This window comes from Giraffa tippelskirchi, chromosome 3, assembly GCF_054371585.1.
Source record: "Giraffa tippelskirchi isolate mGirTip1 chromosome 3, T2T-mGirTip1v1.2.pri, whole genome shotgun sequence".
In the NCBI taxonomy this organism is placed as follows: Eukaryota; Metazoa; Chordata; class Mammalia; order Artiodactyla; family Giraffidae; genus Giraffa; species Giraffa tippelskirchi.
The window spans coordinates 21283363-21355451 of record NC_137277.1 but is presented as its reverse complement, the minus strand read 5'-3'; the positions used below and the strand labels follow the sequence as shown (position 1 = coordinate 21355451).

The following is a 72089-nucleotide window of genomic DNA, read 5'->3' as shown; positions in this document are numbered from 1 at the left end:
GCCTTTTATATATCCTGTAGAGCCATGTTATTTCCCTAGTATTTAGCACTTTTCCTGGATACCATTGCAGAGTCAGTCTCTGATTGGCTAATATTTGAGTTGTTAAGAAGGTTATAAATAGCATTTTGAATAGTATGCTTTTGTCATTGTTCAATTAAATCTCATTATGTTTCTTATTTGCCCTTTGGGTCAAGCCAGGGCTCATTATGGAAGTTGTGTGATAGATTAGACTCTGGCTAACCGTTGCCCTGGCATGCTTTGTCATACATGTCCTTTGATAACCTTTAGGCAGAGTTTGTCTAAACTAAACATTCTCTTCCTAAGTGGTCATTCAATTAAGGATCATGATTTTGTAAACAATTTGTCTAGACTTGGAATGGCTACCATTAGTGTCATCAAAACATGAACTATCACCTGAGTCATCAACATCAAAAGCATGGCTTTCTATGCCCCATTTGTGTAAGCTACAGGATCCTCAGCACTCTAACTAGTATTTTTGTTATTAATGTACATATTCTCAACTGAAACCCTTGGTGACTTTTCCTGTAGATTGTTTTCTGACTCCACTAATTTAAAAATAATAAGATAGTAATGAATACACATTTTAATAAGTCAAACAGTATGCAGACATATAAAGAAAAGTTAATGTGATTCTCCCTTTTCCCAAAACATACGCATCCCTCCCAAAACTAGTACTTCAGAGATAATCAATATTAACAGTTTTGGGGCATGTTCTGTCACATTTCTCCCTGCTTCTGCAAACATAAACCAGAGTATGCACATATATATCATTTAGCTTAGTAGAGTTGGAATCTCCTATACCTATTTATGCAATGAAAAAGACCTGGTTTTGATCCCTGGGCTGGGAAGATACCCACTCCAGTAATCTTGCCTGGAGAACTCCATGGACAGAGGAGCCTGGCAAGCTACAGTCCATGGGGTTGCAAAGAGTTGACATGACTGAGTGACTAACACACTATACCTATTTATTATTAAAAAATTTTTAATAAAATACACATAATGTAAAATTTACCATCTTAACAATTTTTAAGAGTTCACTCTACTAGTGTTAAGCATGTTCACATTGTTGTGCGATCTGTCTCCAGAACTCTTTTTGTCTTACAAAACTGAAACTCTGTATCCATTAAATACCACTTCTCCATTCTCCCCTCCCCAAACTCTTGGCAATCATTATCCTACTCTGTGTCTTGATGAGTCTTAACCACTCTTTGTACCTCATTTACATTGAATCATACAGTATTTGTCCTTTTGTGGCTGGCTTATTTCACTAAGCATAATGTCCTCAAGATTTATCCACCTTGAAGAGTATGACAGAATTTCCTTCTTTTTAAAGGCTGAATAAGATTCCATTATATGCATATTCCACAATTTGTTTATCCATTCATCCATCAATGACATTTGGGCTGCTTCCCTCTTTTAATTATTATAATTAATCATGCAGGAACATGCGTGTACAAATAATCTCTTCAAGACCATGCTCTCAATTTTTTTGGGTGTATGTATACTTAGGAGTACAGTTGCTAGATCATATGGTAATTCTATTTTTTATTTTTTGAGTAACTGCCATATTGCTTCCCATAGTAGGTATATCATTTACATTCCCACCAGCAGTGCACAAGGGTTCCGATTTTTCTGTGTCCTTGCCAACACTTTTTGAGTGTTTTGAGAACAGCTGTTTAAATGGATGTGAGGTAGTATGTCATTGTGGTTTTGGTTTGCATTTTGCTGATTATCAGTGATACTGAGCATCTTTTCATGTGTTTTTTTTTTGCCATTTGTATATCTTCTTTGGAGGTACGTGGATTCATGTCCTTTGCCCAAATTTTGTTGTTGTTGTTTTAGAGTTCGTGTTCCTTTTGTTGAGTTGTAGGGATTCTTTCTATATTCTGGAATCTATGATTTGCAAATATCTTCTCCCATTCTGTAGATTGCCCTTTCATTTTGTTAATTGCTATTGTTGTTCAGTCATTTAAGTTGTGTCTAATTCTTTGCGTGTCCTTTGATGCAGAGAAGTTTTTAATTTTGATGTAGTTCAGTTTATTTTTAACTTTTATTGCCTATTCTTTTGGTGTCATGTGCAAGAAATCATCAAATCCAGTATCATGAAGCTTTTCCTCTATGTTTTCTTTAGATAATTTTATAGTTTTAACTCTATTTAAGTCTTTGATCCATTTTGAGTTAATTTTTGTAGAAGTTTTAAGATAAGGGTCCAACATCATTCTTTTGCATGTTGACATCCAGTTTTCCCAACAACATTTGTGGAAAAGATTGTCCTTTCCTACTGAATGGTCTTGGCACCTCTCTTGCAATATGGACAGTTCTGTTTCATGTTTGTCTCTATGTCTGCTTTTGTGTCAGTGCCATGCTGTTTTGACTACTCTAGCTTTGTACTGTAGTTTGAAATCAGGGAGTAAGATGCCTCCAGCTTTGTTCGAAATCAGGGAGTAAGATGCCTCCAGCTTTGTTCTTCTTTCTCAAGATTGCTTTGGATATTCAGGGCCTTTGGTGGTTCCACACAAATTTTAGGATAGTTTGTTCTATCTCTGAGGAAAATGCCATTGACGTTCTAATAAGGATTGCATTGATCTGTAGATTGCTTTGGGTAGTATGGACATTTAAGCAATATTAATTCTTCCAGCCATGAGCATGGACTACCTTTAATTAATGTGTGTCCTCTTTAGTTCCTTTCATTCACGTCTTACACTTTTCAGTGTACAGACCTTTCATCTCCTTGGATAACTTTATTCATAAGTATTTTATTCTTTTTGATGCTATTGTAAATGGGATTGTTTCTTGAATTTTTCTTTCTAACAGAACGTTGTTAGTGTATAGAAGTGCAAGAAACTTTATGTATTGATTTCATATCCAAAAACTTAACTAAATTTGTAACAGATTTTATTTTTTTGATAGAATCTAAGATTTTCTGTTTATAATATCATATCATTTACAAATAGAGACAGTTGTAAATCTTATGACTTTTATTTCTTTTTCTTGCCTAATTGCTCTGGCTATGCCTTCTTGTACCATGATTAAATAGAATAGGTGAAAGTGGACTTCCTTCTCTTGTTCCTGACCTAGAAGAAAGGTTTCAGTTTTTCACTGTTGAGTACTATATTTGTGTGGGATTCTCATGTATGGCTTTTGTTAGGCTGAGGCAGTTTCCTTCTAGTTCTAGTTTGTTGAGTGTTTTTTTTTTTATTAATTTTTTTTAAAAAAAGGATATTGCTGCCGCCGCCGCTGCTGCTAAGTTGCTTCAGTCATGTCCGACTCTTAGCGACCTCCTGGAGTGCAGCCCACCAGACTCCTCCATCCATGGGATTGAATTACCTCAAATACTTTTTTTGCATCTATTGAGATAACCAAACATTCCCTCACTTAATTCTGTTATGTGGTGTATTACATTGATTGATTTTCGTATATTAAACCATATTTGTATCCTAGGACAAAAATCTCATTTGGTCATGGTGTATCATCTTTTTAAATGTGCTGTTGAATCCTGTTTGATAGTATTTCATTGAGATTTTTTGTGTCAGTATTCACCAGGGATATTGGTCTGTAATTTTCCTTTCTTGTATTTTCTTTGTCTGGCTTTGGTATTAGAGTAATGCTAGCCTTGTAGAATGAATTTAGAAGAGTTCCTTTATCTTCAATTTTTTGGAAGAATCTGAGGAGGACTGGTGCTTAATTTTTCCTTAAATGTTTTATAGAACTCACCAGTGAAGACTTCTGGTACCAGAATTTTCTTTGTTGAGAGGTTTTATTATTGATTCCATCACCTTGTTAATTATACATCTGTTCAGATTTTCTATTTATTCGTGATTCAGTTTCAGGGGTTGTGTGTTTCTAGAAATTTATCCATTTCATCTTGATTGTGCATATTATTCATTTAAGTAGCTATGTAATATTCCAGAGTATGATCATACAACACTTTATTCAATCATCCCCCTATTGATAAACACTCAATTTTTTTTTTTTTAGTTTGTGCTTTTTATGGTAATTAACCTCTCCTAGATTTGATCATATTTCCTAACATGGTATAAGAAGAATAGCATGGAATATCACAGTCAGATTAGAATCTTTTGTGCAACACTCAAGGAAGAAATGGAGAAGGAAATGGCAACCCACTCCAGTATTCTTGCCTGGAGAATCTTGTGGACAGAGGAGCCTGTTGGGCTGCTGTCCATGCGATCACACAGAGTCAGACACGACTGAAGCGACTTAGCATGTATGCATGCATTGGAGAAGGAAATGGCAACCCACTCTAGTATTCTTGCCTGGAGAATCCCAGGGATGGAGGAGCCTGGTGGGCTGCCATTTATGGGGTCACACAGAGTTGGACACGACTGAAGCGACTTAGCAGCAAGGAAGAAAAACAGATATGTTTGCTATATCAAATGTATATATTTTATTTGATCTTGGTATATTATTCCCTTTTCATAAGAAGTGCAATTTGTAAAATGGTGGAGTTTTGGAGGTAAATGTGTCTGAGGAGAGATGGTTCTTCCTCAGCCTTGGCAGCAATGAGCTGTGAAGAGGAGGCTTACTGAAGGTCAATCCCAACTCAAATTGGTTTTCCCATTTATTGGGTCATATTTGTATTTTGGTCAACTTAGTGGAGAAATCAACATCTTTCTAATATTGAATGGAATCAGATAAGTCTATGAAGTTCAAATATTTGGTAACCCCTCATAAAATTTTAATTCAAGTTCAAGAACTTGTTAATGGTCCAAGGATGGTGGAATAGATAATTACTTCATGGACTGAGTTGGAAGTTAAACTTTCAAATTGAAAATCAGCAACATGGCTTTTAGCAGGTGGGCTCACAGCAGGTGGGCTCACAGATGGGCTCAATGCAGATGGGCTGGCAGCAGCAGGCTGGGCGACAGCAGGACTGTCCACAGTAGGATGGGCGGCAGCAGGAGGCCTGGGCATAGTACTGCTGGCAGCAGGATGGGGGTGTACAGCTCACCACACAGCAGGGAGGCAGGCTGGTGCCCTCCACACGGCAGTCAGGACGGCACCACCTGGTGCGGCTGCTCACAGCTCCACCGCTGCCCACCTGGCCATAGCCAATGCTGCCACCAAGGCCACAGCTGTCCTCACAGCCACTGGTCTGGAGGCAGGTTGGCTGGCAGCAGCTGGTCTGGATGGAGATTGGCTGGCAGCAGCTGGTCTGGCAGCAGGTTGGCTGGCAGCAGCTGGAGCCACAGGTCCCAGCAGTGGAACAGATGGGAAATCCACAGAAACTGGTGGAACAGCAGGCCATGGTGTCAGGGGTTAGGTTGAGAGGAGGGTTGTTAATAGAACTTTTTGAGTTTTGATGGACACTTCCACAGTGGGCCTTTTATAAGCCTTGACCAGCTGCTATTTGCATAATTCTTAATGTCCCTTCCTTGTTTGTTTTAAAACAGCTTGTCTCTGAATGGTAATTGGCCTGTTCCTGAGTTATCTGTTCTTCTCTGAAAGCTTTGAAAGTTAATTTGATTTGGTCTTCAATTAGAATTTTTCACCATGGTCAAGTAGTCATTAGCATTCACTGCGTACATAACCCCTAATTCCACATATTTGTTAAAATATGCTCATTGCCCAAAGAATAATTGAGTGGTGCTTCACCTTTAAAGGGACTGTCAGTATTACTCAGTGTTAATCCTTATAATTGAGCTCTTGGGTCTCATATGATAGTTTAATTCCCAGCCAAGTGGCCTCCAATGTCGACTGCTGCCCATTCTCTGCTCTTCTCATCTTCACCTTGACAGTCAAGCTGGTCAGAAAGAAAAAGATTCTTTTTTTAAGGCTAGGAAATGTGGATGATTTACCACTGATAATATTTTGGAGCACTTATTACATGCCCGAGTTGTTCTGAAACTGTGCATGTATCAGTTCATTTATTCTTCACAGAAATTCTATAGGGGAGGTACCGTTGCTATTCCCATCATCCATGTGATAAAGCCAAGTCACAGATTAAGTAATTTGTCCAAGTTCACACTAACAAGTGCTTAATCTGAAATTTGAATCCACACCATGGGCTTCCAGATTAAACTAATTTTTAAAAATATTTTGGCCATACCATGCAGCAAGTGAGATCTTAGTTCCCCAACCAGGGATCAAACCCGTTCTCCCTGTAATGGAAGCACAGTCTTAACCAGTGGACTGCCAGGGAAGTCCCCACACTAAACTCTTTTTACCATTATAGTCAATTTGTTCTTTCCTAGGTAAGCTATTGTTCTAGGGAAAATCGAAGAGTGAGTGATAAGATGTGACAATTTGACCACTTTCTTAGGCATTTTTTAGGGTGAAGGGAAGAAAGGTAAACCTGAGGGTAAGTAGTAATGCTCTTCAGTAGAGGCTTTTCTGGAGATTTGTTTTTAACTATACTAAAGTGCAAGTGTTAAAAAGTTAACTTACTTGATTTGTGACTCTAATCTTTGATCTTAGGATTTTCTATAGATTTCAATGTTCTTAACTGCATAAAATCACACTCTGTAACATTTTTTAAAAAAATTTAAATTTTGTATCAGAGTATAGTTGACTTACAATGTTGTATTGGTTTCAGGTGCACAGCAAAGTGATTCAACATATATATATATATATATACATATAAAGATTCTTTTCCCATTTAGGTTATTATTGAGTATTGGGCAGAGTTCCCTGTGCTATACAGTAGGTCCTTGGTTTTTTTTAAATAAACTTTTTATTTTGTATTGAAATATAGCCATTTAACAATGTTGTGATAGTTTCAGATGGACAGCAAAGGGACTCAACCATACATACACATGTATCCATTCTCCCACAAACTCCCTCCCATCCAGGCTTCTACAAAACATTGAGCAGTTCTCTGTGCTGTACAGCAGGTCCTTGTTGATTGTTTTGTAGTGTGTATATATGTTAATCTCAAACTCCTAATTTATACATCTCCCCCACCTTTCCCCTTCGGTAACCATAAGAAAAACCACATTCAATATATTAATCCTGGAGTATGTAGCATACTATAATGCATTAGAGCTTCAGTGTGTAGTTTACTTCAGATGTTACAGAGTAATCCAGTTAGCTATAAAGTTTGTATAACTGTATAATTTGAATGAGGCAACTGATAAGGTGAAGATAAAGGTTTTATTTAGGGACAGTGAAAGGTAATCTGGACTTATGAGGCTTAAACCAGAACAATAAATGTTTGTTGTGCCTCTCCAGGAATGACAGCTTTGAGTTTATGCCATAACTCGTCCTTAGTCTGAATTAAGCATTTTCAAATCCCATATTGAATTTGGTATGTTTCTTTGTGACTATTATGCTTTTTCTCCTTAAGCAAATCTACATAACATAGAGTCTTTGATTAGCTATTTTTTTCACCTTGGATGTTTGTAATATGCTAATTGTAATAACTGTCATTATTATGATCTCACCAGCTATTTGACTCATAGTGAAACTCAGCAGAATCTTTGATACTAAAAGTGTTTTTCTCCCCTTGCAAAAAGTTTAGATGTTTGAAGAGCTGACATGCAGGGCACTGGAGACAGTAGCACTGCATATCAGCCTTCCATTTCTGTACTTTTCTACTGTGGCACTATTTGCAACATCTCTCTCAGTACAAAATTTAGCTCAATTTTCATGTTTCTGTCTTTAGTTACCGTTATAGAATTAACAGTAAGATATATTAGTCAGTGTTTTCTAGAGAAATAGAAGTGGTAAGATAGATATATTCTTTTTAATGGCTGAGTAATATTCCATTGTGTATATGTACCACAGCTTCCTTATCCATTCGTCTGCTGATGGGCATCTAGGCTGCTTCCGTGTCCTGGCTATTATAAACAGTGCTGCAATGAACATTGGGGTACACGAGTCTCTTTCAAGTCTGGTTTCCTCAGTGTGTATGACTCAGCCATTAAAAAGAATACATTCGAATCAGTTCTAATGAGGTGAACGAAACTGGAGCCTATTATACAGAGTGAAGTAAGACAGAAAGAAAAACACCAATACAGTATACTGACACATATATATGGTATTTAGTCAATCAATAAAGATAACCCTGTATGCGAGACATCAAAAGAGACACAGATAAATAGAACAGTATTATGGACTCTACGGGAGAGGGCGAGGGCAGGATGATATGGGAGAATGGCATGGAAGCATGTAAATTATCATATGTGAAACGAATCGCCAGTCCAGGTTCAATGCATGATGCAGGGTGCTCGGGGCTGGTGCACTGGGATGATCAGGAGGGATGGGATGGGGAGGGAGGTGGAAGGGGGATTCTGGAATGGGAAAATGTGTACACTCATGGTGCATTCATCTCAATGTATGGCAAAACAAATACAATATTGTAAAATTAAAAAATAGAAAATAAACTAATTTAATTAAAAAAGATAGATATAAATGTGTAGAAAGGGATTTCTTAGGCAATTTTGGAAGCTTAGAAGTCTTCTGATCTGCTGTCTACAAGCTGAAGACCCAGGAAAGTCAGTATTATAATTTCAGTTCAAACTTGAAGTCCTGAGAACCAGGGGAGCCAATGGTATAAGTTCCAGTTCAAGTCCAAAGGCCGCAGAGCCAGGGCACCATGTCTGAGGGCTGGAGAAGATGGATGTGTGCAAGCAAGAGAGAACTCCCTTCTTGTTCTATTCAGGACCTCAATGGACGGGACAGTGCCTACTGACATTGGTGACAGGCAATCTTCTTTACTCAATCCATCAATTCAAATGCCAATTTCTTCAGAAATACCCCCACAGACATACCCAGAAATGTTTTAACAGCTATTTAGGGATTCCTTAGCTGTCAAAGTTGCTACATAAGATTAACCATTGCAAGATATGACACTTAAATTTGAGAATTCTACTGTTCTGCTACAGAATGAAAACTAATCTGAACATTTCTTCACCCCCTCTAAATAAATCAAGAAAATAAAGTTTAATCAGAATCTTTCTTCCTACCACTTAAACCCATTTCTTCCTGAATAGTTTCCATAGAAATAGAGTAAGAAGTTGTAATCATTTGTGATGTTCCCTGTGTAAATTTTCTATCCTGGGTACCCCTATCTGTAGGCTTCTTTGGGGAAAAAAATGCCAGGTCCTTTATCATTAACACTTTTTTATTGCTGTGCTTATTCTCTTTGGTTCTAATTACTTCACTGAAGCTATGGGGCCCAGACAATACCAGAATCATAAATGTGTGTTTGTCTGTTATGCATAAAATGTGTTTGTCTGTTACGCTTCAATGTTTGCCTTTGTTCACAGATATTAAAGTTTTGAGTTATTATTTTTTAAGATGTAAGGGTTCCAGTTTCCTAGTTAAAGTTTATGGGGTTCTTTCCAATTTCTTAAACTCTATTTTACCATTTTTTAAATTCAGTTGCATCTACCTTTCTTAGATTCCTCAGACATAAGACATGGTTGAAGTACCAACCAAATGAACAATCAATCCTGCCTGGCATTCTGTGTTTCTGGGCTCCCATTCCAGTGACCAAGACTAGATGACACATAAACTTCAAGGACCTCATCTCATCCCCAACTTGTGGCTCAGACAGTAAAGAATCTGCCTGCAATGTGGTAGACATGGGTTAGACCCCTGCATTGGAAAGATCCCCTGGAGAAGGGAATGACTACCCAAGCCAGTATTCTTCCCTAGAGAATTCCATGGACAGAGGAGCGTGATGGGCTACAGTCCATGAAGTCACAAAGAGTAGGACAAGACTGAGTGACTAACATACAAACAAGATCCTTCTCTTATCTCTTCAGTGCCAATCAGCTCTTTTTTGTGCTTTGAAGCTGAAGTCCTTCTAAACAAAAGGTGCATCCAACCTAAATCTTACCAACCTGATGGGAGACAAGAGAGTGGTATTTTGGAGCCACTGTGTTTGAGTGTTTAGGTTGTGTCCCAATGAGGGTCTTTGCCTACTGAGAGGAAGTAGATTCTTTCTTTACACAAAGAGCTATGTCTCAATAAGACGTGTATTCCTTATTGTGTCTACCTCAAGGTGGTGCCTTTTTCTAATTCTTGAAATTTGCACTACTGGAGACCCCATCCCTTTGATTAATTGAGGTGAAATTCACACAATATACAATGAACTGTTTTAAGGTGTACAATTGAATGGTATTTAGTGCATTCGTAATGTTGGGTGCACCACACCTCTCTCCAGTTTCAAAACTTCTTCATCCCCCAGAAGAACATCTGATAACCCTTAGGTAAACATTCCTAAAATTTGATGCTGGGGAAGACTCTTGAGAGTCCCTTGGACTACAAGGATATCAAACCAGTCAATCCTAAAGGAAATCAACCCTGAATATTCATTGGAAGGACAGATGCTGAAGCTGAAGCTCCAATACTTTGGCCACCTGATGCAAAGAACTGACTCTTTAGAAAAGAACCTGATACTGAGAAAGATTGAGGGCAAGAGGAGAAGGGGGCAACAGAGGATGAGATGTTGGACGGCATCACTGACTCAATGGACATGAGTTTGAACAAACTCAGGAAGATAGTGAAGGGCAGAGAAGCCTGGCCTGCTTCGGTTTATGGGTCATAAAGAGTTAGAGATGACTTAGTGACTGAACAACAACAACAAAAAGTCATTCCCATTCTCCTCTACCTCCAGCGATTGACTCACCACTTTGATTTTATGACCAACGATTTCATCCTTTAGCACAGAAGTTCCATTAAGTGTCTTTTATTTCATCTTTGCTTCATTCTGGAACACTCCTTGGAGGTTAGAATGAGGATGGTGGATACCAACTTTGTGTTCATATAAACCCAGCCCTGCAATGGACATTTATTTTCTGCTTCACAATACAGGAGGGAATTGTGTGTGTCCTCGCTCAGTCGTGTCCGACTCTTTGTGACCCCATGGACTGTAGCCTGCGAGGCTCCTCCGTCCATGGGATTTTCCAGGCAAGAGTACTGGAGTGGGTTGCCGTTTCCTTCTCCAGACGATCTTTCCAACCCAGGGATCGAACCCGGGTCTCATGCATTGCAGGACCCTCTAAGCCACCAGGGAAACCCCACTATAAAATACATCAGTTGTAATTCCCTTTCCTCACTTTTCAATGGAGAAGGCAATGGCACCCCACTCCAGTACTCTTGCTTTTCCAAGACTCTTGCTTTTCCCATGGACAGAGGAGCCTGGTAGGCTGCAGTCCCAGGGGTCACTGAGAGTCGGACGTGACTGAACGACTTCCCTTTTACTTTTCTCTTTCATGCATCAGAGAAGGAAACAGCAACTCACTCCATTGTTCTTGCCTGGAGAATCCCAGGGATGGGGGAGCCTGGTGGGCTTCTGTCTATTGGGTCGCACAGAGTCGGCCACGACTGAAGCGACTTAGCAGCAGCAGCAGCACTTTCCAAAGAATATTTTGAGGAGTACTAGAATTAATTGCTAACAGGATGTTCAGAGTCAGTCAGTTCAGTCGCTCAGTTGTGTCCGACTCTTTTCAACCCCATGGACGGCAGCACACCAGGCTTTCCTGTCCATCATCAACTCCTGGAGCTTGCCTAAACTCATGTCCATCAAGCCTGTAATTCCATCCAACCATCTCATCCTCTGTTATCCCTTCTTCTCCTGCCTTCAATCTTTCCCAGCATCAGGGTCTTTTTCAGTGAGTCAGTTCTTCGCATCAGGTGGCCAAAGTATTGGAGCTTCAGCTTCAATAATTGGTAATAAATGACTCAAGGATTCTCTGGGAACCACTGAGTGATGGTTATAGAGATTCCTTTATTATAGGATATCTCAGTCCTTTTAATTTTCTAAGGTGCTGTATATACCTTCCATATGTTGATAACACATGCAACACTATTTGACCATTGAATATTTTTTCCCCTTTGGGCCATCTGAAGGGACTAATTATCAATGTGTCACCTATTTAGGAAATGATCTAATATCCTATGCCTGTAAGGGACATGGAAAGAAATAAAATTCAATTATATCATTCTCCAGGTTAGAAACAGGGTCCCAGGCAAGCAAAGGGACTGTTCAAGAGCTCATGGATTGTGGGTTACAAAGTAGAGACTAGAGGTCAGGATGCCTTACACCTTATGATGTGCTGTGCTGGGCTGTGTTTAGTTGCTCCATCATGTCCAACTCTTTGCAACCCCATGCACTGTAGCCTGCCAGGCTCCTCTGTCCATGGGGATTCTCCAGGCAAGAATACTGGAGTGGTTGCCATGTCCTCCTCCAGGGGATCTTCCCAACCTAGGGATTGAAACAAGGTCTTCCCCAATGCAGGCAGATATCATCTGAGCCACCAGGGACATTTAATAATACTGGAGTGGATAACCTGTCCCTTCTCCAGGGTATCTTCCTGACTCAGGAATCAGACCCAGGGGTCTTCTGCATTGCAAACAGATTCTTTACCAGCTGAGCTACCAGGGAAGCCCACACCTTATGCTAATAACTGTCTTTCCAATTATGTATTACTTTTGTATCCTTGATGATTTAAAGAATTGTCCACAGAATCATATATGAATGAACTAAATATATTTGGTGACATCTCAAGAAGCCAGAGGACATAAAATTGGTATTCTGGTACACCTAACCCATTAATTTGCATACTTGAGGACTTCAGGGAATAGTGTCTAAATACTGATGTATTCTTTTAATCACATATTTTGACTGCAGATAGACAAGGAAAACCACCTTTAAAAGCCACTGCTAAAAGCAGAATAATAAAGAAAAACCACAGTGCTACACTACATTTATTGACATTTTGAAAAATCCCAGTAACCCAATATCAATAACAGATACCAAAGAAAAGAAAGCTCCAACAATGACTTAATCACTGAAGAATGAAAAATTTTATTAAATTCAAAAGCTGATGAGTTGCTGAAACATTTCAGAAGGTATTTGTAGCAAAGTATTACACATTTCTTTTCACACTGTAGGACTTCTGTTGATATCCAGATCTATGAAATATTTTTGGCTTTTTATTATAAATCAATTTCCATGTTAGGGAAATTATGTAGCCTTGTGACATGAGGTGGTAGGCTGGGTTATGGGTACTAGTGCTTAGAAGTTTGTTGGGACTCTACATTGGCTAATTTTGAAGTGCCATTGTCTTAGGATTTCCATCAGAAGGTTTTTAACAGATGGGCTGGCAGCAGGTGGGCTCACAGATGGGCTCAATGCAGGTGGGCTGGCAGCAGCAGGCTGGGCGGCAGCAGGACTGTCCACAGTAGGATGGGCGGCAGCAGGAGGCCTGGGCATAGTACTGCTGGCAGCAGGATGGGGGTGTACAGCTCACCACACAGCAGGGAGGCAGGCTGGTGCCCTCCACACGGCAGTCAGGACGGCACCACCTGGTGCGGCTGCTCACAGCTCCACCGCTGCCCACCTGGCCGTAGCCAATGCTGCCGCCAAGGCCACAGCTGTCCTCACAGCCGCTGGTCTGGAGGCAGGTTGGCTGGCAGCAGCTGGTCTGGATGGAGATTGGCTGGCAGCAGCTGGTCTGGATGGAGGTTGGCTGGCAGCAGCTGGTCTGACTGCAGGTTGATTGGCAGCAGCTGGAGCCACAGGTCCCAGCAGTGGAACAGTTGGGAAATCCACAGAAGCTGGTAGAACAGCAGGCCATGGTGTCAGGGGTTAGGCTGAGAGCTGGGATGCTTGGAGAAGTTTCTGAGTTAGGTCTGCTTGTTCCACTCAGGCCTTTTATAGACTTTGGCCACTTCCTGTTTTTGTGATGGACAGCATTTTTATCTTATTACTCTTTTAAACAATCTTTTCCAGGGCCCTCTGATTTGTTGAAATAATGAGTTATTTTAAATATATCTCCAAATTGGATTTTCCTTATTGCTCAGCTAATACTCACCAAATGTGTTTGTGTTTGGTAGAAGTACTGATGTTTTGTTTTCAAATAATGCTGTAATTTCTCTTCAAGTCTCAGCCTTTGTTTTGCACTTATGATCACATCACTGTCACTCATAAGACAATGTGACTATGGGATCATATTCCCCAAACCTTCAGCCTCCAGAATAAAATTATTAACCATTGATTGTCCTTCATATAAGCCTATTTTTTTAGGTAATTGAAATTATAGTTTCTACAAGCAGCCAGATAGAAACTGATAAACTCCACATTCATAGGAATTCATAGATCTTTCCAGAAATTGGATCTCTCCAATTTCTATGATCTGTCTTGAACTTCACACATTCAGACTTGATGAAACACTTATCACTGAGGAGAGTATGAAATCTCCATCCCAATTTACTGTATTTTGTTATTAATATTAATAAATTTAAAAATAAATTTAATAATTAAAAATTTTTAATAAATTTAAAATATTAACAAATTTAAAAGAAGGACTAAAATTCATACCCAGTAATCAGGAAAAAAAGTCACAAAAATTTTATGTGTAACTGACATTTCTCTCTGAAGGATAAGAATCACTTCTCTATGGGTTATCTGAACAGTATTTATTTCTCAAAGGTGGGATTCATTTTCAATTTATATCATTTTTTATGTAACTACAACTTGTTTCCTATGAAAGGATGATATTAGACCAAAGAGCATGACAATTGGATTTATGAAAGAGAACCAATAAAAGAAGAAGCAGAAGCTAGGAGATACTTTTTTGGATCACAGTCTTATAAGGCAGATTAGAGTCGGACACTACTTACTGACTAAACAACAACAACAAAGGGAATGGATGATCAAGTATCATTCAGTAGATACAAGTGCAAAGAGATTAAGATAAATTTCAGCAAAACAAGGTCAAAACAATTCTTGGTTTCCAAAAAAATGCGATTTTCCATTAGAAGTTTGGAGTTATACAGGAGGAAATGAAAAAAGTGGTGGCCAAAAGCATACATTATTGCTACTTGTGATAGGTTTATCTTGCCTTCCAACCCTGGGTAGAAGCACATAGTTAGCTTTTATGAGGTGGAGGTTTGGTTTGTACAGCAACAGAATTACAGTAAAGACTGATTCATGGCAGTGTCAATAAAGATGTCCATGTCATGGTAACCATGACTGCAGGTATGAAGTTAAAGGACGGTTAGGGGAATCACTGAATGTTAGAGATCAAAAACTTAATATATCATTTTGTCCAACCATTTAATTTTATAGGTTTGGAAACTGACATCATTCTTTTTATAAATAGCACATGTTTATTGAACGGGGCATTATGCCTGGGGCACTGAAGGAGTATGTAGAAGGGAAGACCCAATCTGTTGCCTCATATCTTACTCTAGTGCACAAATCAGCATAGTACCAATAAGCTAGAGTTGAACATAGGAACAGGATGTTCCTATGGAGATGCAGACCAGAGAACAGACTTGTGGATCCAGTGGGCAAAGGAGAGGTTTGGACAAATAGAGAAAGTAGCATTGAAACATATATATCACCATATGTAAAATAGATAGCCACTGGGAATATGCTGTATGTCACAGGGAACACAAACTGGGTGCTCTGGGACTGCCTAGAGAGGAGGGATGGGGTGGGAAGTGAGAAGGAGGTTAAAGAGGGAGAGGACATATGTGTGCCTATGGCTGATTCATGTTTATGTATGGCATAAACCAACACAATATTGTAAAGAAGTTATCCTCCAATTAAAAAAAAATAAATTTGAAAAAAGATTGATGTTGTGAAACAGAAATAAAGAAGGAAATATTCAGCCTCAAAGTTCTAAATTGGAATATTGACATTGTGGTGTGAACCATTTCTAATTTCCTCTCAGCATCAGTTGATGTTAGAATGCTATTGAGTTTAGGATTGACTGCACTTTGGAGAGGCTGGTAACTTGTTCCATTCACACAGCCAGCACACAGCCAGAAGAGCTGGGTATAAAACTTCTATTCCTAATTCCTAGATCAGTTCATTTTATTTTACACTGTGTTGCTTTCCAGGATCAATTAAGTTAGTAAAACTCACTGTCTTCTCTGTTTTTTTCTAATATTTCTGTGTGTGGTTTTAAATACACAGCAAGTTAAGTGTAAATATTTAAAAATTGTTTTAAATGTCTTCTGACCAGAAGAGTTTCCGATAGATCTTCAATTTCTAATTATTTTATTCCTAGTTGTTTCTTGTTTCCTACATTCAGATTGGTTAATTCTCCACCTGCGTTTCTATGTCTGCCATATTCTCTGTGTCTTTTTTTATTCCATGGTAATATCTCAGTTAACCCATGCTGTGTATCACTTAGACCATGGCAATGGTGCCTTGATTGCTTCTGTATAGTCATTATTATGTCTGGCCTTTGGCCCTTTGTTTTTATAAACAACTACCACAGAAATCATCCTTATACCCAACTCCTGTCATGCCATTCCCCTGCCCTAAGACTTTCAACAGTTTTTTGTGTTTGTTGAATAAATGGCATATTCCTTTGGCTAGTTCTAAAAGATTACCAACTTTCCAAAATGATCTTCACTTATTACTGTACATAGATTCCATTCTAATCATCTCTGAACAACTTCTCTATACCTTTGTCAATACTGTTTCCATTATTGAAAATGCCATCTTCCCCGAGATCTGAACCCCTAAATCTTAACTCACATGAAATGTTAGCTTCTTTTTCAATCTTTATTGTTCTCACCAATTGATAGTAAATTCTCTGTTGATAGTGTGTTGTACATTTTCATATTCTAATTGTTGGTTAATTATTGTGAGTTTGTTTCATCTCCTGGAAATTTCTTGAACAGGGCAGCATTAACCCAATTTGTAATATATACCATACAGTCTGTGGTTTGCAGATGGTAGGCAATCAGTGTATTTTTGTTACGCTTACATTTAATGCAAAAAATAGAATGAATAAGTAAAACCAAAGTTGTGTTTGCTAGGCCAAAAAAGAGAAGTTTATTAGAAAACAAACATGCTGCAAGACTGAAGATCTAAGAAGGGAAGAAGGAAGTTGTTACTATTACTTGAGAAGAGCCCAAGCTTTAATAGATGAGCCTGGATCTCCAGCTCCTAGTTGATTTGAGGTGTTAAGGGCTCAGGGCAGGAGGTTTGTTAGGTAGAGAAATGGGGGTAGAACTTTTTCAGATGGTTGGTTGCTTGCTCTGCACAGGCACTGCACTGCTCAGCAGCAGGGGGAGGACCTGAAGGTGCGGCAGATGGTGCGGCAGGGGGCGGGCCGGCAGCAGGTGGGCCGGCAGCACGGGGACTGCACAGAGACGGGCTGGCAGCATGTGGTGGCCCAGCAGCAGGGGCGGCACACCACGGCCTGGCACGACGTGGGGCAGCAGGTGATGGGGCGGCAGCAGCCCTCCTGCAGGCTGCAGGGGTCGCAGCAGATTGGGCGGCGGCAGGGCTCGCAGATGGGGCGCGTGCAGCGGGGCACGCAGGTCACGGGGCGGCTCACGGTGGTCTGGCAGGACACTGGGCGGCAGCAGCAGGGGTCGCGGTAGCAGCAGGGCTGGAGGCAGCCTCCGCCACAGCTCCGAGAGGAGAAGATGGGGCCGCAGCAGGAGCCGGTCATGGTGATGTGTGGGGCTGAGTGGGGTTGAGGTGGTGAGAGGAGTTGAGTGTTCTCAGTGTGAGTGTCTTTCCCCTGCTCTGGGCCCTTTATATACCCTGGCCAGGAGATGATGATGCCTCTTGTTCATTGTTTCCTCAATTAAACAGAAATTTGTTTTGACTAATGGTTGCATTGTTGGTGACATACTCATAATCTCATTAAAGAACATCTGTTGCCATCTGTTGCATTCCTAAATATGGATGTATTCATGCTGTTCATCATCAAAATCTAAATACTCTGGAACGTTGGAGGTGAAGCAGCTCTTGATGCTTATTTTAAGTAGATGGCATCTGACAAATCCTGGGCAAAATGGTCCCGAAGGGGCTACAATTTTTAAAGACATTAAAGGCATAAGAGTTTCTAGAGCACTGACTAGATCCTACCCTTGACCCCTAAGAGATTCCCTGAAAAGCTTGGACAGGTGTTAGACATAGTCTTCAGTGTGGATTCCTTGGGAAAACACTTGTGTTTCACTTGATATAAAGTTGGACTGCTAAGCAGAGAAGAACTGATGCTTTTGAACAGTGGTGTTGGATGGCATTACCGAGTCAATGGACATGAGTTTGAGCAAGCTCCGGGAGATGGTGAAGGACAGGGAAACCTGGCATGCTGCAGTCCATGGCATCACAAAGAGTAGGACACAACTGAGTGACTGAACAGCATAGTGAAATGAACATGCCTTGAATAATATTGCAGCTCGTATATTTGTACTGAAAAGATGAAAGTTGATTTTCATACACTGAGTATTAGAATAAAATACCCAAGACTGTCATCTATTTTTTTCTTTCTTTTTTCCAGCCCACGTTGTGGCAAGTCTGATTTTTCTGGTTTTTCTTAATGGTGGTTTTCCCTGAGGTATGATATTTTTTATACTTGCCTTTCTTGTGTATGTGATATGGAATTGTGTAGTAAATTTTTTCTTACTATACCTTGACATCGTTGCTACAACTATGAAGTAATAAGACAGAGGTTTTTTCCTACATAATAGATGTAGAAAACAAACTTGTTTGCCAGGGGAAAGTGGAGGAAGAATAAATTAGAAGATTGGGATTGACATAAACACACCACTATATATAAAATAGATATCTAATAAGGACCTACTCTATAGCACAGGGAACTCTTCTCAATACTCTGTAATGACCTATATGAAAAAAGAATCTAAAAAAGAGTGGATAGTGCTTGCTTTGGCAGTACATATTCGAAAGCAAACACTTCACTTTGTCAACCAAGGTCCATATAGTCAAAGCAATGATCTTTCCCGTAGTCATGTACAAATGTGAGAGCTGGACAAAAAAGAAGACAGAGCACCAAAGAATTGATGCTTTCAAACTCTGGTGCTGGAGAAGACTCTTGAGAGTCTGAGAAAGCAAGAAGATCAGGATGGGGAACACATGTAAACCCATGGCTGATTCATGTCAATGTATGGCAAAATCCACTACAATATTGTAAAGTAATTAGCCCCAAACTAAAATAAATAAATTTATTTTAAAAAAATCAATAAAGAAAAAAGAAAAAAAAAGAAAGCAAGAAGATCAAACCAGTCAGTCTTAAAGGATATCAACCCTGAATACTCTTTGGAAGGACTGATGCTGAAGCTGAAGCTTCAATATTTTAGCTTCCTGATGCAAACACCTGACCCATTGGAAAAGACCCTGATGCTGGGAATGACTGAAGGCAGAAGGAGAAGAGGGTGACAGAAGATGAGATGGTTTGATGGCATCACCGATTCTATGGACATGAACCTCGGCAAGCTCTGAGAGATGGTGAGGGACAGGAAAGCATGGCTTGCTAGTCCAGGGGTCACGAAGAGTCAGACATGACTTGGTGACTGAACAACAATATTCCATTGTATATATGTACTACAGTTTCTTTATCCATTCACCTGTCAATGGACATCTAGGTTGCTTCCATGTCCTAGCTATTGTAAATAGTGCCTCAGTGAACACTGGTACATGTGTCTTTTTCAGCTATGGTTTCCTCAGGGTATTTGCCCAGTAGTGAGATTGTTGGGTCATATGGTAGTTTTATTCCTACTTTTTAAAGGAATCTTCATTTGTCTTCCATAGTGGCTGTATCAATTTACATTCCCACCAACGGTGTGAGAGGGTTCCCTTGTCTCCAAACCCTCTTCAGCATCTATGTTTGTAGATTTTTTGATGATGGCCATTATGACCAGTATGCACTCTCACCACTTTTATTCAATATAGTTTTAGAAGTCCTAGCCATGGCAAACAGAGAAGAAAAATAAATAAAAGAAATCCAAACTGGAAAAGAAGTAAAACCAACAAACATTGGTTTGTTGATGACATGACACTATACATAAAAAATCCTAAAGATGCCACCAGAAAACTACTAGAGCTAATCAAGCAGCTTGGTAAAGTTGCAGGATACAAAATTAATACACAGAAGTCTCTTCCATTCCCATACACTAACAATGAAAGATCAAAAGAGAAATTAAGGAAACAATCTCATTTACCATTGCAACTGAAAGAATAAAATCCTAGGAATTAACCTGCCCCAGGAGGCAAAAGACCTGTACTCAGAAAACAATAAGACACTAACGAATGAAAGTAAAGATGACACAAACAGATGGAGAGATACACCATGTTCTTGGCTTGGAAGAAGTCATTGTGAAAATGTACTACCCAAAACAATCTACAAATTCAGTACAATCCCTCTCAAATTACCAAGGGCATTTTTCACAGAATTAGCATACCCGAAATAGGCAAAGCAATCTTGAGAAAGAAAAACGGAGGTGGAAGAACCAAGCTCCCTGACTTCAGACTATACTACAAACCTACAGTCATCATGACAGTATGGCACACTGGCACGAAACCAGAAATATAGATCAGCGAAACCGGATAGAAAGCCCAGAGATAAACCGACACACCTATGGTCACCTAATCTTTGACAAAGGAGGCAAGAATATATAACAGAGAAATGCAGTGTCTTCAATAAGTGGTGGTGGGAAAACTGGACTGCTGCTGGCTACATGTAAAATAATGAAATTAGAACACTCCTTAGGAGAAGGCAATGGCAACCCACTCCAGTACTCTTGCCTGGAAAATCCCATGGATGGAGGAGCCTGGTGGGCTGCAGTCCATGGGGTCGCTATAAGTCGGACATGACTGAGCGACTTCACTTTCACTTTTCACTTTCATGCATTGGAGAAGGAAATGGCAACCCACTCCAGTGTTCTTGCCTGGAGAATCCCAGGGACGGGGGAGCCTGGTGGGCTGCCGTCTATGGGGTCGCACAGAATTGGACACAACTGAAGCGACTTAGCAGCAGCAACACTATATACAAAAATAAACTTAAAATGGATTAAAGACCTAAAGGTAAGGCCAGACCCTATGAAACTCTTAGAGGAAAACGTAGACAGAATACTCTTAGACAGAAATCACAACAAGACCTTTTTTGATTCATTTCCTTGAGTAATGGAAATAAAACCAAAAATAAACAAATGGGACATAGTGAAACTTAAAAGCTTTTGTGCAGTGAAGAAAATCATAAACAAGATGAAAAGACAGCCCTCAGCATGGGAGAAAATATTTGCAATGAAAAAACTGACAATAGATTAATCTCCAAAATACACAAACAATACCAAATCACTTACTATCAAAATCAAATCAGTATCAAAAAACAAACAACCCAATAAAAAAATGGGTGGAAGATCTAAATAGGCATTTACCAGAGAAGACATACAGATGGCCAACAAGCCCATGAAAAGATGCTTACCATCACACATTATTAGAGAAATGCAGATCAAAGCTACTGTGAGGAATCACAGTCAGAGTGGCCATCATCAAAAAGTCTACAAACAATAAATGGCGGAGAGAGTATGGAAAAAAGGGAGTCCTCTTACGCTGTTGGTGGGAATATAAATTGATACAGCCAATATAGAGAACAGTATGAAGGTTCCTTAAAAAACTAAAAATAGAACTACTGTAGGATCCAGCAACCCCACTCCTGAGAGGATACCTGGAGAAAACTATAATTCAAAAAATATATGCATTCCAATGATTATTGCAGCACTATTTACAATAGGCATGGCATTGAGGCAACATGAATAGAAGGATGGATAAAGAAGATATGGTACATATGTACAATGGAATATTACTCAGTCCTAAAAAGGAATGAAATTGTGAAGTTTGCAGAGACATTGGCGACCTAGAGACTGTCATACAGAGTTAAGTAAGTCAGAAAGAGAAAAACAAACATTGTATATTGTTGCTTATATGTGGAATCTAGAAAAATGATACAGGTGAGCTTATTTGCAAAGCAGAAATAGAGACACATGTAGATAGTGGACTTATGGATACAAGGGTGGGAAGTGGGTAGTGGGATGAATTGGGAGATTGGGATTGACATATATGCACTACTATGTGTAAAATAGATAACTAATAAAAACCTCCTGTATAGCACAGGGAACTCTACTTAATGCTCTGAGATAACATATGGGAAGAAAATCCAATAAAGGGGATATATGTATACATATGGTTGATTCGCTTTGCTGTACAACAGAAACTAACACAACATTGTAAAGCAGCTATACTCCAATGAAAATTAATTTAAAAGAAGAGTGTTTTTCAATAAACATTGTATGCACATTGATGCACTGTTCAGAGGTGGAGGGTTGGGAGACTATGCAGTGGTTCTGTGATGGCAGAGTCTGAAATGTGATTAATGGGCATCCTTCTGCAGGAATCATTGCCATAGGCAGTTGAGGAATTGCATGGGGGATACATTCTCATTATTTTTCAGCTTTACTCCTCCTATGATTCACCAGACAGGGTATTGGATCACTTTAGTATCATTTCCATCATTCAAAAGAAAGTGACTCAGGCCTCAAGAGCTAAGGCTCCCAAAATGGAATTTCAAACATAATTTCAAAACTTTAAAAGCAATGAAAATTGACTGAACATACAGTCACAATTGGGAGAAAATCAAGCACAGTCTCATCGAAGTAGGTCCTCAACTCTCTTGCTTACATTTGGTTGTCCATGTACACTCAGGATTTCTTCAAAGCCATAACCAGAGCCTAGAAAGAAACTTGTTATTCTGCTCTTTTTTCCCTTCTCCCCACTCCAACTTTACTGAGATACCAAAAAAGGATGTCCTTTTCATCATAGGGGACTGGAATGCAAAAGTAGGAGGTCAAGAGATACCTGGAGTAACAGGCAAGTTTGGCCTTGGAGTACAAAATGAAGCAGGGCAAAGCCTAACGGAGTTTTGCCGAGAGAATGCACTGGTCGTAGCAAACACCCTCTTCCAACAACACAAGAGATGACTCTATCCATGGACATCACCAGATGGTCAATACCAAAATCAGATTAATTATATTCTTTGCAGCTGAAGATAGAGAAGCTCTATACAGTCAGCAAAAACAAGACTGGGAGCTGACTGTGGCTCAAATCATTAACTCCTTATTGCAAAATTCAGACTGAAATTGAAGAAAGTAGGGAAAACCACTAGACCACTCAGGTATGAACTAAATCAAATCCCTTACGATTATACAGTGGAGGTGACAAATAGATTCAAGGGATTAGATCTGATAGAGTGCCTGAAGAACTCTGGATGGAGGTTCATAACATTGTACAGGAGGGTGTGATCAAAAGCATCTCCAAGAAAAAGAAATCAGCAATTCAGTTCACTCAGTGATGTCCAATTCTTTGCAACCCCATGGACAGCAGCATACCAGGCCTCCTTGTCCACCACCAACTCCTGGAGTCCACCCAAACCCATGACCATCGAGTCAGTGATACCATCCAACCATCTCATCCTCTGTTGTCCCCTTCTCCTACTGCCCTCAATCCTTCCCAGCATCAAGGTCTTTTCCAATGAGTCAACTCTTCGCATGAGGTGGCCAAGTTATTGGAGTTCCAGCTTCAACATCAGTCCTTCCAATGAACAACCAGGACTGATCTCCTTCAGGATGGACTGCTTGGATCTCCTTATAGTCCAAGGGACTCTCAAGAGTCTTCTCCAACACCTCAGTTCAAAAGCATCAATTCTTCGGCACTCAGCTTTCTTCACAGTACAACTCTCACATCCATACATGACTACTGGAAAAACCATAGCCTTGACTAGATGAATCTTTGTTGGCAAAGTAATGTCTCTGCTTTTTACTATGCTATCTAGGTTGGTCATAACTTTCCTTCCAAGGAGTAAGAGTCTTTTAATTTCATGGCTGCAATCACCATCTGTGGTGATTTTGGAGCCCCCCAAAAATAAAGTCTGCCACTGTTTCCACTGTTTCCCCATCTATTTCCCACGAATGATGAGACCAGATGCCATGATCTTAGTTTTCTGGACGTTGAGCTTTAAGCCAACTTTTTCAGTCTCCTCTTTCACTTTCATCAAGAGGCTTTTTAGTTCCTCTTCACTTTCTGCCTTAAGGATCATGTCATCTGCATATCTGAGGTTATTGATATTTCTCCCGGCAATCTTGATTCCAGGTTGTGCTTCTTCCCATTAGTTCATGGCAAATAGATGGGGAAGCAATGGAATCAGTGAGAAACTTCATTTTCTTGGGCTCCAAAATCACTGCAGATGGTGACTGCAGTCATGAAATTAAAAGACACTTGCTCCTTGGAAGAAAATCTATGATCAACCTAGACAGCAGAGACATTACTTTGCCGATGAAGGTCCATCTAGTCAAAGCCATGGTTTTTCCAGTAGTCATGTATGGATGTGGGAGTTGGACCATAAAGAAAGCTGAGCACCAAAGAATTGATGCTTTTGAACTGAGGTGTTGGAGAAGATTCTTGAGAGTCCCTTAGACTGCTGGGAGATCAAACCACTCAATCCTAAAGGAAATCAGTCCTGAATATTCATTGGAACGACTGTTGCTGAAACTGAAGCTCCAATACTTTGGCTACCTGATGCGAAGAACCAACTCTTTGGAAAAGACCCTGATGCTGGGAAAGATTGAAGGCAGAGGAGATGGGGACGACAGAGGGTGAGATGGTTGGATAGAATCACCAACTTGATGGACATAAGTTTGAGTAAGCTCTGGGAGTTGGTGATGGACAGGGAAGCCTGGTGTGTTGCAGTCCATGGGTTCACAAAGAGTCGGACATGACTGAGCGACAGAACTTAACTGACATACAGCTGTGTAATTTTAAGGTGCGTGTTGTGATGACTTGATATATGTCTATATTGCAAAATGTTTACCACAATAAGGCTAGTTAACCCATTCTTTCCCTTACCTAATTGTCATTTTGTTGTTGTTGTTATGATGAGGATATTAAAGGTCTACTCTCAGAGTACCTTTCAAGTATACAGTATACAGTTGACTCTTGAACAACACAGGTTTGGACTGCATGGGTCTACTTATATGGAAATCTTTTTCAGTCGTAAATGCTACAGTGCCACATGACCTGTGGTTGATTTCATCATGGAAATGGAGGAACTGCAAGTACAGAAGAACCATAGATATGAAATCTCAGATATGGAAGGCAGAATATAAGTTGTACTTGGATTTTGACTGTGCAGAGTGTCAGTGACCCTAACCCCAGGGTAGTTTAAGGGTTAGTCATAGTGTTGCTTGGTAGGATTGGGGGCAGGAGGAGAAGGGGACGACAGAGGATGAGATGGTTGGATGGCCTTACCGACTCGATGGACATGGGTTTGGATAGACTCCGGGAGTTGGTGATGGACAGAGAGGCCTGGCGTGCTGCAATTCATGGGGTCGCAAAGAGTTGGACACGACTGAGTGACTGAACTGAACTGAACATAGTATTGTTGACTATAGTCACCATGCTGTACATTAGATCCTTGGAATTTATTCATCTCATAACTGAAAGTTTGTGCCTTTTGACCCAAACCTCCTCATTTCTCCTACCCCTCAGCCCTTGGTAACTACTTTTCTACTCTATGTTTCTTTGAGTTTGATGGTTTTAATTCCATGTATAAGTGAAATCATTATAATATATGCCTTTCTCATGTCTAACTTATTTCATTCAGCATTATGCCTTCAAGTTTCACCCCTGTTATCACAAAAGGCAGGATTTCCTTCTTTTTGTGGCTATATAATATATATGTATATATGTATAATTTAGCCTAATTCATTACTAATTTTATTTAGTCATTCGTCTGTTGGACATTTAGGTTGTCTCAGTGTCTTAGCTATCGTAAATTACTGTCATGAACATGAGAATGTGGAAATCTCTTTGAGATAGTGATTTCATCTTCTTTGGATGTATACCAAGAAGTGGAATTGCTGGATCATAGAGTAGTTCTATTTTTAGTTTTTTGAAGAACCTCCGTACTGTTTTCCATAGTAGCTGTAGCAATTTATACCACAACGCCCCCCATAACAGTGTACCAAGGTTCCCTTTTCTCCACATCATTACACTGGCATTTGTTATCTCTTGCCTTTTTGATAATATCCATTCTCACAGGTGTGAGGTGATATCACACTGTGGTTTTGATTTGCATTTCCCTGGTGATTAGCAATGTTGAACATCTTTTCAATGCATACTTCTTAACCATCTATATGCCTTCTTTGAAAACATGTTTACAAATCCTCTGCTTATTTTTTAAGTGAATTGGTGTTCTGCTGTCTTTTGTTTTGGTTTGTTGCTATTTAGTTGTAGAAATTCCTTGTGTTTTGTGAATATTAACTGCTTATGAGATACACAGTTTGCAAATAGTTTCTCCCATTTGGTGGGTTGCCTCTTCATTTGTAGATTGTTTCTTTTGCTCCATAGAAGCGTTTTAGTTTGATGTACTCCCATTTGCTAATTTTTGCTTTTATTGCTTGTGCTTTATTCTTCTCAAGGCACATTGTCTAATAATCAGTTTTTCCTGTTTCTGGCGGTGAGGTGTCTTCATAATGATCACATTTTGGGCAAGGAGAACCTCTTCAGAGGACAATCTCAGGTAAGAAGACTTATTTCTCTACTCCAAACACTTCTGATCCAAAACTGTTCTAAGATGATCTTTTTCTTCCTTTTGTAAAGGTATACAAAGAATGAGAGGCCATGAGCCCTCATTCAGTAAGTAATTCCAGTGTTTTCAGTCGAGGATACTCATCCTACCCCACACCCAAGTTCCATTTCCTGGCAGACAAAACACGGGTCATGTGTGAATAATTCACGCCACTGAGCTCTGTGATTTGACACTGGTGGCAAGTCATGCGCTATTTTCTGATGCCACTTATTCTAAAACCAGACAACACTCATTGAAAACTTTGCAACTTACTGACTATGTGTCTTTGGGCCATATGGGATAATAATAGATGTGTAATCAAGGTTGTTGTGAAGGTTAAATGAGCTAATAATTTTGTCAAGCACTAAGAACAGTGCCTGGCACTTAGTGTCTTATATTTGTTGAGTTAATAAATATATTTTAATAGGTATTGTTTCAGTGGTGCTTTATAAGCTCTAAATTTTGAATTTAGAATAAAGATGAATGGTGTTTGATATGGTAAGTAGCCAGTTCTCTGCTCCGTCACCAGAAAATACACATTAAATAAGATTATTCAGTGGGGGATTTCATTAATCATGTAAAATAAAAATATCTTGAAGGAAGATATTAGAATTCCCTCTATTTGAGCACCAATCTCTATAAAGGGGAGTCAGGTTACTGTAGAAATGGCGAGAAGAATATGTGTCAGAATTGTGGATAGTGACACTAACCCTATTGAGAGTCCCACAGCCCATGCAACAGAGGGAGGTCTTAAAAACAACCGTAAAAGAAAAGGCTTAAAATTTATACAGGTTCTTAGTGATGATGGACAACATATTTTGCATAGTGAATGCTAGGGCTTTATTTAACAGTATCATTCAACAACCACATTATGAGTAAATTTTAACATGAAAAATGCTATCTTGTGTTCTCAATTCTCAGTTGCTATACAAAAGGAGAAAAGCAATTGCACATGTAATCGGAAACAACTAGCAGTTTTTAACAATTTTTATTGGTACATATTGAAAGTGCACCTTACTTTATGCCATTGAGATGATCCTAAAAAGTTAAAATATTATTTCAATCTTTAATAACTTGATCACATTTTAAAGACCTCAGAGAAGTCCACTATTTACAACATAATGGCATACTCTTTTATATATAATAAAAGACTTCTTTAGGAGTACAAACAGATGCTCTCTAACTTATCTGCTTTAAATTCATTTAGACTTTGATAAATATGTTTTAAAAAGCATAGCATAATCATAAGAAAGCTTTAAATAATTTCCCCCAGAACAGATATGAGTTTTAATGGTCCATTTCATTAAAAATAAAATGTGTTCATTTTTTTAAATAATTAAGAAACATATAAATAAGAAAATATTATTCCCAGTGACTGTTAGATTTTTGTTTCCTCATGTTCCAGGTATATTTTTAGGTATAAAAAAACACAGACACAGACATACAGAACACACTTTTTCTTCATAAGATAGTTTAATATTTTACAGCTTACTTATTTTTTACTGAAAAGTGACAGGACAAACCCCATACAGGGTTTCCTAATAGGTTTACAGTCTTCAACTATTTCCAACTATTTTTGGTAATGCTGATATTATGTATTATTTGACTTTTTTCTTATTTATATCTCATCTTCCTAAGTAGATAACAACCTCTTTGAAGCAGTAACTCTGTTTTATTCCTTTATCTTCCCTCAGGGCAAGTCAACTCTGTGCCCTATTCATGGTAGATATTCAATAAATACATGTAGATAGGCAGTGATTTATTTGCCTGGGAGATGCCATCAATGGCCAATTCCTGAGCACCAAGATAAGCAGCTCTCAAGAGCCAGTGTGGATTTAATATGTACACTGTTGACATTGTGAATAGCAGTCTAAATAACAATCAGATCTGTAATATATAGAAGGGAGTGTATTACATGAAGAAGCAGTCATACTCGGTCACAAAATACAAACAGTTCCCCTGGGCAGAGGAACGTGTCTCTGATCATACTAAGGTAATATGTTTGGCTTAAAGGCTTAATATCAGGGGCCTTGCATTCTCTTGGGTCTTTTCTGAACATCAGTGGTTATAATTACATTAAGAAACATAGGGAGTTTCCCTGGTGGTCCAGCAGTTAAGAATCTGCCTTGCAATGCAGGGAACATGGGTTCAATCTCTGGGCAGGGAACTAAGATCCACCTACAGCGGAGCATCTGAGCCTGTGTGCCCCAACTGCTGAGCCCACAGGCTACAGCTAGAGAGTCCGTGGGCCACAAACAAAGATCCCGCATGTGGCAACTAAGACCCATGCAGCCAAATAAATAAATAAATATTAAAAAAGAAAGAAACTTATTTGATCTTTCATTACTCGTTGCTCTTTAACTTCGACAATAGACAATTGGCCAGATGCTGCGCAAAGTTTCTTCCGCCTCTTTCTGTGCTGTGCTAACAGGTGTCACTTCCGTGAATGAATACTCAGACTGGGAATGTAAGTGGAAACCCGATGTAGACTCCTTACTGGTCACTGCTGAAGGCCATTTCTCAGGTGTTTGGTACCTGTCTAAACTGTGGGCATTCGTGACTTGGAGACGTAGCTGTTCCTGTCTTCCGTAGTCAGCTACTGTGTCCTATAAATGCCATTTACAACAATAATGAGGAAACTACCCAGATTTTGGTTATTTCAGAGAACAGCTTAAGAGGATTGTTTCCTATCTTGCTTTGGATATCTCTGGAAAATAGAGACAAAATTTAATGAAAGAAAATATCACAGAGACCATGATTTCTATGCCGAAAGTGTTAAGTTTATTAGAAAACTAACAACACAATATAGGAGTGAGCAGGGGTCATGGGAGGACAGGATATTTTTCATCAGTAATGAGTTTGAAAAGGGTGCTGCCTAGTTTGAAGAGAGGAGGAACAGGCTTCTCAAGAAAAGAGGTGGTTCTGCTGTGAAGCTCTGGGACAGCAGGATAGACCCCGCCATCTACTTAGGGATGATGCGCGCCTAGGAAGCACTGCTCAGCAGCAGGGGGAGGACCTGAAGGTGCGGCAGATGGTGCGGCAGGGGGCGGGCCGGCAGCAGGTGGGCCGGCAGCACGGAGACTGCACAGAGACGGGCTGGCAGCACGTGGTGGCCCAGCAGCAGGGGCGGCACACCACGGCCTGGCACGACGTGGGGCAGCAGGTGATGGGGCGGCAGCAGCCCTCCTGCAGGCTGCAGGGGTCGCAGCAGACTGGGCGGCGGCAGGGCTCGCAGATGGGGCGCGTGCAGCGGGGCACGCAGGTCACGGGGCGGCTCACGGTGGTCTGGCAGGACACTGGGCGGCAGCAGCAGGGGTCGCGGTAGCAGCAGGGCTGGAGGCAGCCTCCGCCACAGCTCCGAGAGGAGAAGATGGGGCCGCAGCAGGAGCCGGTCATGGTGGTGTGTGGGGCTGAGTGGGGTTGAGGTGGTGAGAGGAGTTGAGTGTTCTCAGTGTGAGTGTCTTTCCCCTGCTCTGGGCCCTTTATATACCCTGGCCAGGAGATGATGACCCCCATGACACGTAGTCATTTCCTTGTATTTGTTTATTCCTTTTGAAATGCCCCTGGCAAGTTTAGTAAGTTCCCTAGACATTTTTTTCAGATGCTCAAGTACTCATAAAAGACTGTTTTCATTATTTAATGAATACTGATTATATTTTTCTATTTATGGTTCAAATATGAATTTAATGACCCTGACTTCAAAGTGTCCAATTAGCTTCATAAGTCGATGATGCTTTTCCAGTTGATGTTTTGATAAATAAAGACTGGTTGTCATGCTCTTACTAATAGTGGAAGTGAATTCGCCAACTTATGAGTATCCTTGAACACTGTTAAGCTTCCTGGGCAAAGCAAGTTCAGAAAAACACAATAGAGATATTTTATTTGTCAGTAAAAGATGAAATTTTCTGTCTACTTTTTGGGGCTACAGGAATGCATCTTAGTAAAACTCTGTCTCACATGCTAGTAAAGTAATGCTCAAAATTCTCCAAGCCAGGCTTCAGTAATACGTGAACTGTGAACTTCCAGATGTTCAAGCTGGTTTTAGAAAAGGCAGAGGAAACAGAGATCAAATTGCCAATATCGGCTGGATCATCGAAAAAGCAAGAGAGTTCCAGGAAAACATCTATTTCTGCTTTTTTGACTATGCCAAAGCCTTTGACTGTGTGGATCACAATAAATTGTGGAAAATTCTGAAAGAGATGGGAATCCCAGACCATCTGACCTGTCTCTTGAGAAACCTGTATGCAGGTCAGGAAGCAACAGTTAGAACTGGACATGGAACAACAGACTGCTTCCAAATAGGAAAAGGAGTACGTCAAGGCTGTATATTGTCACCCTGCTTATTTAACTTATATGCAGAGTACATCATGAGAAATGCTGGGCTGGAAGAAGCACAAGCTGGAATCAAGATTGCTGGGAGAAATATCAATAACCTCAGATATGCGGATGATACCACCCTTATGGCAGAGCGTGAAGAAGACCTAAAGAGCCTCTTGATGAAAGTGAAAGAGGAGAGTGAAAAAGTTGGCTTAAAGCTCAACATTCAGAAAACTAAGATCATGGCATCTGGTCCCTTCACTTCTTGGGAAATAGATGGGGAAACAGTGGAAACAGTGTCAGACTTTATTTTTTTGGGCTCCAAAATCACTGCTGATAGTGATTGCAGCCATGAAATTAAAAGATGCTTACACCCTGGAAGAAAGGTTATGGCCAACCGAGATAGCATATTTAAAAGCAGAGACATTACTTTGCCAACAAAATCCACCTGGTCAAGGCTATGGTTTTTCCAGTAGTCATGTATGGATGTGAGAGTTGGACGGTGAAGAAAGCTGAGTGCCGCAGAATTGATGCTTTTGAACTGAGGTGTTGGAGAAGACTCTTGAGAGTCCCTTGGACTGCAAGGAGATCCAATCAATCCATCCTAAAGGAGATCAGTCCTAGGTGTTCATTGGAAGGACTGATGTTGAAGCTGAAACTCCAATACTTTGGCCACCTCATGCGAAGCGTTGACTCATTGGAAAAGACCCTAATGCTGTGTAGGATTGGGGGCAGGAGAAGGGAACGACAGAGGATGAGATGGTTGGATGGCATCACTGACTCGATGGACATGGGTTTGGGTAGACTCTGGGAGTTGGTGATGGATAGAGAGGCCTGGCGTGCTGCAATTCATGGGGTCGCAAAGAGTCGGGCACGACTGAGCGACTGAACTGAACTGAAAACTCTATCATCAGTAGTTTTCCCCCCAATTCTTTTAGTGATAAAATACATATAACATAAAATTTACTGTTTTAAACATTGTTTTGTGTGTACAGTTCAGTGGCATTAAGTACACCCACATTGTTGTACCACCATCAGCACTATTCATCACCAGAACTCTTTCATCTTGCAAAACTGAAATCCTGTACCCATTAAACCATGACTCCCCATGACCCTCTCTTCCCAGCCCCTGGAAATCTTCAATGTAACTTTAGAAAAAAATCTCCCCTTTCCCCCCTGACATCCCATAAATATTGTTTCCAACACAAATATTGGTCCTAGCTAAAGGACCTTAGTCAGGTCAATTATCTGGTATCTTATGTGTAAAATGTGGAATATAAACCCAGCTTCTGGAAAGCACCATTCTACTGTTACTCTGTGTTTAGCTTTTTTTGGTCTTAGGTACATGTTTATTCATTTCCATTAGCTGTATCTTTCCAAATCATGGTAAATTTTACGTAATTTTCATGACAGCCAGAATCTTTGAGTTCTAATCACATTCTAAGCATTATGCTAAAAGAAATAAATGGATTAATTTATTCTTTAAAAAATCTTACGATACTAGAGAACACACTTATGGTTACCAAAGGGGATAGCGGGTGCTGTGCTGTACTGTGCTAAGTTGCTTCAGTCATGTCTGACTTTTTGTGACCCTACGGACTGTAGCCCTTCAGGCTCCTCTGTCCATGGGATTTCCCAGGCAAGAATACTGGAATAGGTTACCATGCCCTCCTTGGGGATCTTCCCTGACCCAGGGATTGAACCTGTCTCTTTTATGTCCCCTGCATTGGCAGGCGGGTTCTTTACCACTAGTGCCATCTGGGGAGGCCTGGATAGCAGGCAGAGGAGGACAAATTAGGAGTTTGGGATTGACATATACACAATACTCTATATAAAATAGGTAAACAGCAAGGACCTACTGTATACACAGGGAACTATGCTTAATATCTTGTAACAACTTATAAAGGAAAATAATCTGAAAAAGAATATATATATATAAATGTATAATTGGACCGCTTTGCTGTACACTTGAAAGTGATAGAACATTGTAAATTAACTATACTTTAATAAAAAAGAAATCCTATGAGGTAGTTATTGTTATATATCTTATTTTATGCATAAAGCCAGATAAGTGACTTTCCTAAAGTCATCTGCTAGTGTTGGAGCCAGTAGTTATTCTAATAGTGATTAGTTATTCCAATCTATCGTAACTTTGTAAGCCTAAGGAGTTGAAGAATGAAATTGTGGAAACCTCATTCCCTGTCAATAAGGAATGTCTGCTTTATTTAGAATTTTAACAACAAATTATTTTTAAAATTGTTGTTGTGTGTGAAATGGCTAAGTTTGAGAGTCATGTGGAAGAACTCTACCTCTTAATTAGTATCCTCAGGAATGTGAGGAATTATCTCCTGCAGAGCCGTCTCAGAATTCCAAAACACACTCTAAGGAAAAAGTATTAAAGTTGGACAGAGTTGAGTGGTCCTGAGGCACTACAAACAAAAACCACCATCTAGATGAAGGTGGCAGCCTGCCAGCACGGTGAACCCCCCAGGTATAGGTCCCACAGCCCTAGGTGGTCTCAGCGCCTTGCCTTTACCCCACTGTCTCTTGCTTCAGTGTCCCCCATGTACTAGGCTTCCTTCTGCTTACAGACCCCTTGTGATTTTCAATTATTTCAAATTGTCAGGGTCTGCAGGAAAATCACGTCACTCAGCAGTTTGTTTGTTTTTTTCCTCTGCCTCTGGATTTGCTTGGTTCTGACCTGTGCTTTACAATCAAGTCTGTTCTAGATCTGTGGCTGAAGGCTGCAATTTAAGCCTGCTTTTTAAGTATTCTGCCCACACAATCCCTTTCAGGCTTATCCAGACCTGTACCAGCCACTGTGGCTGACCTGGGTGTGGTGTTACAGTGCAACAAACATGATCCAATAATAATGATGAGCTTGGGATCAAACAGAACATTCTACATCTGAGAAAACACTACAAGATGAGCAAGTCTCTAGAAGGTTAAGGAGGAAAATTCTGAGAAAAGGAAAACAAAGTGTAGAGAGAGAATTAAAGAAAATGATTTTAAAAATTATTAATAAAAAAACAAAGATCAAGAATATATAGATAGAAATTGGACTTTTGAACTGTCAACCAGTAAACTGTCAAATACTTTGGCCACCTGATGCGAACAGCTGACTCATTGGAAAAGACCCTGATGCTAGGGAAAGATAGGAGGCAAAAGGAGAAGAAGGAGAAGAGGGTGGCAGAGGACGAGAGAGTTAAGTAGCATCACCGACTCAATGGACATGAATTTGAGCAAACTCTGGGAGGTAGTGAAGGACAGGGAAGTCTAGTGTGTTGTAGTCCATGGGGTCACAAAGAGTCGGACATACTTAGCGACTGAACAACAACAAAATTGTCAAACTTAATTAAGAGGAAATTCCATTGTACATACCGACAATGTAAAGGTTTTAAAAATAATGAGCTACTTGTTGAGAAAAACTTTGTTCCAAGAAAACTACTTTTCTTCAAGAGGTGGCTTATTGTTTTACTGTAAGAATGCACATGTCCAGCCTGAAAAGAGAACTGGGGTGTAATGAAATCTGTCTGTCTTCCAATCCCTTAGAATTTATTCATTCAATTATGTAGTAAATAATTTCTGATCATATACTATGTGTCAAGTATTGTGCTGGTCAATGGGAATCCAAGCAGTGAACAAAGTCAGGCAAGATCTGAGTCTTCACAAAGATTTCCTTGCCTGACTCCTGTAGCTGGGCAGGAAAACTCCTCAAGATCAGATGTCAGGAAGTCAATACATTATTTCTCAGCATAACAATAGTGGCTAGTTTCCTGACCAGCCTACAAGTGTTTAAAAGCCACAAAAACATATCCAGTGTGGATTAATGTCATTATTTCAAATAAAGTGGCATGGCTTGGACAGTAAAAGTGTTTAGAGTTCTAAATTAGAAATGGTTCTAGCCAAGCTACATTTCTCCTTCCTTGGCTGGAGGGATTCTGGAAAATATGGCCTACTGGTTCTTCTAGGACAAGCATTTCAGTGGTTAGGAATTCCAGGTACCAATTGATATTAATCACTGCACAGTTTTCTAAGTCAGGGAACAAATGGAATTCTGACTTAGGCTGTTGTTGTTGTTCAGTCACCAAGTTGTGTCTGAATCGTTGTGACCCCATGGACTGCAGCACGCCAGGCTACTCTGTCCTTTACTATTTCCCAGAGTTTGTTCAAATTCATGTCCATTGAGTCGGTGATGCTATCTAACTGCTCATCCTCTGCTGCCCTTTTCTCATTTTGCCTTCAGTCTCTCTCAGCATCAGGATCTTTTCCAATGAATCGGCTCTTCGCATCAGGTGGTCAAAACATTGGAGCTCCAGTTTCAGCATCAGTCCTTCCAATGAATATTTAGGACTTAGGCTTCCTCCCCCTTACCACAGATGTGAGAATGATTCATTAGTCAAGTTTGGGATCAGAGAGACTTCCCTATCAACTCTCCACTTCCTCAGCATGAATGAAAACTTTGACTTAAAATATGAAGGTGCTTCATGTAAGAAGTTCTAAGTTATTTGGATTGCTATTAAAATTAGAGACCTTGTGCCTGAATTGTTCCTAAAATTAAAAAATAATGGCCCTTGGAAAATCTTTCTTCACTTGTTTATTCTGACCCCACATGTCATAACACAAGCTAAAAAATGAACTTTTGAAGATTAATAAACAATAAAGAAACACATTTGTTTCTGAGAAATAAAAATTTATTATTTTACCATGCAAAGCCTCAGGATAAATGTAATATTATCCTAGAAAAATATCTCATCTTGAAATTGCAGAGCAGTGAGGATGAGTCAGTGGACTGGGGCTCTATTCAAGAGCAACTTTGATCTTTGTTTATTCACTTTTTTTCAAGCCGATAATTCAAATCCTGAAAGCTGGAATTTTTCTAAAGATGGTCAAAGAAAGCCAGGATTAGCTACATATTTATGTGAGAAAAGGGATAGACAGTTACTGTTCAGTTAGTTGTTGCAGGCAGGTAGGTTTCAAAAGTGGTATCTCTCATCTGATCCATCAGAGGTGGGAAGGGCTGGCACATGTTTCTGAATACTTGGGGAGATTTCCTGCAGGGCTACTCAGCAGCAGGGGGAGGTCCTGAAGGTGCGGCAGATGGTGCGGCAGGGGGCGGGCCGGCAGCAGGTAGGCCGGCAGCACGGGGACTGCACAGAGACGGGCTGGCAGCACGTGGTGGCCCAGCAGCAGGGGCGGCACACCACGGCCTGGCACGACGTGGGGCAGCAGGTGATGGGGCGGCAGCAGCCCTCCTGCAGGCTGCAGGGATCGCAGCAGACTGGGCGGCGGCAGGGCTCGCAGATGGGGCGCGTGCAGCGGGGCACGCAGGTCACGGGGCGGCTCACGGTGGTCTGGCAGGACACTGGGCGGCAGCAGCAGGGGTCGCGGTAGCAGCAGGGCTGAAGGCAGCCTCCGCCACAGCTCCGGGAGGAGAAGATGGGGCCGCAGCAGGAGCCGGTCATGGTGGTGTGTGGGGCTGAGTGGGGTTGAGGTGGTGAGAGGAGTTGAGTGTTCTCAGTGTGAGTGTCTTTCCCCTGCTCTGGGCCCTTTATATACCCTGGCCAGGAGCTGATGACCCCCATGACAAGCTGTTGTTTCCTGGAGTTGTGGTTGCCCATTAAAATGAGAACCCCAAATAGGTGGATTCAACTGCTGAGACAGCAATACCAGCATGGCTGATAGGTGCTTTTCTTTATTCCTGTCTGCTTTTCCCCTTGAAATGAATACTTGATGATTTACATCATCTGAAAAATTACTCATTGAATAGCTAATCCTTCCAGGCCATGTCATGTGACAGACGAGTTGAAAGTTTGAGGAATCCAGTGTTGCCACCATCACACTTTCCTCTGTTCATCACCCATGACTAAGCATGGGACTATAAGGTTCATGAAGTCATAAGCCTGGTTTCTGATTGACACTGAAATGAAGGATGAGTTTCTGGAAAACCAAAATGGCTTGTAAAAGGTGATGTGTACTGCTTCTGCTATGGAACAAATGGCCCAGTGCTTCTGTAAAACAATGTGTTATTTCACCTTGTTTATAAGGAAATAACCACCTAAGTCACTCAAGCAATGCTGTTTAGTGGCCTGAATTGGCCTATCACTTCATAGCACCATATGGGACCCTTACTACGTAAATAGTGCTGTACTGTAGTTTCTTATCACAGAGTAATTGCAAATTTTAGAAAGGCAAGACAAAGGCAGGGAAACCAATTAAAGGAGACAAACTTTCCATGCGACAGTAAGGCCAAACAAAGTAAAGATTTTATTCATATTATGCCTTTCTGAGTATTCCTTCTTGAGTCTTAGAAATAACATCAAAGTTGGAATATTTCTTGCTTCCTAGGTCTGACATAAGCACTTGTACTGAGTTCTTCAACACACATTAAAATATTTATAAAGGGACTAATTATCTTTTTGTTGTAGATGCCTTGGTTTGTTGGCTGAGGATTTTGCTTGCTTATGTATCAAGTGTGAAGGTGGGCTTCTAAGAAAGACAAGGGGAGGGACTTCTCTGGTGGTCCAGTGGTTAAGATTCTGTGCTTCCACTGCAGGGGGCATGGGTTCCATTCCTGGTTGGTGAAAGAAGATCCCAGATGACACATGGTGCAGTCAAAAAGTTAATAAAAATTTTAAAAATGGCAGAGGGAAGTAAGTGAGCTGATGCTTGATAAAATTGTTTTGTCGTTTTCCGCCTCAGCTAAGAAAAATGGGGGTACAGAAAATAAAAGTAAATTGGAAAAAAGGTTAAAAATAACACTGTACTCTTTTCTATTGACACAACATTGTAAACCAACTATACTTCAAAAAATGTGACAATAAATAAATAAATGCTAAAAAAAAAAAGATAACACTGTACAAAGGTTGCTGAGGCAGTCAACACGCTTTGGTCCACCATAATTCTGGTCCTTAAAGGCCTTTGAGTTTCTGACCCATGATAGTCTATCCCAGTTTGTGGAAGGCCAAATTGGTGAAATGATTTCTCCAGAGACGTACAGGTAAAAGAGTGGCAAAGCTTCAGCAATACTGCACACAATCTTTTGAGTACAAACACTGATGCATAACTCCTGGTCTTTTTCCAACTCTGAGTCACTTTAAAAGAGCGAACAGGTAGTAGTAGTAATCAAAAATTCTATCCCATATAGGGAAATAAAATACGAACTCACTTAATTTATGGTTTATTTTTATCATATTGTTATTTGGGTTAGAATATATTGTTGTTTGTTTAGTCACTAAATCGTGTCCAACATTTTTTGTGACGCTATGCACTGTAGCCCAGCAGGCTCTTCTGTCCATGGGATTTCCCAGGGAAGAATAATGGAATGGGTTGCATTTCCTCCTCCAGGGGATCTTCCCCACCCAAGAATCAAACCTGAGTCTCCTGCACCTCCTGCATTGGAAGGCGGATTCTTTATTAAGGGATTCCAGGGAATCCCTTAGAATATATACATAGATTCAAACATTAGGAATAGGAATACGTCTGTAAACTCACCGCTTATTTTAACTAACAAACGAACATCGTCCTAAGAAATCTTGTGTTCTGTAATCACAGACTGTCAGAAACTTTGCTATTTGAAGTAACAATAGTAATAAGGGCTGTGCTATGCTTAGTCGTGTCTGACTCTTTGCAACCCCATGGACTGTAGCCTGTCAGACTCCTCTGTCCATGGAGTTTTACAGGCAAGAATACTGGAGTGGGTTGCCATTCCCTACTCCAGGAGATCTTCCCGACTCGTGGTTGGAACCTGTGTCTCTTGCATCTCCTGCATTGGCAGGTGAATTCTTTACCACTGAGCCACCTGGGAAGTCCAAGTAATAGTACATCCCACTATTGCTTGGACAGGACCTTAATTACCTTAACACAAAAGCAGTCTCAACATCCAACCCAGGGGGCAGAGAGTCAGATACGAGAGTTTCAGACACCACATTCCGCAGTTATCTTAACTATGTGGTTTCCAGAGAACGGAGACATTAAGTCCATTTCACTGCTTAGCGCTGATGTTAGTTCTTTTACACAAAACCCCATTTTGATTTGAACCTACCATTTCATGTAATTTTACCTAAACTCTCCCATTCCTCAAAATCCTATAAAAACCTTTCCCTTCACTTGGTGGATTGTCCTGTGTTCCTAATGCCATGTGATCTCCCTTGCTATAGCACACTAATGGACCTAAGTTTGTTAGACAAGGGATGTGTCCCTGGCCTTTATCTCATGGGCTTTTTTAGTTACATTGTTCAAATTCCAGATGTTATGCAAGAGCATAATCATTAGAGTGGAAGCAAGTAAGCATTATCTAAGGTGGTGATAAATTATGGGATTTTCTTAGTTGGATTGAAAAAGCATGTAATGATGATGACTTTTTCTGATGGTCAGAAAAAGCCATACCCTCATCTCAGTAGTTTCATGAGTTGTCTTTTGTTATAAGTGTCATGAGTTGTGTTTTTTTAGAAACTAGTTTGGGGGCCCTGGATGTTAAGACATTTTTCAAATTCTGAAAATAGAAAATGCGTTCTGTGTTCTCCAAAATGATCTTTAAAATAGCCTCCAATCATAAGTGTCAGAGATGGGAATGGGGAAGATTGAGGGAGAAAGGGCAGGAGGAGGATGGGGAAGACAAATAAGTCAGACAGAGAAAGAGAAATATCAGAACCTAAAAAGAAGTAATACTAGTAAACTTATTTACAAAACTGAAACAGACTCACAGATTTAGAGAATGGAATACTTATGGTTAACCAGGAGGGAAGGATAGCGGGGAGAGATAGGGGTATGGGATCGAAATGTACACACTGCTTTATTTAAAAGGGATAACCAACAAGGACCTACTGTATACCAAAAGGCACTCTGCTCAGTGTTATGTGGCAGTCTGGATGGGAGGGGAGTTTGGGAGAGAAAGGATACATATATGTGTATGGCTGAGTCCTTTTGCCATCCACCTGAAACTATCACATTATTAATCAGCTGTACTCCAATATAAAATGAAAAGTTAAAAAATAAATTCTTCCTCCACCACCTGGCAATTTTGTAATTTAGAGAAAATACTTTAACACTAGCAACACCAGTTTCCTCATCTGTAAAAAGAGTCTCTGCTGTTCTTCATAATCCAAGCTTATCATAAAATCCATAAAAATGTAGAATACAGAAGATATGGGTATTATTAATTGAAAAGAGAAAATATTTTAGTTGGAAAAGACAAAAGGTCTGTGTGATCAGGGAACTAGTGGGATTTATTTCTGGAATTTAAAAAAATATATCTCTTCTAAGTGGTTTAAGTATTTACCTCCTTAAATCTAAGGAAGACTAAACAAGTAATCTTTTGGAGTCTCCTATAGCTTTGTGTGTAATTCCTTTGGGCTAGGGTAAAAGGGAAAGTGTAACTATCAAATGCATATATATCCTCAGTTCTTATTACCCCTGATGATAAACCCCTATTCATATTCATAAATCCTGCCATCAAGGACTCTTTCCGACATACTGTAAATCAGCCTTTAAAGAGCCCTTTCATCCTGAAAGAGCCCTGACCTAATGAAGAACATTTTTGTGCCGTCTTTATTATATTTATTAGGAAATTAGTCTCTGGCAGTGGTTATGGATTATCCTGAAAAAAGTTTTCTCCTGAATGCCTTCCAACTTAAAATAACATGATATGTAATAAGTAGCACATCTTTTGAGCCTGTTTGTTATAGCAATGATCAAATGTTCAACAAATGTGAATGGTATTGAAACAGGCCAGGATGCTGTGGGGCCTTCCCAGGAATAAATTCCCCCATATCCCCTGCCTGCTTTTTGTTTGCAGAAAAGCTTTAGCTTCCTAAGCCTCCCCCAAGTTCCAAAGAGTAAATTTAATCGAAAAATGAGAAAACACAGAAACAAAGGAAGACAGTCAAGCAAGACAAAATCATGATAGTTCAGCCATAAAACAAAATCAAGGACTTTCAGTTCCTTGTCAAGGATACTATTCTGAGCCATACCCTTCAGTTGTTTTGCAGACACTAACCCCTGCATCAAGCGGAAGAAATTAATTGCATGCTGATCACAAGCACAGAGACCCCACACCAATTGGAATCAGAAGGTTGAAGGCAGATTCCTGAAACATCACCTTGTTAACCTCACCATCAACCAATCAGAAAATTGAGTGTGAGCTGATCCTGGACCCCAAAACCCTCCTCCTCACCTTGCCTTTAAAAACACTTCCCTGAGAGCCATTGGGGAGTTCAGGTCTTTTGAGCCCAAGCTGGCCATTCTCCTTGCTTGGTTCCATGTTGATTGCCTTGCAATCAACTCTGTACTTTTCTTCACCACATGCAGTGTCAAAAAATTTGTTTTACTGTGCATGAGCGAGCAGATCCAAATTTGGTTTGGTAACAGTAGGGGTGCTTCCTATGTGCTAGGCACTTTATATATATATTAAGTTGCTTAACTTACCCAGAAATCTACATTGATAAGTGTTAATTTGCTCATTTTGTAGATGGGGAAACCTGGAGGTCAGAAAATTTAAGTTAAACTGATGAATTTTTTGCTTTAAGTAACTATATAGCTTTTAGAATTCTTTTCATAAAGACAATTCCCTTCTAATGTATTTAGATTCAATAAATAGAAATTGACTACCAGCTATATTTTAAACATCGACCTCAGTAATGGGAACCAGGCAAATTGTGGCCCATTCATTGGAGATAGAGAAATAGATAATCTCATTACTATGCCTTGTAAAGAGGGAAGGAAGTATAGGATGTTATTGGCACAACTTAGGGGCACCTAACGTAGCTTGTGGGTATGTGTATGTGTGTTTATGCACGTTATGCATGTGTGTTTGTGTGATGGAGGGCTTAGGACAGAACGATTGGAGAGGACTGAGCTGAATCTTGGAAATGACTCAGAGTTAGGTAGGTGGAGAGGGTGGAGGGAAGGGGTAGATGAAAGGATATTCCAGATTAAATGAAGAACATGACAAAAGCAAAGACATGGAACTTCGTGACTTGTGTCAGTTGCTGTGAGAAGTTCAGAGTTCTTTAAAGTGAAATATAGTTGGGGAGTGTTGAGACATGAACCTGGAGGTGTGGGCAAAGGACAAGCCACGGAGGACCTAGTGTGCTCAGATTTCCTACGCACGTGGGCAGTCTGAGGACTAGCCTCACAGTCCTGTACCACAGGTTAAGACTCATACCTGGATCCTTAGTACCTCTTTTTTCCCTCTCCTGTCTCCTTCATCCTCTCCATTTGTCTTCCTTTTCATTGTTTGCTCATCTGTGTACACTAATAAACATGCACTAATGAATGAATCAGGTAGCGGGGGCAGGGGGGTGGTTATAGGAAAAAATTAGTTTATTGAAACATAAGCAGGCAACACATTACAAAAGATGGAGGGGAGAGTTTGAGCAGCTTCTGAAATTCAGAATGGGTTTGGAACACCCACTCTGGGGACTTTTAAAGATGGATTTAGCATCCATAGTGACTTCTGCTGATGGAGACACCTGCAAATTTGATTGGACATCTGCTTATATATCCAGATGGTAAAATATAAAAATGACTATTGTCACCTTATGAAAAAATGTCTATTTTTTTTTCAACATGATTAAAATGCAGAGTGGATGCTTAGGCTCCAGGATGTTGCTTTATGGGAAAGTGGGGTCTCAGCAGCAGGGGGAGGTCCTGAAGGTGCGGCAGATGGTGCGGCAGGGGGCGGGCCGGCAGCAGGTGGGCCGGCAGCACGGAGACTGCACAGAGACGGGCTGGCAGCACGTGGTGGCCCAGCAGCAGGGGCGGCACACCACGGCCTGGCACGACGTGGGGCAGCAGGTGATGGGGCGGCAGCAGCCCTCCTGCAGGCTGCAGGGGTCGCAGCAGACTGGACGGCGGCAGGGATCGCAGATGGGGCGCGTGCAGCGGGGCACGCAGGTCACGGGGCGGCTCACGGTGGTCTGGCAGGACACTGGGCGGCAGCAGCAGGGGTCGCGGTAGCAGCAGGGCTGAAGGCAGCCTCCGCCACAGCTCCGGGAGGAGAAGATGGGGCCGCAGCAGGAGCCGGTCATGGTGGTGTGTGGGGTTGAGTGGGCTTGAGGTGGTGAGAGGAGTTGAGTGTTCTCAGTGTGAGTGTCTTTCCCCTGCTCTGTGCCTTTTATATACCCTGGCCAGGAGCTGATGATCCCCACAGACTCATGCCATTCCTTGTTAACATTCTGGCCAATTAAGTGAGGATTTAGCATTGACTAATATCAGTTTTGGTAACCCTCTACCCCTACATCCATGCACACACCCCACAGATATTTTCTATTTTCTTGTTCTGTTTATATTCACCAAGTCTAGCCACAAGATTTGAAGCTAGTGAAATTTCCTTTGAAATATTCTAATCCATATAAAAAAAGAATGTGTTTTCCAAATTATACTAGTATCTAATTACTTTACCATTTGGCTCTGTAGTTTGCGTTTTATTTCTGGACTTCAAAGACTCCCATAATTGCCACCCAAACAGTGACCTGGTATTTACAACCATGCACATGGAGGTAACAGGCTCATAGTAGCACTCCAGCGAAGCCCAGTTGTCACCTGTTTCCCAGGTGTCTCCTTCCATGACTCACTGAAAGGCAGGTTTGTGGTTTCCCATATGAGGAGGGATGAGCCATCCAGGATGGCTGCCACATGGTTTAATCACTCTTCTCCAGGAGGCCTGGGTGGTCCTGCCTTTGTTGGTGTCTTCCCATTCACCTCCTCACCTTCCAAACCAAACTCAACCTCTACCTTAATGATAAAACCCTCATCAAGGATCCATTGCAATTTTTATCTGTGTCAATCATTTGGGGTTGTCGTTGCCATGACAATGGGGTTGGGGTGCCATGTGTAGATTCTGTGAAGAGATGGCAGAGAACTTATACACATATCTCCTCATTTTATAAAAAGGGTCATGTGGTTTCACCATGGTCACCTAATGGGGTGACCCATTCTCCCAGTCTCCCCATTCCTCAGTAAACAACTTCTACTGTGACTTTTCTGTTTATCACGCTCTGCAGATGATACAGTTGTCAGACAGGAGCAAGAATATCTTAAGTATTTTTTCCTTCCCCAGTTTTACTGGGATATAATTGACAATCTCAAGTAAGGATCACTTAAAGTGATTGTTGCTGTTGTTTAGTTGCTAAGTTGTGTCCGACTCTTTGTGACCCCATGGACAGGGATCCTCGCCAGGCTCCTCTGTCTATGGGATTCTGGGGTGGATTGCCATTTCCTTCCCCAAGGCATCTTCTTGACCCAGATTTTTTACCCCTGAACCACCAGGGAAGTCCCCAACTAAAAATGAATGAGGAAAAAATTTACCCAATGACAGATAAATCAAAAGGGCCTCAGGGCTTGCCTGCTAGGTCAGATCTGTGCACCAGCACAGAGGATCAATAGAGGCTGACTTATTAGAGCTGGGATGGGGTGGGAGAGACTGCTTTTTCTCAGGTCTTACTTAAAGTATAGTCTGGTTTCCCTTGGTAGCACTTTGTGGCTCTGTGAGATATGTACTAGTCTAAAACCTTTTATTGTTTTTCAATTGTACCTTTACCCTATACTTTACCCTTTATGATGAGTTCTATAAATTTGTATATTACATATGAAGTAAATTTACACTTTTCATTTGAATTTGAAAAAAAAAGAATCCTGTCCTGTCAGCCATGTACTAAATGGAAAAAGAAGGGCCAAGAGCTTGCAAATCACTAATCAAATGCTTTTAAAAGGTCATTTCTCCTAAAATTACCCCTTGAGCTACAAGGAGGAGGATTTTTTTGTTGTCATGAGGGTATTAGTTTCATTTTTGCATCAATGATACCATGAAAGATATCACGAATGTGAATTATATCAAGTTCATTCTCTATATTCCTCATGCCAAGATACTCTCTTGGCTCCTTTTATAATATTAGTTTATTTTTACTGTACAGACTAAATGTTCTCTGACATAATGTGGCTAGAATTACATGAAATATTGTGGGCAAAGTCACATTTCAATTTGATATAAAGGTAATATATTCTGATTCGCTTAAAAATAGCATTTTTATTTATGATTAACATTCTGTGGACATTTTTGACCTCAACAGTTCTTTGAACTAATGTATCACAGTTTTACAAGAAATTTCTTAACTAGGCCCTTACTGGAAGCTTATACCCATTTTCCCCTAAGAACAGCTCATAATAGTTCCCTCTGGATGTATTGTTTTGTTTGCTGATGCTGTCAGTGCTCATTTTTCTTCTCAGTATGTAAGAACTTTAAGTTACTATATATGTCGAGTACTAGGAGACACAGAGAGGCATGTTTGATCCCTGGTTCAGGAAAATCCCCCGGAGTAGGAAATGGCAACCCATTCCAGTATTCTTGCATGGAAAATTCCATGGACAGCAGAGCCTGGTGGACTAAGTCTATGGGTTTTCAAGGAGTCAGACACGACTGAGCATGTGCATGCGCACACACATGCACAAACATGTACATTCCAGGGACTATAATAGGTATCTTTACCTATCTTATTAGTCATCATAGCAATCAAATGAGTTACATGTTATTATCTCTGTAGATAAAGAATTGAACCTCAGCGAGTTTAACTAGTTTGCCCAAGGTTATACAGTTCTTAAATAATTGGAATAACACAGCTCTCAAGAGTCTGGGTTCATCCCAGTATGTCTGACCCTTAAACTTATGTTTTACCAAACATGCTTACAAAATCCAATGAGATTTTTCAATTTAAGTTGAATAAATTCACTTTTTACTATTCTTAAGAGCTTTTAAAAATATTTCCACTTATTTTAAAATAAACGATTGAGATAGCTTGCATGTCCTTCAATTTCAGCCTCATGCACGAAGTGGTCTGTGATGGTCCAGTTCCTGAAAGCACTGTGTCTATCAAGGACTAGTGGGGATTACCATGAACTGGGGAGAAGCGCATCCTAACATTTCAAAATAAAATTAGGAGTAGGGGATTAAGGGGCTTCCCTGGTAGCTCAGGCAGTAAAGAATCTGCCTACAATAAAGGAGACCTAGGTTCGATTCCTGGGTTAGGAAGATCCCCTGGAGAAGGAAATGGCAACCCACTCCCAGTATTCTTGCCTAGGAAATCACATGGATGGAGGAGCCTGGTGGGCTTACAATCCATAGGATCGCAAAAAGTTGGACACAACTGAGCTACTAACACTTTCCCTTTCAGGGGATTAAGAGATACGAACTGTTTTGTATAAAATAGATAAGCAACAAGGATATTTTATACAACACAGAGGACCATAACCACTAGCTTGCAACAACTTGTAATGGAGTATAATCTGTATAAATATTGAATCACCATGCCGATCACCAAAACCAATATAATATTGCAAATCAACTAAACTTCAATACAAAATAAAACAAAATTTCAAAATAGAGACTGCATCTCATATGGCATATCATAAATGTCTTAACGCTTATTTTGCAGGGTTTTTCTTTTGTTTTTTTCAGGCATTAGACACCCAGTCCATTAGATAGTCAAGATCCTCCTCAACTGTGAGGCTTGGTACCTTTCATGTTCTTTAGAAAGAGGGACAGTCCAAACCTGTGCTCCTAAAATTGGCTTGGGGTTGAAGATGCTCTGTGGATTGTGTTTAGACTCTCCACCGCTACAGGAGGAAAACCTGTCCTCACTAGTGCATGCTGAGGGAAATGAATATCTGGCTCTGCTTACACATTAGCATGTGCTTTTCCCACCACACAAACTGCATGTTCTCCATAAAGTAAGACTGGGTCTGTCGTGCCAAAGATGAACCAAAGTTGGGGCCATTCCTCTTTGCTCCATGTGCTGGGGTGATAGTTGGTCTCCAGGGGGCTATCCTGACTCTCCACCTATGTCTGGTCAGCAACCTTTCCTTGCAGTCCATGTTGGGGCTGTTGTGCTGGAGTTTTGTGAGCAGGAACTTTCTCTTGTTGACCGGGTTCCCCAAAGCCTGCTCCCCAGCTCTTCTCTTCTGGGCCATGGAGCAATTGTGTGCAGCACTGCTGGTCTTGGAGTGTCTCCTGGGGAGGCAGGGTGTGGCTGTGGCTCTCCCTGGTTATGGGGACGCCAGTAGTGGAACTCTCAAACAGTGTTCAGCCACACGAACTCTCAAAGAGGCAGACATCCTGCCTGGGCCATCAGCGACAAATCATAAGAACTTAATTTTATCTATAAACCTAGAGATTATTATTAACCTAGTCTTCCAGAAAGTTTGTTGAGATAAAATCAAGTGCAGCAAAACACTTGGTCACTCCCCTATTGTTATTTCATTTATAGAAAAATATCTGGTTAATCTTTTCATACCAATTGATATATTTACTAGTTTCTCATTGCCACCACAGTTGAATTAGTCAACGCTTGCTGCATAACAAATAACCACTAACTCTTATAACATACAATAGCAAGTATTTATTTCTTGGCCACTTGTCTTCAGTTCAGTTGAGTTTGGCTGATTTTTAAGGCTGGTCTTGGCTTCTGGCCGTGGGTTAGTTTTGGACTTCCTTCTGAATTCATGTTTCCAGATTCAGCAAATAAAAATACACATCCCTCAGTTAAATTTGAATTTCAAATAAGCAACAAGTAATATTTTAGTGTAAATATATAATATTTCAGTGTAAGTATGTGTAAGTATGCATAGGGCATCCTTACATAAAAAATTATTTGTTGTTTATCTGAAATTCCAGTTTAATGAGGCATCCTGCGTTTTACCTGGTAACCCTATTTCTGACAGCACAAGGGAGGAATTCCCATCATGCAAACACATTCCAAATCTTAGCTAGGGTTGTGTCTTCTAATACCCCATTGGCCAAAGAAAATCACATGGTGAAGTCCAAATCATGGATGGGAAATGAGGAGAGGACGCTTCTCCCAGAGAGGTAGGGGAGGCAGACAGTAAATATTAGTGAAGAGTGATCTAATTTGCCAGAGTGCAAATTAGGTACTTTACAACCTTTGTTATGAAGCTTGGATAAAGACTTTTAGAAAGTCCAATTGGATTTCATCCCCTGGATCTCCATTCATGTGGGTAATTTTCGTTGTACTTATTCTTTTCTTCCTGATCAACCAAGAAATGTCATTGATTAAACAGGGGCTGCCTGTTTTTTCCATAAGAAATTCATGTTATCTGTCTCCTAATAGTTTGTCTTTGATTAGATGTTCAAGAGGGAAAAGTCTGGGAATGGCACTGATTTTTATGAAAGCAGCTATTGATTTAATCAAATATTTCATTAGAAATCCTATTCCATTGTGTACTCTACCAATTATTTCAATGACTAGCAGACAAAATTTTCTCTTGGGAAAGTTAATTGAAGGACTTCAGCAACACAGATACAAAACTGATATGAAATCTCCCCTCTGACTATATATATGGATTCTGGATATAATTTTTTTGTTTTATTTATTTATTTATTGACCATACTGAGTGGCTTGCAGGATCGAACCTAAGTCCATGGCAGTGAAAGCACTGAGTCCTAATCACTGGACTGCAAAAAATTTCCATTCTCCATGTCACTTTTATTTTTTGGCCGTGCTATGGCATGCAGGATCTTAGTTTTCCAGGCAGGGATTGAACTTATGTCCCCTGCAGTGGAAGTGCAGAGTCTTAAACTGAACCACCAAGAAAGTCCCTGGATATAATTTTTAAAATAATAAACTTCTTGCATTGTTTTGGGAATGTAAATGATACAGCCACTATGGAGAACAGTATGGATATTCCTTAAAAAACTAGGAATAAAACTACCATATGACCCAACACCCCCACCACTAGGCATATACTCTGAGGAAATTATAATTCAAAAACACACACGTACTCCAATGTTCATTGCAGCACTATTTACAAAAGCTAGGACATGGAATCAGCCTAGATACCCATCAACAGAAGAATGGATAAAGAAGTTGTGGTACATATATACAATGGAATATTACTCAACCATAAAAAGAACACATTTGAATCAGGTTTAACGAGGTGGATGAACCTACAGCTTATTACACAGAGTGAAGTGAGTCAAAGAGAAAAACAAATATCATATATTAACACATATATATGGAACCTAGAAAGATGGTACTCATGAACCTATTTGCAGGGAAGCGGTGGAAATGCAGACTTAGATAACAGATTTGTGGACAAAGTGTGGGGAGGAAAGGGTGGGATGAATAGAGAGAATAGCACTGAAACATATACACTGCCATATGTAAAAGAGATAGTTGATGAAAATGTGCTGTATGATGCAGGGAGCTCAAACCCAAACCCAGTGCTCTGTGACTACCTAGAGGGGTGGGATGGGGTGGGAAGTGAGAGGGAGTTTCAGGAGAGAGGGGACATTTTTATGCCTATGGCTGACTTATGCTGATATATGGCAGAAACCAACACAATATTGTAAAGAAATTTTGAAAATGTTAGTTATTCAGTCGTGTCCAACTTTTTGCAGTAAAGAAATAATCCTCCAATTAAAAATATAGAAATTAATAAAAATTTAAAAAAAAGAAAACAAAAATTTCCAGATTCCAGAATGAAGCAGGAACTTAAGACCAAATTTTTCAATCTGTGAACTGATGCTGAAGCTTCTTCTAGATATGAACCAATGACTCTGGGCTAGAGTTTTAACTCCCTTACTGGCCCAAAAGATTACAAAAGAATCTGGAAGAATCTTTTATCTGAGATAGCCAGAACTGGAAATTCTTAGCAAGAGAAGCCCAGTGAATCTTTTTCTTTTGTGAATGTTGATAGAAGAAAAACAAAATCTATATGTAGAACTGCTTGCAATATAAATGAGTTTAAAATCTAATTTTAGTCTTTGCTATGGTGTAGGAATATTAGGCTGAGAAAATCATCTGTCTTGGGCCAGAGAAATCCCTGGGACTCCCAGAAATAGCAAGGTCTAAACCTTTATGAGGGTGAACCAGTGGAAGTCCATTTCCTCTTCTGATGTGTCATTATTTGTCATGAGTTAATGTTCTTTAGGAATTGGTTTGGCCTTAGAACTTTCATGTTCCTTGGGTGTGGAAGCACTCTATGACTTTATTTTTTATTTTCTAACCAACTATTGGTCTTGGTTGCCCCTGAATAGTGGGGGTTCTATTCTTGTTGGTTTGATGTTATGATGACAAATAATACTTTCCTCCACTCCTTCAACCATATGGTTACCTAATGCCAGAAACCACACAGTTCATCTGGATAATGGTGAAAATGGTGGCTCCCAAAGTCTTTCAGGGACTTTCATTCGGTGAAATTGCTTTTTCAGCTGTGGGGAGGGGGTGGAGGGCACTGGAGAGTAAATAGTCCATTAATCCATAGTAAATATTAGCTTTGGCAGGAGATGACTGGAGAAATTGTCCAACTGCCATACCTCCTCCTAAATCAAAGAGATGTTCTGGATTCTCTGTCTTTTGAGATCAAGCCAGCAACACTGAACTCTTTAGCTTCAGAGTCTCTTTCCATGTCTTCTGCAAAGCTTCAATGGTCTTAGTCTCTTGATAAAAGAAGTGAAAGAGATGGCACTCTCTGCCACTTGACATTTATTTTTTGGCTGGTAGTTTGTAGTTTTGTTAGTTATTATTATTTTTATTGGACTATAATTGCTTTACAGTGTTGTGTCAGTTTCTGCTGTACAACAAAGTGAATCAGCTATGTGTACACACATGTCCTCTCCCTTCTGAATCTCCCTCCCACCATCTCAGCCCTCTAGGTCATCACAGAACACTGATCTGAGCTCTCTGAGCTATGCAGCAGCTTCCCACTACCTACCTATTTTACACATGGTAGTGTATATATGTCAATGCTACTGTCTCTTTGCAGGGAAGGAATAGAGATGCAGACAAAATGGACTTGTGGACACAGTGGGGGAAGGAGAATGTGGGACAGATTTAGAGAGTAGCATTGCCTCTTGACATTTTTACTTTTGCTTTTTTAAGTAAAAAAATCTCTTTTGGCTTTTTTCATCATATCAAATCTCAAGTGTGTAAGGGTCCTACAGTCTCTTTTGTTACTAGGAGGTGACAAATTTTCACAACCCGTGAACAACTAATGTCAGGTGCACACATGGGACCATTCTGCAGTCTAGAAGTTCTCATTTTCCTTATTTCTCTTCTCTTAAATATAAAGAGCTGTCATTACATGGAGCCCCACCTCTGCCAATAATTGTAGCCAAAACTTTCTCATTGTAATTCATAGAGGTGGGAATCCATATCACCTGCATGAATCAATGTTTTTACTTTGTATTCAAATAAGTGGAAGACAGGAAGGAAGGGATCCTCAGGACTGACATTGACTTAGCAGAGCTTCTGCATTCTGCCTCAGCCCTGAACTGGCCAGCATGTCTTGCAATTCTTCCCATCAAGAGGTAGATTCTGTTTCCTTACTCTTTGTGTCTGGTTTGGCCTTATGGCTTGCTTTGACCAATAGCACACAGTGGAAATAGTGTTATATGAGTTCTGGAATCTAAGCCTTAAGAAGTCTTGAAGCATCTTCCTTTCCTTCCTGGAGGAGTCAACTACCAGACATGTAAATCTTGGAACTTTGAGTCCCAGTTAAATTTTGAGATCAGCACAGTGGTATGAGTGAGAACAGAAAAGATCATCAGAATGCCCAGTCAATGCACAGAAATTGTGAGAGATAAAAAATTGTTACTGTGTCTGGCTATTAAGCTTTGGCATGGATTGTAATGTAGCAATTGGCAACTGAGACAATCTTTATATATTCAGTTTATTTCTACATGTGATAATTGCCCTTGTGGAGAAGGTGGTCTGTGTGTTTCCTTCACATGAGCTCCCCTTACTTTCCTCATCCTGGAAGTAGCTAGCATAGAAAGTGTTTTAGTAGTTGAGAATGTTTGATGCTATAATGCTGCTTTAACTTTTAGTTCAATTTTTTTAAATTAGTTTATTTATCTATTTTTTTAACTTTACAATATTGTATTTGTTTTGCCATACATTAACATGAATCCACCATGGGTGTACATGTGTTCCCCTTCCAGAACCCCCCTCCCACCTCCCTCCCCATACCATCTCTCCGGGTCATCCCAGTGCACCAGCCCCGAGCACCCTGTATCATGCATCGAACCTGGACTGGTGATTCGTTTTACATGTGATAATTTACATGCTTCAATGAAATATTTTTATAGACAAGTCGTAGAACATTATTTTGGAAAGTAATTTCTGACAGTATCCAAAACTGAAAGTGAAAGTCACTCAGTCATGTCCAACTCTTTGGGACCCCTTGGACTATACAGTCCATGGAATTCTCCAGGCCAGCCTACTGGAGTTGGGGACTGTTCCCTTCTCCAGGGGATCTTCCCAACCCAGAGATCGAACCCAGGTCTCCCACATTGCAGGCGGGTTATTTACCAGCTGAGCCACAAGGAAACCCAAGAATATTGGAGTGGACACTATCCAAAGGTGTTGCTATTTCAAATTCTAAATCAGGGGTTAGGAAATCTTGCCATTACTTACTCATTGAGTAGCTTTCAATCTTCTTTGTAGAATTCAGTATCAGTGTGCCCCCCACCCCGAGTCAGTGTGTACCCCAACTGAGAACTACTCAAAACTACAAATTAGCATCAATTAAAAGAATCTTTTAAAAAAGTGAACTCTGAAATTCCAGGCTCCTAGGAGGAGACATTTAAGTTGTGTTAAGTGAGTGAGGGGGAGGATACATTTGAATTGTTAAGTGAGGAGACATTTGTTAAGTGAGGAGACATTTGAATTATGAGGAAAACTCGGAGAGATATACTCAGAAACATAGCACACCATCCAGATCTGGCATATTTTCTTAAAAATACAGTAATATATAACTTATTGAGTTGTATTCACTAAATATGTATAACTTTTTAATACATCAATCAGACCTTAATAGTGTTTTTTTCTTAAATGCAATGAAACATAGTATCTCCTCAACTGAACTCAATGGGACATATAACCCATCTATGATTATAACTTGAACTGTTGTTTATTAAGTGAAAGGAATTGAGTGCATTAAATTCTTTACAGGCAATTTTTAAAAAATTTCTTTGGCATGTACTCCATGCTCAGAAATTTTATCCTTTTTTCCAAAAGGGAGTTAAGTATTAAAGGTATAATGGATTAAAGGGTATAATGTGTTTTAACTAACTCTGTCCTAATTTAGTATATTAAGTCACATGCACGTGCACATATACATACATGCCAGTTTTGTTCTAAAATATTAAATTATCTACATCTGATGTAGCATCTATTGTCAAAGTGATTTCAACATGGGTTATTCTTCCTGTATCTTCATATACAATATAAATTGCCTAGTTGGTAAGTAAAATGATCATGAAAATAATAGGAAAAAACGCCGGTGAATTTTTATGTGCAGAGAAGTTTATTAGGAAGCAGAGAAGTGACAAAACAAAAGAAATTCACTCGAGGAGAAAATAAGGGTAAACTGGAGGCCCCCGCCGCCCCCCAGCCCTGATCTCAGAGTGTCAAGTCAGTGCCATGCAGCAGCTGCAGATAATGGCCACCTTGTGGACCACCTGCAGATCATGACCAAAATATCAGGAAGAATGAAAAATTTAGAGGACTGAGATAATTTCTTATCTGATGGATTGCAAATTAATTCTTATTTGGTGCTGATATAGAAAGGAAAATATAGCAAGGGAGAATTACAAATGAACCAGAATATGCTCACAGAGTCAGCAGAACAGTGGTGGACCCACTGGAATCATAAGGTTCAACTAACTGAATGATGTCAGCTAGACTCCATGAGTCCTATGGGTCAGTGTGAAAAAGAATCTACATATGTGGGACAGAGGTAAGTGGAGACAGTGGTCACAAGGCAGCAGGCTCAGCAGCAAGAGGGACAGCACACAGGGCGGGGGCAGGTGGAGATGACACAGGTGGGGCGATAGCAAGTGGTGTGGCAGGAGACCCGGCCACACACTGGGCGCAGGCAGCAGCTCGGGCGGCAGCAGCTGGAGCCACAGCAAGAGGGGTGGCAGCAGCTGGAGATGCGGGGGCAGATGGGCTGGCAGCACACAGACTGGCAGCACCGGGGCCTGCAGCAGCTGGAGATGCAGCAAGTAGGCCTGTAGCAGCTGGAACCACAGCTGGATCCACAGCAGGAGGGGCGATAGCAGCTAGAGATGCAGCAGGTGGGGCGACAGCAGGTAGGCTGGCAGCAGCTGGACCCACCACAGCTGGGGCGGTAGCAGGTGGTCCTGCAGCAGGTGGTCTGGCAACAACTGGGGCTGCAGCAGGCCTCTTGGCAGAGACTTCGGCCACAGCTCTGATCAGAGCAGACGGAGCCACAACAGGAGCTGACCATGGTGTCAGAGGGTGGAGGTTCTGGGTGAGTTTCCAGGAAAGTGAGCTTCTTGAGTTTGAGTGTCTCCTCAGCCCACAGCCCCCTTTATACCCTGCTGAAGAGCAGCTATCATTACATCATTATTTCCTTGTTATTGTTTACCCTCTTAGGAAAATTGATCATTTAATTACATAATTGTGTGTTTATCGTGCAGCATTAGAAATCGGAGAAAATAGCACTTTTCCTTTTCCTGGTATGCTCGTGTGTGTCCAATTGGAAGCCATGTACCAGTTCTTCCTTAGTGGGTGTCACTTTTGCTCCTGATGTGTTCAATGTCTTAACAAAGCATTAATCATATGACTCTAACATGTTTTTAACGTCATATTCTCTCCTATCACTGCTGTCTGAACATCAGAGAGAAAAAGTTTCTTATACGGCTCATGTGTATTTTGTTGGCAAGGGTGAGGGGAACGTGTGCTGATCAAGTGAAGCACTGCAAAGGAAAGAGAAAGAAAGATGTTTGCGGGGAGGTTTTCCCACAAATAAGATGGATGATTGTGATACTCTGTAGGCATCCTGAATGGTCAGGAAGATTGTTAGACCACAAGGAAGTTTCAAATTCTGTATCTGATTTCACTCCACCGTCTCAAGCACTTAGCAATACTGACAGCTTTTAAGTAGAAGAAACACATTTTTGCTGTATGTCTCCCAGGCTAGGAAACATGAATGGGATGTTTTGATTTACCTTTTATTTGTCAGGCTTGTACACAGGATATTGCAGTATGAAAACATTCATTATATATAAACATGTTTGGAATTATTAAGCCTTCAAAAATATGGATCCAAGACATTCTCTTGGGTAGTAAGTGAACTGGACAGATATCTCTTCATCTTTTTCCTGTATACTTGAATGAGACACATGCATAAGAAACAGTTTGGCAATAGGTAAAAGAAGGGCTTCCCTGATAGCTCAGCTGGGAAAGAATCTGCCTACAATGTCAGAGACCTGGGTTCGATCCCTGGCTTGGGAAGATTCCCTGAAGAAGGGAATGGCTACCCATTCCAGTATTCTGACATAGAGAATTCAATGGACTGTATAGTCCATGGGGTTGCAAAGAGCTGAACATGACTTAGCGACTTCGATTTTCAAAAGAATGACAGTTATCTTTTTAAGTCTTTATTTTTTAATTGGAAGATAATTCCTTTACAAGATTGTGTAGCTTTCTGCAGTACAACAATGTGATTCAGCCATAAGTATATATATATGTCCCCTCCCTCTGATCCGTCCTCCCATCCCAATCCCATCCCACCCCTTTAGGTTGTCACAGAGCACCAGACTGAGCTTCGTATGTTATTTTTAACTGAAGAACTAGAATCAGCATATATAGTACGTGGATATGTTCCATACATCTTCAACAAAAGGTGAGGAATAATGATATTTATCATTTGTATTTACTATGCATTATGCTAAATCCACTAGGAACTATGCTGAGTTCACTGAGCATTGTGCTGAATAGCTTATATTTGTTTTCAATCTTTAATACAGCATATAATACATTGTATATTCTCAATACTTCTTTAAGCAATAGGCCAAAGAAACATAGAACTTTTGAGGAAAAAAGAAAAAAAGCTTGTGTAAGATTAAACAAAAGTTAAGCTGTTTTAGGACAGCTGAGGAAGAGATGAAAAATAAAGCTTGCAAGCCTTTTCTGAAGCCATTTCATCTTCCTGGAATGTTTCATCTTTATTGTAATCTTTGCAAACTACTATTCCTCTGTCAAAACTCCAGGTTTCCCCTGAATGCTTCCTCCCAATGTTTAACTACCCTGTTCAAATACAATTTGTCCCTGCATTGTGCTCTGAATTTTGCACATGCTGAGTACCACAGTTACTTTCTGTCATTCCACTTCTGTGATGCAGACGCCATGAAGGCATGAACTATAAAATTTAATTTTGTTACTGAGACAGAGCACATTAGTGACAAATGTTTGTAAAGTGAATGAAGGCTTTTGGATGACTTTGGGGTATGTAATTGTCCTTTAGAAAATGTGTCTGTTTTGCCTGGTGGAGAAAAGTGGGAGAAACATTCCAAACAAAGGGATCATGGTTACACTTAAGGAAAACCACATTTATTTATGTGTCAAGCAACGTGTCACCTGATAAAACACATTTGTGGAAGTTCATAATTGATCCATAGAATGGAACTTACCTATAGGACACCATGGATACATATGCTGTAAAAAAAACAGAAACATATATGATAGAAAGGAGGTGAACACATATGTTGACACTGGTTCTCTTCACTTCCAGATATCCCAATTTAGTTCTCTTTTGTGAGAAGTAACCACCATCACTGGTTTAATGTCAATCAACTAAAAATATTAGCTGAACATCTATTGTTGTTGTTTGAATTGCACCCAAAGTAGATATTGAGACAAAGATGTGAGTGCAAGTAGTTCACTTGGGGGCAGGGGGAAATTCTGGGAAGTACACATGAGGAAGTGGGAAAGCAAGGCAGGAACGAAAGAAAAACCTGTAAGTCTGGATTTATAATGTGGTTACCACTGTGGATAACTGAGGAATGAATCTGGGGCATATCTGAGGCTGGGGGCTATTATCAGCTATGATTATTACTATGAATATTATTGTTAACAGTGAAGTTGGGTGACTTAGAAAAATGATAGTTTTCTTACGCACTTAGTACGAGTTCTTCATAAAATCTGATGGGAAACATGTATTCACAGTTCTCAACAATAAGTATAAAAAATATGTAAACAAATCTGTCAAATAATATACTTACCTGGTATTGGAGGAATGTATTAACATTGCCTGAAGGAAAAAAATAACATTTGAATAAACATAAGAACAAAAAAATGTACAACTAAAGCTGAGTTTGTGAATAAAGACATAAATGTGATACAAATGCATTCAACAAGAATGTGTCTCTGTTTGTAAAAATAGGTTTTAATGGAATTGACAAAGACTTAGAATAGGAAACCCACTTCTGAACACATTCTTTTGTGTTATTTACATTTTTAAATAAAGCAGATATTGGTGTTTAGGGAAGGGAAGGAAGGGAAGTCGCTCAGTCATGTCCGACTCTTTGCGACCCCGTGGACTGTAGCCTACCAGGCTCCTCCGTCCATGGGATTCTCCAGGCAAGAATACTGGAGTGGTTTGCCATTTCCTTCTCCAGGGGATCTTCCCGACCCAGGGATCGAACCCAGGTCTCCCACATTGGAGGCAGACGCTTTAACCTCTGAGCCACCAGGGAAGTCCGATATTGGTGTATAAGTGACATAAAATCCTTAGAATACAATAAATGTACTTTACATAAAATTCACAGTTCTCTCTACAGATTCAGTTCCATAAGTTTTCTACATTAATGTTTAAGCTCTTACTTATTATACACTAAAGATGAAAAATACATTTCAGTTAGTCTTTCCAGTTCTCAGATTAACTGTTGTGAATTACAAATTGCTTTTGGGGACTGTTTGAGTTCCCTAGGAAGCAGACCCAGAGATAAAAATCAGCAAACAGGAGGTTTATTGAGAAGTGTTCTTGGGATTAGCACTTCTAGAAGGAAAGGGAAGGGAAGTGAGCAGAAGTAGACTGTTGGAGAAATCAAGCTGGGATAGAGTTTCAGTGGACATCTAAGCATGGCACTGGAAAGGTCCCTTTTTTGTCTTGAACATAAAATCACAGTCTCCAGGAATACCTAGGAACTGTCACCAGGTCTGTTTCACTGCTTTATATCACCTGCCTGACACTGAAGGTAGCCCCTCTATAAGGCAGAATAAACTGAATATTCTGAATAATAATAATAAACCAGATATACTGAAACTCTGGCTACTCGAACAAAGCAGAACTCCACTGTATATGTAAGGGCTCAGGAGATAAAGAATCAGCCCGTAATGCAGGAGACCTGGATTTGATCCCTGGGGCAGAAAGATCCCCTGGAGAATGGAATGGCAATCCACTCCAGTATACTTGCCTGCAGAATTCCGTGGACAGAGGAGCCTGCTGGACTACAATCTACGGGGTCACATAGAGTTGGACCCAGCTGAGTGACTAACATTTTCACTGTGTATGTGGACCAAGGACTCATTGCATGTGACCCGAAGTAGAAAATACACAGACTTTACTAAACTATCTATGCGCTTCTTTTATAGGTGAAAAAACCCTGAAAACTGGTGTTGTTAAAAATCATGTATTGTGTTCAATTTTTCCAAAACTTTCCTTCTGTTATTATATTCATAGATGCTCTATCACTTCAGTTTCACCCCCTTTCCCCATAAAGAATAGAAAATGATTAATTTTTCTATTTTCTAGACATAACTAGGCAGTGATCAACATTATTTGATCTTAAACTTCCAGATGTTCAAGTTGGATTTAGAAAAGACAGAGGAACCAGAGATCAAATTGCCAACATCCACTGGATCGTCAGAAAAGCAAGAGAGTTCCAGAAAAACATCTATTTCTGCCTTATTGACCATGCCAAAGCCTTTGACTTTGGAATCACAACAAACTGTGGAAAATTCCGAAAGAGATGGGAATACCAGACTACCTGACCTGCCTCTTGAGAAATCTGTATGCAGATCAGAAAGCGATAGTTAGAAGTGGACATGGAACAACAGACTGGTTCCAAATAGGAAAAGGAGTATGTCAAGGCTGTATATTGTCACCCTGCTTATTTAACTTATATGCAGAGTACATCATGAGAAATGCTGGGCTGGAAGAAACACAAGCTGGAATCAAGATAGCCGGGAGAAATATCAATAACCCCAGATATGCAGATGACACCACCCTTATGGCAGAAAGCGAAGAAGAACTGAAGAGCCTCTTGATGAAAGTGAAAGAGGAGAATGAAAAAGTTGGCTTAAAGCTCAACATTCAGAAAACTAAGATCATGGCGTCGGTCCCTTCACTTCTTGGGAAATAGATGGGGAAACAGTGGAAACAGTGGCAGACTTTATTTTTGGGGACTTCAAAATCACTGCAGATGTTGACTGCAGCCATGAAATTAAAAGACGGTTTTACTCCTTGGAAGAATAGTTATGACCAACCTAGACAGCATATTAAAAAGCAGAAAATTACTTTCTCAACAAGGGTCCATTTAGTGAAAACTATGGTTTTACCAGTAGTCGTGTATGGATGTGAGAGTTGGACTATAAAGAAAGATGAGCGCGGAAAAATTGATGCTTTTGAACTGTGGTATTGGAGAAGATTTTTGAGAGTCACTTGGACTGCAAGGAGATCCAAGCAGTCCATCCTAAAGGAAATCAGTCCTGAATATTCATAGGAAGGACTGATGCTGAAGCTGAAACTCCAATCCTTTAGCCACCTGATGTGAAGAACTGACTCATCTGAAAAGACACTGATGCTGGGAAAGATTGAGGGTGGGAGGAGAAGGGGGCGACAGAGGATGAGATGGTTGGATGGCATCACCAAATCAATGGACATGAGTTTGAGTAAACTCCGGGTGTTGGTGATGGTCAGGGAGGCCTGGCATGCTGCGGTCCATGGGGTCACAAAGATTCAGACATGACTGAGTGACTTAGCAGAACTGAACTGAACTGAAGTTTGATTAATTTGTGCTGTTTGGCAGGTGCAGGCAAAATACAATTACTTTGGATCAAAATGTAAATCCTTAAAACAAAGAAAGAGAGTAACAATGAGGTTCAATTTTCAGTGCCAGTAGGAGGATATTTATTTAGGTTCATGGAAATAGCAAGACATAAGAAAATCACCAAAAAATCTTCACTGGATTTCCATGTCAGAGAGATAAATTCAGTGCCCTCACAAGTGATTTAGACAAGTTCCTTAAGTATGAAAAACAGATGTGCTGAAGAAAAAGGGAGGAGTGTTGGGAGATTGTAATTTCCTGGGAGATTCTGAGTGATTACATTTATAAGTGGGGGAGTTTGGAGAGAAGTTAGAACGTGGGCTCAGTATGCTTGGTGTTTGCTTATAAAATTCAAGGGACCGGTTCTCTTGAACCCTCCACATTTTAAAAAGGAGCTCTGCAACTCTGGGGAGGGAGGAAATGAGGAAGCAGTCTGTTCAAAGCAGAGATTCAGCAGCAAGAGGAGGGACAGCACACGGGGCGGGGGCAGGTGGAGATGACACAGGTGGGGCGATAGCAAGTGGTGTGGCAGGAGACCCGGCCACACACTGGGCGCAGGCAGCAGCTCGGGCGGCAGCAGCTGGAGCTACAGCAAGAAGGGCGGCAGCAGCTGGAGATGCGGGGGCAGGTGGGCTGGCAGCACACAGACTGGCAGCACCGGGGCCTGCAGCAGCTGGAGATGCAGCAGGCAGGCCTGCAGCAGCTGGTACCACAGCTAGACCCACAGCAGGAGGGATGGAAACAACTAGAGATGCAGCAGGTGGGGCGAGAGCAGGTTGGCTGGCAGCACACAGGCTGGCAGCACTGGGGCCTGCAGCAGCTGGAGATGCAGCAAGTAGGCCTGTAGCAGCTGGAACCACAGCTGGATCCACAGCAGGAGGGGAGTTGGAAGCTAGAGATGCAGCAGGTGGAGCGAGGGCAGGTGGGCTGGCAGCAGACGGGGCTGCAGCAGCTGGACACACCACAGCTGGGGCGGCAGCAGGTGGTCCTGCAGCAGGTGGTCTGGCAGCAGCTGGGCTGGCAGCAGGTCTCCTGGCAGAGACTTTGGCCACAACTCTGGTCAGAGTAGATGGAGCCACAACAGGAGCTGACCATGGTGTCAGAGGGTGGAGGTTCTGTTGTTAATAGGAGAGTGAGGTTCTTGAGTATAATCTCTCCTTGCCATCTGTCACTTTTATACCCTACTGAGGACTACTTTGACCATGTGCAAGATTATTGTTTTTATCTCAATAGAAAATCAGTTCGTTTTAGCAAATTATATAATTGTGTTTATCTGGTAATTATTCCTATATTTAGAAATGGCACATTTCCTTTTCCTCCTGTATTCTGGGCTAATTTGGTTAAAGCCAAGTGAATCAGCACCCATATTTCTTCCCTTATCTGATGAATCCTTCATGTAGACTCATTATAAGACATTGTTTTGCTGGATTTCACAAGTTTTTATTTATGTATTTAACTCCAGGATAATATATTGAGTATGGATTTTATGGGGACTAAATCTCCTCTGCTGTCAAAGAGGTTAAGAGCAATCATATGAAATGCTGTTAGGAAAATAGGATTAAAGACCCATCTTAGATTAGGAGAGAGAACCAGTCATGTACAATGAAGAGTACTCTGATTCCTTTGGACTACTGGGTGTTCATTAAGGTGTAAAAGATCCCAAAGGAAGTGCCTGTTTTCTTTATTGTACTGTGTGTGTTCTAAGTCGCTTCAGTCATGTCTGACTCTTTGCAACCCTATGGACTTTAGCCTGCCAGGCTTCTCTGTTCACGAGATTCTCTAGGCAAAAATACTGGAGTGGGTTGCCCTGCCCTCCTCCAGGGTATCTTCCCGATCCAGGAATTGAACCCATGTCTCTTACATCTCCTGCACTGGCAAGCAGGTTCTTTACCTGGCACCACCAGGCATTTTCTTTATTGGTTCTATCTATAAAGTGTTTTCTTTATTGGATCTATTCAATTTGAAGGAGTTATAGTACAGTGATTCACTACTTCTAAATAGTAAAAACACCTTGGCATGATGGGTCCTTTGTAACATGTGTTAATTATTATTGACATGTTCTTCAGAGATTACATATTATAAGTTTTTTTAATCTATAATTTAGTAGGTCAACATACTCAATGTGATATGTATAACTGAGTATTATTGAAATATATTTTCTTGTATTATGAGGTATTGTCTCTTAGCAAGATATATTTGAGATTTTTCCTTGATATAAATGAAAGATTAAGGGATTAAGGCTTAATTTCTCTCCCACAGGCATTTGAATAAGACAAATAAGACATACACATGAGGTTTGCAGCTATTTAGAGTGTGATTACTAAACAAAATACCAATTATATGTTTAAATCCATATACTTTTAATGAAATATAACACTAATAGTTACTGTTTTTGAGTGTGTACTGGGTGTTAGGAATTTTCTGAGTCTTCTATAATTGTTATCTTGTTTATACTTCACAAGGACTCTGTGAGGTAAACACAATTTTCTTAATTCTTCTGACATGAAGTAATTATGACTCAGATAGATTGAAGTCACACAGTAAGCAGGGAAGGTGGTTCTCCCATAGAAAGTTCAAAAAAGTTATGAACATTATACTCCTAAGTCATTTTCTTGCTGTCTCATTTGTGTAAATATGCTTTCTCCCTTATCAACTCAGCAAACTCTTGCTTGTACTTAAATGTCCAGCCAAGACACAAAATCATCTCTAATGTCTTTCTTGGTTTCTCCCACACTCAAAATGAGTCCTTCCCTCCTTTTGTTTTAAGATATGCCTGTGATCTAGAGTATCACACTTGATTGTAACTGGTTTGTATGTCTATTTCCAGTCCTTCTGTTTGTCCCTATGAGGTCAGGCACTGCCTTATTCAGTCTTATAGATATGATACCCAGCAATTGCCCTGAGTGAATGTTAGTTGAATGACCATGGGATTTATTGAAAACACAGGGCGTTTACTTATCCTGTAACATGCTACAGATGATCTAGATGGATGGAGAAGAGCAGAGCAGACAATGGGGACGTTATTAAATGAGAGCATAGGTTGACTTTTGATGAAGTAAATGACTTCTCTGGGTGGTAACTGTAGAAAAGCAGAGAAAAAATAATGTTCACTGATAGAATGAGAGAATTTAAAGACAATCTTGAATTTATACAAAGGAAAGTGGATATCATCATACAGTTGGGAGAAAGTTGTGAACCAATATCTCAACTTTGTAAATAGTACTTAGCTAGAGGTGGATGGAGCGACAGGAAGTGGGAAGACGGGTGGTGATTGCAGTCTAGGGGTGAGAGGTGAATGCCTTCCTAGGTTGGTTACAATGAGTGTGGTAAGGAAGATATTTATGCAATAGATGTTTCTAAGAGAGTCAACTAAGACCACTTACAAGATGGGAATGGAAGTACTAGAGGATCTCATCATTAAAGAGGACTCAGTTTAATAGTTTGCAATTGTATACACATATATTTGGCAATTAAGTTCTAATAGTGAAAAGACAATCATTTGTAATGAAAAAGAAATACATAGGAATCCCTCATAAACAAAGTAAAAAAAAAAAAGATGAATAATGAACTGATGAACTGAAAATAAAATTACTTGCAATGTATGGCAAAGACAAAGAGTTAATGGCTTTAATATGTAAAGCACTTATACAATTAGATTCAATTAGATAAAAGGTCAAAAATCTGATGGAAAATAAAATGCAACTATTTCTTCAATATATAAAGATGCTCAATCTCACGCATAATAATAGGAATGAAATTATATGGGATACCACTTCTCACCTGTGAGACTGTCAAAAATTCAAGATCTGACAACATTCTCTGATCATAAGACTATGGAAATAAGTTTTCTCATAGTTTTCTTGTGATGATTTGATAATAACTAGCAGCATTATTCTTTGATTCAGCTATTCCAAGTCCATAAATTATCCAAAAAGTACTTAGGAAAAAAAAGAAAACATGCAAGATTATTCATAGCAGTGCTATTTGTAAAAACAAAGCAACAATAAATCTAATGTCCTTCAATATGGTACTGGTGAGTAAACTATAGTGCCTTCCCATCATGGAATAATATTAAGGTTGGTGCAAAAGTAATTGCGGTTTTGCATTGTTGAAATTTTCTGTTTAATATTGGAATACATTCTTAAATAAGTGTGGTTATATTATGCATCATTTTAATGCACATTTATCACTTTGATTTTTTGCTAATGACATTACTTGCTGTTTGTTTTATATTTATTTTAAACTATAGAAATGATGTTAGACAAAAAATAAATTCAAGCGATATTTTTATTTGAGTTTAAATGGGGTGTAAAGCAGCAGAGACACCTCACAACATCAACAATGCATTTGGCTCAGTAACTGCTAACAAACGTACAGTGTACTGGTGATTCAAGAAGTTCTGCAATGGGGACGAGAGCCTTGAAGATGAGGAACATTGTTGCCAGCCATCAGAAGTTGACAATGACCAATTGAGAGCAATCATTGAAACTGATCCCCTTACAACTACACAAGAAATTGCCAAAGAACTCAACATTAACCATTCTATGGTCATTTGGCATTTGAAACAAATTGTAAAGATGAAAAAGCTCCTTAAGTGGGTACCTCATGTGCTGACTGAAAATTAAAAAAAATCATTTTGTCTTCTTTTACTGTACACAACAACAATGAACCATTCTCAATCAGATTGTGATATGTGATGAAAAATGGACTTTATATGACAACCACTGATGACCAGCTCAGTGGTTGGACTGAGAAGTTCCAATGCACTTCCCAAAGCAAAATTTGCAACCAAAAAAGGGTCATGGTCACTTTTTGGTGGTCTGCTGCCGAACTGATCCACTACATTTTTCTGTAGTTTCTGGCAAAACCATTACATCTGAGAAGTATACTCAGCAAATCAATAAGAAACACTGAAAACTACAATGCCTGCAGCCAGTATTGGTTAACAGAAAGGGCCCTATTCTCCAAGACAGTTGCTAACTGCACGTCACACAACCAACACTTGAAAAGATGGACAAGCTGGGCTATGAAGTTTTGCCTCATCTGCCATATTCATCTAATCTCTAGCCAACCAACTACCACTTCAAATGTCTCAACAACTTTTTTTTTAATTAGTTTATTTTCTATTTTTTAACTTTACAATATTGTATTTGTTTGTCTCGACAACTTTTTGCAGGGAAAATGCTTCCACAACTGCCAGGAGGCAAAAAATGCTTTCCAAGAATTTGTTGAACCCTGAAGCATGGATTTTTATGCTACAGGAATAAACAGACTTATTTCTCATTGGCAAAAATGAGTTGATTGTAATGATTCCTAATAAAGATGTATTTGAGCCTAGTTATAATGATTTAAAATTCACAGAAACCGTAATTACTTTTGAACCAACCTAATATTCAGCAGTAAAAAGTAATAAGGAGAATCTGTACATGCTACTATGAAGTAATGTCTAGGATATATTGCTAAGATACAGTCAAGCCAATGGATAAAATATCTGTAGTATTCTATAATATTTCTAAAAAGCAAGAAAACAAATATAGAAAATATTTGGTTACATTATTTTATAAAATAATGGAAGGATAAAGAAAGAGGAGATGAGAAAACAAAAAAGAAGGACTTATACATCCATCTAAGAGGGAGTAATGGGGATTGGCTTGGCAGTCGAGGCAGAACACTGGTGCCTTAGAGAGGGGAAACAACTGAGGTGATCCTAGGACTGCCCCAGTTTATTTCTTGAAGAGAGTTTCTGGGATGCACCTCCAAGGGGGAGAATCAGGTTGCTGCTGCTGCCGCTAAGTCGCTTCAGTCGTGTCCGACTCTGTGCGACCCCATAGACGGCAGCCCATCAGGCTCCGCCGTCCTTGGGATTCTCCAGGCAAGAATACTGGAGTGGATTGCCATTTCCTTCTCCAGTGCATGAAAGGGAAAAGTGAAAATGAAGTCGCTCAGCCGTGTCCGACTCTTAGCGACCCCATGGACTGTAGCCTACCCGGCTCCTCCGTCCATGGGATTTTCCAGGCAAGAGTACTGGAGTGGGGTGCCATTGCCTTCTCCGGAGAATCAGGCAGAGCCTGGTAATTATGCTGACTTGAGATGGAGCTGGGGTGAAGGAGGAAAGACAGCTAGAATTTGCAGGGCAGGATACTAGAGAGGAGAGAGCTTCACAGAGAACCCCAGAGATCTGCAGAAAGTCCACCTGGAGTGTTGAGCTAATTACTGATCAGTGCATGCATGCGAAGAAACTAGTCAAGGGCAGAGAACCCCACCCCTAGTCATTCTAGTAAAAGGCAGAGGGAGCAATCCTTAGAGCTGACACTGGGCCAGAAATAGCCCATATTTTCATGAGTCAGAGTGAAGAGCCTCATAAATCATGGTTAGAATACTCTGAAAGGTATTGCCTCAAGAGTGGGGCAAATTTTTCCCTGGAGTAAAGCTGCTCTAATACTATTTCACACAGCTTACAAGTAAGTCTTGAGAGGATCAAACTGTTAAGTAACTTAATTTCATCCCAGAACAATCAATTAACTGGACTCTATGAAAATGAAGATTTTTTTTCTCTTCAAAGGATACTGTTTGGGCAATAAAAGGGTAAGCCACATACTTGGAGAAAATACAGAACATAATCTAACAAACAATTTGTTTATAGAATAAAGAACTCGAACTCTTACCATTCAATAATAAGAAAATGAATAACCCTCTACCTCCAAATGAACAAAAGATTTGAAATTCACCAATGAAAATACACAGAAGGCAAGGAAACCCAGGAAAAGATGTTCAACAACATTAACCATTAGGAAAATACAAGTTAAAATCACAATAACACTATACACACTCTGCGTACTAAGTCGCTTCAGTCATGTTCAACTCTTTGTAACCCTATGGACTGTAGCCCGCCAGGTTCCTCTGATCATGGAATTTTCTGGGCAAGAATACTGGAGTGGGTTGCCATGCCCTCCTCCAGGGAATCTTTGCGACCCAGGCATTGAACCCTCTTCTCTTCTGTCTCCTACATTGCCAGGTGGGCTCTTTATCATTGGTGCCATCTGGGAAGCCCACACACACTTACAAAGGCTAAAATTAACAAGACTGATCTTAGCAAACATTGATATTAATGTGAAATTATTGAAGCTGTTGTACCATGAAGGGACATAAAATGTCACAATCACTTTGTGAAACAGTTTGACACTTTCTTAAAGAGTTAAAGATACACCTACCGTACGACCTAACCCTTCCACTTCAAAGTACTTACCCAAGAGAAATTTAAAGTATAGATCTGTACAAAGACTTGTTCACAAACGTTTATGGTGAGTTTATTTGTGATAGAAAAAATAATCCAGAAACAACCCAAGTGTCCATCAATAAATGAGTGGATAAAAAAAATGTCGCAAGTCCACATTTCTCAGCAATTAAAAGAAATGAACTAGTAATACAGACAACCACATGAATCTCAGTCTAATTGGGCTGAGTGAACAGCCAGGCAAGATAGAGTACACAGTGAAAAATTCTATTTATATGAAATTCCAGAAAATGCAAATAAATTTATAGTGACCAGAATGGCAGTTGCCTGTGGGCAGGGGATGGGAGAGAATTACAAAAGGGGGTGATGGGTGTGCTTTATCTTGATGGTAGTGTTGATTTCATGAGTATGCACATATAAAACATCAAATTGTACATTTTAAGTATAGGTAGGTTTTATATGTCAATCGTATGTTAACAAGGCTGAAAAAAAGTAATGGCAGTATTACTCATAATTTTTAAAAATCCTGACCATAAAGGGTGTAGGGAATAGGATAGAGAAGACAAAGGATAAAAGCTAAATCTGTTTGAATATACCCTGTTCTATAGCTTTGACTTTGAACCTATGCAAATATTTTGCAAAATTATAAAAAATAAATTTTCAAAAATTTCTCAAAATTGTTAAAATAACAACAGCAACAAAGGAACCTAACTATATATCGAGGTATAACTTCAGAGATGAGAACAGTTCCAAGATTGTTTTAAAAGCTAAAAAGCAATCTTGAGATTATTTTCAGTAACTATATTGTTTTTAATGTTGGTGATATTATTCTGAACTGGTATGCAAACACTGAGGAATAAACAAAATGAGTTATTACACTGGTGTCACTGAGAACTGGTATTTGGGGCATTGGTAGAAATGAGATTTGTAGGTAAGGTATCTAAAGTTAAGTAAAAACCCTGTAGTTCTCAGTAAAAACTCATGACATGGTCTTCCCTTTATATTTATGTCTTCTGGTTGTAAACATTGAAAAGGCTGATAGAAAATGCTTTAGGAGTAATGAGCATTCTCATTTCAATTTGTGGTCTCAAATAGTGTTTCCCTCTGAAAGAAATAGGGACCTCTTGGAGAAAGGAGTGATTAGAAGTCTGAGGAAAGAAATATACAAATGAGTCTGGAATATCTTGTTATATTAAAAAGCAAGGAAGTCCTTGAGGACTGCCAGATTCATTCATGAAAACCCCAAGGCCAATTTGAAGTTTCTTATTTGAACATCACTTGGCATGTGAACTGGAATGGATTGATACACCGTCAAGTATATTGAAATCCATAAGTTCATATTTATGGGAACTTGAAAAAACTCTTTGGTTGCTTTTGAAGGAGGTATCCTGGTAAATAAAGAGAAAGACTCAAGCATTTATTTTGCCTTTTTTGCAGATACTGTTCCTCAAGGTAACCAAACACTGATGAGGGGAATTTTCTCTTTATGGAATTATTCTAGGTAATACATGGCAGAGGAATAATAGAACTGCAAAATGATGTTTTTGCTGTAGACTGTGTGGATCACAATAAACTGTAGAAAATTCTGAAAGAGATGGGCATACCAGACCGCCTTATCTGCCTCTTGAGAAATCTGTATGCAGGTCAAGAAGCAACAGTTAGAACTGGACATGAAACAACAGACTTGTTCCAAATAGGAAAAGGAATACGTCAAGGCTGTATACTGTCACCCTGCTTATTTAACTTATATGCAGAGTACATCATGAGAAATGCTGGGCTGGTGGAAGCACAAGCTGGAATCAAGACTGCCGGGAGAAATATCAATAACCTCAGATATGCAGATGACACCACCTTTATGGCAGAAAGTGAATAAGAACTAAAGGGCCTCTTGATGAAAGTGAAAGAGGAGAGTGAAAAAGTTGGCTTAAAGCTCAACATTCGGAAAACTAAGATCATGGCATCCGGTCCCATCACTTCATGGCAAATAGATGGGGAAACAGTGGAAACAGTGGCTGACTTAATTTTTAAAGTCAGCTCCAAAATCACTGCAGATGGTGATTTCAGCCATGAAATTAAAAGACGCTTACTCCTTGGAAGGAAAGTTATGACCAACCTAGACAGCATATTAAAAAGCAGAGACGTTACTTTGTCAACAAAGGTCTGTCTAGTCAAGGCTATCATTTTTCCAGTAGTCATGTATGGATGTGAGAGTTGGACTATATAGAAAGCTGAGCACCAAAGAATTGATGCTCTTGAACTGAGGTGTTGGAGAAGACTCTCGAGTCTTCGGAGATCCAACCAGTCCATCCTAAAGGAGATCAGTCCTGGGTGTTCATTGGATGGATTGATGTTGAAGCTGAAACTCTAATATTTTGGCTACCTGATGTGAAGAGCTAACTCATGTGAAAAGACCCTGATGCAGGGAAAGATTGAGGGCAGAAGGAGAAAGGGATGACAGAGGATGAGATGGTTGACTGGCATCACTGACTCGATGGACATGGGTTTGGGTAAACTCAGGGAGTTGGTGATGGACAGGAAAGCCTGGCGTGCTGCGGTTCATGGGGCCACAAAGAGTCGGACATGACTGAATGACTGAACTGAACTGAACTGAACTCTATTCATTGGTCTGCTACAAACAGAGGTGGGAGAAGATAGTGAGGGAGCTTGTGCTATATTTCAAGACTGAAGCTTCTGTATCATCTTCAAGAATGGAGGTGACTAAATGTTGGCAGAAAAACAATCACTTCTGCAAGCCCAGAGGGCTCAGGGAAGTTTGGGAACTCCGGATCTTCAAGAGTTCATCAACTCAGATGCTCCCATCCCATATCTCAGGGTCCCATTCTCCCCCAATTAGGGCCCCGATCTTGGCATGGCAGAACTGCCAAGGGTGAGAAAACAGCCACGTATGGAGTTCCGTGGCTCTTAGGATTGAGTTCTACTACTGTAGGCAAGAATCCCATAGAAGAAATGGAGTAGCCATCTTAGTCAACAAAATGCAGTACTTGGATGCAATCTCAAAAATGACAGAATGATCTCTGTTCATTTCCAAGGCAAACCATTCAATATCACAGTAATCCAAGTCTATGCCCTGACCAGTAATGCTGAAGAAGCTGAAGTTGAACGGTTCTATGAAGATCTACAAGACCTTCTAGAAATAACATCATCAAAAAATGTCCTTCTCATTATAGGGGACTGGAATACAAAGGTAGGAAGTCAAGAAACATCTGGAGTAACAGGCAAATTTGACCTTGGAGTACAAAATGAAGCACGTCAGAGGCTAACAGAGTTTTGCCAAGAGAATGCACTGGTCATAGCAAACACCCTCTTCCAACAACAAAAGAGAAGACTCTACACATGGACATCACCAGATGGCTAACAGCAAAATCAGATTGATTATATTCTATGCAACCAAAGATGGAGAAGCTCTATACAGCGAGCAAAAACAAGACTGGGAGCTGACTGTGGCTCACAACATGAACTCTTTATTGCCAAATTCAGACTTACTTTGAAGAAAGTAGAGAAAACCACTAGACCATTCAGGTATGACCTAAATCAAATCCCTTACGATTATACAGTAGAAGTGACAGTTTCAAGGGATTAGATCTGATAGACGGAGTGCCTGAAGAACTATGGGTGGAGGTTCATGACATCGTACAGGAGGCAGTGCTCAAGACCATCCCCAAGAAAGCGAAATGCAAAAAGGCAAAATGGTTGTCCGAGGAGGCATTACAAATAGCTGAGAAAAGAGAAGATGCGAAAGGCAAAGGAGAAGAGGAAAGATATACCCATTTGAATGCAGAGTTCCAAAGAACAGCAAGGAGAAATAAGAAAGCCTTCCCCAGTGATCAATGCAAAGCAATAGAGGAAAATAATAGAATGGGAAAGACTAGAGATCTCTTCAAAAAAATCAGAGATAGGCAAGGGAACATTTCAATCAAAGATGGGCAAAAAAAAGGACAGAAACAGTATGGACCTAACAGAAGCAGATGATATTAAGAAGAGGTGGCAAGAATACACAGAAAAGCTATACAAAAAAGATCTTCATGCCCAGATAACCACGATGGTGTGATCACTCACCTAGAGCCAGACATCCTGGAATGCGAAGTCAAGTCAGTCTTAGGAAGCACCACTACAAACAAAACTAGTGGAGGTAATGGAATTCCAGATGAACTATTTCAAATCCTAAAAGATGATGCTGTGAAAGTGCTGCACTCTATATGCCAGCAAATTTGGAAAAGAGCAGTGGCCACAGAACTGGAAGAGGTCAGTTTTCATTTCAATCCCAAAGAAAAACAATGCCAAAAAATGCTCAAACTACCACACAATTTCACTCATCTCACACGCTGGCAAAGAAATGCTCAAAATCCTCCAAGACAGGCTTCAACAGTACATGAACTGTGAACTTCCAGATGTTCAAGCTGGCTTTGGAAAAGGCAGAGGAACCAAAGATCAAATTGCCAACATCTGTTGGTTCATCAAAAAAGAAGAGAGTTCCAGAAAAACATCTATTTCTGCTTTATTGATTATGCCAAAGCCTTTGAGCATGTGGATCACAACAAACTGTGGAAAATTCAAGAAATGGGAATACCAGACCACCTTACCTGCCTGCTGAGAAATCTGTATGCAGGTCAAGAAGCAGCAGTTAGAACCAGACATGGAACAACAGAGTGGTTCCAAATTGGGAAAGGAGCACGTCAAGGCTGTATATTGTCACCCTGCTTATTTAACTTATATGCAGAGTACATCATGAGAAACACTGGGCTGGATGAAGCACAAGGTGGAATCAAGATTGCCAGGAGAAATATCAATAACCTCAGATATGCAGATGACACCACCCTTATGGCAGAAAGCGAAGAACTAAAGAGCCTCTGATGAAAGTGAAAGAGGAGAGTGAAAAAGTTGGCTTAAAGCTCGACATTCAGAAAACTAAGATCATGGCATCCGGTCCCATCACTTTATGGCAAATAGATAGGGAAACAGTGGAAACAGTGACAGACTTTAGTTTTTGGGCTCCAAAATCACTGCAGATGTTGACTGCAGCCATGAAATTAAATGACGCTTGCTTCTTGGAAGAAAAGTTATGACCAACCTAGACAGCATATTAAAAAACAGAGACATTACTTTGCCAGCAAAGGTCTGTCTAGTCAAGGCTATGGTTTTTCCACTAGTACAGGAGATCCAACCAGTCCGCCCTAAAGGAAATCATTCCTGAATTTTCATTGGAAGGACTGATGCTGAAGTTGAAACTCCAATACTTTGGCTACCTGATGTGAAGAACTGACTC

General features: G+C 40.2%; 4 protein-coding genes and 3 pseudogenes across 6 annotated transcripts; all 7 read right to left on the bottom strand.

Moving 5' to 3' along the window:
* Positions 1-4828: 4828 nt before the first annotated feature.
* LOC145542992 (keratin, high-sulfur matrix protein, B2C-like) lies at positions 4829-5287 on the bottom strand. Its single transcript, XM_081583073.1, has one exon. It carries the CDS (start codon positions 5285-5287, stop codon positions 4829-4831), a length of 459 nt encoding a protein of 152 aa, XP_081439199.1.
* A 7792-nt stretch (positions 5288-13079) lies between these two features.
* On the bottom strand, positions 13080-13568 carry LOC145542991 (keratin, high-sulfur matrix protein, B2B-like). The gene has a single exon (XM_081583072.1). The coding sequence runs from the start codon at positions 13566-13568 to the stop codon at positions 13080-13082; it is 489 nt and encodes a 162-aa protein (XP_081439198.1).
* A 3444-nt stretch (positions 13569-17012) lies between these two features.
* Positions 17013-17411, bottom strand: LOC145540751 (keratin, high-sulfur matrix protein, IIIA3A pseudogene; annotated as a pseudogene).
* Positions 17412-29381: 11970 nt separating this feature from the next.
* Positions 29382-29780, bottom strand: LOC145540750 (keratin, high-sulfur matrix protein, IIIA3A pseudogene; annotated as a pseudogene).
* A 5987-nt stretch (positions 29781-35767) lies between these two features.
* Positions 35768-36166, bottom strand: LOC145540748 (keratin, high-sulfur matrix protein, IIIA3A). The gene has a single exon (XM_081575822.1). It carries the CDS (start codon positions 36164-36166, stop codon positions 35768-35770), a length of 399 nt encoding a protein of 132 aa, XP_081431948.1.
* Positions 36167-42331: 6165 nt separating this feature from the next.
* Positions 42332-42730, bottom strand: LOC145540747 (keratin, high-sulfur matrix protein, IIIA3A pseudogene; annotated as a pseudogene).
* Positions 42731-60021: 17291 nt separating this feature from the next.
* LOC145540984 (uncharacterized) lies at positions 60022-60666 on the bottom strand. 3 transcript variants are annotated; one of them, XM_081576145.1, is made up of 2 exons: positions 60472-60666; positions 60022-60414 (listed from the first exon to the last, which is right to left on the bottom strand). In XM_081576145.1, the coding sequence occupies exons 1-2, from the start codon at positions 60664-60666 to the stop codon at positions 60022-60024; spliced, it is 588 nt and encodes a 195-aa protein (XP_081432271.1). The 3 variants fall into 3 exon arrangements, with proteins under 3 accessions (XP_081432271.1, XP_081432272.1, XP_081432273.1); XM_081576146.1 differs by having other exon boundaries at positions 60022-60412; positions 60500-60666; XM_081576147.1 differs by having other exon boundaries at positions 60022-60421; positions 60530-60666.
* Positions 60667-72089: the final 11423 nt, after the last annotated feature.

What these genes read in the sequence shown, in the direction of transcription:
- LOC145540984 (XM_081576145.1), bottom strand. Translation starts at nt 60,666, where the DNA reads ATGGTCAGCTCCTGTTGTGGCTCCATCTACTCTGACCAGAGTTGTGGC. An exon ending in GCCCTCGCTCCACCTGCTGC is followed by an intron (nt 60,415 to 60,471) that starts ATCTCTAGCTTC and finishes TCCAGCTGCTAC; the next exon opens with AGGCCTACTTGCTGCATCTC.
- LOC145540748 (XM_081575822.1), bottom strand. Translation starts at nt 36,166, where the DNA reads ATGACCGGCTCCTGCTGCGGCCCCATCTTCTCCTCCCGGAGCTGTGGC.
- LOC145542991 (XM_081583072.1), bottom strand. Translation starts at nt 13,568, where the DNA reads ATGGCCTGCTGTTCTACCAGCTTCTGTGGATTTCCCAACTGTTCCACT.
- LOC145542992 (XM_081583073.1), bottom strand. Translation starts at nt 5,287, where the DNA reads ATGGCCTGCTGTTCCACCAGTTTCTGTGGATTTCCCATCTGTTCCACT.